We start from the raw sequence: 70001 nt of genomic DNA, 5'->3' as shown, positions 1-70001 counted from the left end.
GAAGTGATTTTCTGTGTGACTTTCCTAACATTATATCGATTATAAATGTTTTAATATGCATCATATCCTAATAATATATCATTACCATTTGTTTCAATATTTAATTTTGTAAATAATAATGTTTAAGTGCTACTTTCTTTTAGTTTTAGACAAAATATACTATTTCTGTTTAATAATTATTATTTTAAAGGCAATAATGTTTTATTTTTTATAAAAAAATCACCATTTCTCTTTACAATATTCACTGTGAAATAATGATTTTGTTTTTTTCGATTTAGACATATTACTTAAATATCATTTGTTTATTGTTTAAAAACTATAAATGACTGAATTTATAATAAAAGGGTGGTATTAGTCTTTCCCTTACATTAATCTGATTTTACAATTAACTTTTTCCAAAAGAAATAATAAAAGTCACTAAATTACAAAAAATAATTCATAGACGAGAGATATATTATTTTTCTCATTAAATTATATCATATGTTTGTCTGAATTTGTTTTCAAGACAGTTACTTGATCATAGAACAAAAACATCTACTTTCCAACAATTTGAGTGTAACTTTTCCTCAACAGTTTTCTGCTACCTTTGTCATAAAGTATAACCAGTGGATAACATTATTGATTATTATTTAAAATATTTTTAGAAGATAATTAAAATACCTTCTGTTAAAAATTATATTTATCATAAATATTAAATTTTACCATAAATTAATAAATGTTTTCTTGTGGTATTTTGAAATGCCATTTATAAATAATTTGAGTCATTGAAAAGGAAGTTTTATTTATCTTATAACCTTTTGACAATAGTTATAACAAGATAAATCTGCAGCACTCCGAAGTCTCTGCCACAAAAATGAATGTGTCATCAATACCGAATGAATCTTAATGGGCCACAATCGAACTTTTTCATTTGGGCCATAATTTCTCACTAGAAAGTTGGCCCAGTCTTCTAATAAGTGGATACGTACTCTTGAAAAATAGAGTGTTTCATCCTACACCTCCAAGATCTCATCCTGCACCTCCAAAAATTCCACTTTTAACCTTCTAACATCTCATCATCATTCTGCACCTCCAACTTTTTCAAAACTTTATTTTTAACTTTAATAAATATTTTTTCATTTTTTTTCTTTTTTATTAAAAACAATCTTCACTACCTTAATAATAATTTATTTTATTTTATTTTAAAATTTAAATATTATTTAAAATAATTTGTATTTTAATAATTATTCAAATATAATTTATATTATAATAATAGTTATATTAAAAACATAAAAATAAAATATTAAAAATAATAATACTAATAATAATAAATAATAATAAAAATAAATTTGATTTAATATATTCAAATATATTAAATTATAATAAAATATTAAAATAAATTAAATAATTATTAAATTTTAAATAAAAATGAAAATTTTAAAAAGCTTATTTATATATTAAAATCTATAAAATATGTTAATACTTTGTTTTTTATTTAAAATTTAATAAATATTAAACTTAAATAAAAATTATAATATGTACTTATTATATTTATATTTTAATAATTAATAAAATATAAATTATATTTTTAAAATAGTTCTATTAAAAAATTGAAAAATAATAACTAAAATAAGAATAAAAATAAAAAAAAAATAAAAATAAAAATAAAAATAAAACTTAAAATCATATTTAATATATTTAAATATATTAAATTATATTAAAATATTAAATTAAATTTAATAATCATTAAAATTTTAAAAAAACAAAATTTTGAAAATTTGTTAGTCGGATATTGATATCCATATCCGATAAAGAATAGTTTTTAAAATTTTATTTTATATATAAATTTTAATAATTATTTAATTTAATTTAATATTTTAATATAATTTAGTATATTTAAATATTTTATTTAATATAATTTTATTTTTTATTTGATAAATAACTGTTTTAAAATTTTGTTTATTATTTAAATTTTAATAATTATTTAATTTAATTTAATATTTTAATATAATTTAATATATTTGAATATATTAAATATTTTATTTAATATAATTTACATTTTTGTTATTATTTTTATTTTTAATTATTTTATTTTTTATTTTTAATATAATTATTATTATAACATAAATCATATTTTTTATAATTATTAAAATATAAAATTATATTAAATAATATTTGAATTTTAAATTTAGTTATTATTAAGGTGATATAGAGTCTTTTTAATAAGAAAAAGAAGAAAATAAAAATATATTTATTAAAATTAAAAATAAAATTTTCTATAAAGTTTAAGGTGTAGGATAATGATAAGATGTCAGAAGGTTAAAAGTGGAATTTTTGGAGGTGCAGGATGAGATCTTGGAGGTGTAGGATGAAACACTCTGAAAAATATATATTGGAGAAGAACTGGCTCTAGTCATAGTAACTATTTGGCATGTCCAATCATCAAGCATCTATAATAAAAGAAAGGTCCAAAATATAATTTTTCTGTATAATTGTATGATACTATTTTATGTTTTTTTATATTTAAGTTCAATTATTATTTTATTTTTATTTTTATTTTTCAATTTAAAATTTAATAAATAATAAAAATATTATTATAATAAGCATTGAATTTTATTAATATGTTACGTTAAATGTGTAATTAACAAAGTTTTAGTTCACAGTAATATATTATGTATTGTACTATATGAAATATATACGGATACGAGTTAATGGTCATGGGCAGTTAACAGGTATATTAACAACAGGTATTGAGTTTGATTGTTTAAAGATATATTTCGTAATGGTTAATCAATGTGTTTGACTACACAAGCCCTATAAATATACGATTGATGTAAAAGGACATTTTGTATCCAAATAAAATATATATCTCCTTATGAAACATATCTGACTTGAGCATTAAAGTGTGTTCTGCAGTTTAACCACCCATCGGAGTGGATTGTGTGCTCGGAGAGGATTGGAAGATCGAAAGAAAGGAGAGGAAGGAAGGACGACTGACCCTCAGACCACGAGGAACCAGACACGCGCTCGGTCTCAACATCTCTACTTCGGATCAATACCAGGTTTTGCAACTAAGAGTAAAAAATTCCATAATAATTTCTAAAGGCATGTCTTTTTGTTTTGAGAATTGTCAGGAAGGTTCAGTCCTACATCCAACCTTGTTAGGTTCTAATGTCTTTTTATTATAATTTATAAAATATTGAAGTGTTTGCTTTATTTTGTTTAACTCATATTTTTGTGAGTAAAAATATCCTCCACAAGAAAGTTCAGTCTTACGTACAACCTTGTCAGGTTTCAATGACTTTTTATTATAATTTATAAATCATAATATATTGAAGTGTTTATTTCATCTTGTCTAACTCATTTTTGTGACTAAAAATATCCTAAAAAAGAAGATTTAGACCTACATTCAATCTTGTCAGGTTCCAATGACTTTTCATTATAATTTATAAATTATAATATATTGAAGCATTTATTTCATTTTGTTTAACTCATATTTTTGCGAGTAAAAATATCTTCCAGAGGAAGGTTCAATCCCTTACAGCTTGGTCAGTTGGACCACCAACGTTCAACCTTGTTAGGAAAAAGTTCTAGAAAAAGAACTTCTATCGGTCACCGCTCGGCCTAGAGGAAAAGTTCAAAAAAGAACTTCTAATGCCTCCGCTCAACATAGTAAAATGTTCATAAAATAACTCTTATCAGTTACTCCTCGGCCTAGAGAAAAAGTTCAAAAAAGAACTTCTAGTGCATCCATTCAACATAGGAAAAAGTTAAAAAAAAAACTCCTATCAGTCACCGCTCAACCTAGGAAAAAGTTCAAAAATGAACTTCTAGCGTTTACTGCTCAACCTAGGAAAAAGTTCAAAAAGGAACTCCAAGCGTCTACTGCTCAACCTAGGAAAAAGTTCATAAAAGAACTCCTAGCGTCTAATGCTCAACCTAGGAAAAAGTTCAAAACAGAACTCCTAGCACCTACTACTCAACCCAGGAAACCTTGTCAGGTTCTAATAGCACTTCGTTATAAAAATAACTTATAAAATATTAAACCATTTACTTTATGTTGTGTAATGCATATTTTTTTGAGTGAAATATCTTGCACAGGAAAAAGTTCTAAAGAGAGCTCCTAGCGTCTACTGTTCAACATAGGAAAAAGTTCTACAAAAAGAACTCCTATCAATCGGTGCTCAGCCTAGAGAAAAAGTTCAAAAAAGAACTCCTAGCGTTTACTGCTCAACCTAGGAAGAAGTTCCAAAGCTTATAATAATCCTTGTGCACCTCTTTCAATAAAGAGTTTGCTTAGGCTTGGGGCACTTATGTACTATATGAAATATATCGATCAGAATTAATAGTCATTTATGGGTAGTTAACAGGTATATTAGCAGGTATTATTGGGTTTTATTGTCTGCGTCGTTAATGGTTAATCAATGTGTTTGGCTACCACAAGCCCTATAAATATACAGTTGATCTAGAGGTAAAAAGACATTTGTTATCCTAATAAGATATAGACCTCCTTATAAAACATATTTGACTTAAGCGTCGGAGTGTCTTCTGCAGGTCAACCACCCATTAGAGTGGATTGCGTGTTCGGAGAGGATTAAAAGATCGAAAAAAAAGCAGAACAAGAAAGAAATACCGACCCTCGCACCAATTCAACTGCAACACATATGATAATAAATTTATAGTGTTTGGTGCTTTTTAACATGACAGACACATAAATAAAATCTTAAATTATAAGGAAAATAAACCAATAAGCTAACAGTTAGTAAAGAAAAAAGTATGCGTACAAGTTTTATTTTGTCTATAATCGACATTATAATTAGTTATAATATTATATTTTAAAAACCAAAATATAAAAATTAAATCATGAACGTAGAATTAATATTTTAAAAATACGTAAGTAAATTAATGTCGTAAAATAATGTGACAATTGTTTTTGTTGATTTATCCGAATGTGGTAAAATCAATTCAAATGAGTTTGAAAAAGTATATATTTATCTTTTTAAAACAATAACTTTTTTCTAGTGGTACGTGTGAATCGAGAAAAATAAAGTTGAATATGCTCTGCATCAATATTATTTTCACGTGTATTTCATACATTGATATTTAAGTATGTCTTTTTTCTTAGAGTAGTATTTGAATAATAGATTATAATATAAGAGCTTTTTCTACTATATTCAATTGTTTTATATTGATTAGAACATAGATTAAACATAATTAAAAAATTTCTTTTATTTAATGAGATGTATTTTGAGATAAAAGTGTGATAGATGAAGTTCTAAGATATTAAGTCCTTAAGTCCTTCCAGATGACATATGGTCATTTTTCTTAAATTTTGATCAAAAGATTTATATTTTTATGACGCTAAAAAATCTTATATTATTTAAGAATTGAGACCAAACATAATTTAAATGCTTTTCCCATTTACTAAGATGTCTTTTAAAATAAAAACAGATAATGACGCTAACAATATTATTACTCAGTAAACTTATAATGAAAACAAATGTATTACTACAATTTTTTATATATTTTTAAATTTTATTAATAATACTAATAGTATCTCAGTCAAGGAATGATATTTTCACAATTAAATAAATAATTATTAACTGATTGGATAATTAATAATAGTTTTATAAGTAATTATAACTATTTGTATGATTAATATTAATTATTAATATAAAAAATGTACCAGATCCACCACAAATGTCGGGAATAGTAAGTACAGTTAAATAATTGAATAATGATACTTTGACAATATTTTTTATAATATTTTAATATCATTTACTTATTATTCTGTGATTGGTCCAAAATTACTCCATAATCAATGACAACAATCATAAATATTAACATAGACCAATCACACAATAACACGTAGATGGTGTTAAAATGTTGTTAAAAATAAATAAATAATTAATTAAATTGAAAAGAGGAAAGTTTTGTGATGCATTTGTACAGCATTTTTGTGGTCAAAATTTCAGACACTGCTGCTGTGGCGAATGCAACTAAGATATCAGACTTACAGAGTCAACTTTGGATGTGAATCCTTCATTCCTTGTCCTCCACAGAACATCATGGAATGAAAAGTCTATGGCTTTTTGTGAAAACAGGTAAAAGTGTCTTCTTTCAAAGACTTTGTCACCAGAAGCCAAATTCTAAGTCAAATGGGTTTTCAATAATTGAGTTCAGTTTGAACTTATCCTAAAGATTCCTTTTTTACTGTCACATTCTCAAAGCTGTTTCCTACTAAGTACCCATTACTTCCAATATTGTCTCCTAATCAATACCTTTCTACCTTGGAAATTTTGTTCTTGAAAGAGAAAGATCATCTTATTCAGATTAAATAAATATAGATTTAATCAAATTCTATAATTAATTAGTGCTAATGTTTGATTTGGACCTAGTAGCCATCAAAACAGAACCAGTCTGATGATGTCTGGATTAACCGAAGCTGGTTGCATGTCAAATTTGGCTTCTTCGAAATTAATTATCATGACAAAGTAAAGTTAATCAATAATCTCATTGATACATGAACATACAGTGTTAATGAACATTTATAATGTGTTTGTTTACATTTATAATGTGCTTGTTTACATTCATCAATATTCGAAATTGATTTTTCATATATCACAAAAGTAAAATATTTTTATATTATTAAATCATTAAATATGATTATATATATATTTTTTAAAATAATTATTAAAATAATATTTTATATCAAAGATTAAAATAACAGTGTGAAAATGAAGATTAAGCAGTGAGATTTTTGCTGTTAGAATTACGCCTGACTAAATAATAAGAATAGTTATAACATTTTTATCATGTCAAAAAGAAAATGTTTCGTTTAAAATCTATTAATAATTAACATTAAATATATATATATATATATATATATATATATATATATATATATATATATATATGTTTGTTAACAAGTATATTAAAATATAATTGATGAAAACACTGTTATATATTATGGATTCTAACAAAAATACTTTTATATATTATGAATTTTAAGAATTAAAATTAAAGATATTTAAATAATTTTTTGATTTTTTTTGTTTTAAATTAAAAATTAATTATTAAAATATTTTTATAATTAAAATATTTTTTTAATATATGAGAATATTTTTTGTACTAAATTTTAATATACTTTAAAAAAGTTACGTAACTTATCAAATCATATATATACATATTTTTTTCCTACTTAACTAAATTTCTACCTTGTAAAAACTAGTAACTGATTTATGCAAGAAAGCATGTTGAAGTTAGATGGACTGAAAAAACTCACATTGATAATGTCGGTTCCCAATGCAGGTTGACCAGTTATGTTTAGGCACGGATTGATATGAAATAAATAGGTTTTTATTTGGTCCAAAATATTATTTGATTTCTCCATATTAATTTGTGAAACCAAATTCAATCCATCCTTTTAATACAATATATTAATTTTAATATTTTAAATAATAATATTTTAAAAAATGTCAAATAAATGTAAATTGAATTTTATTGATGTTATAAATTTTAAGTATTTTAATTTTCAAATATTTTAAAATTAATCAATATAATCATTTTAAACAATATTATTTTTTTTTAAATTGATATTTAAATTATGTCATACTCTAGTATGAAATAAATATATTTGGGTTAGAAAAATATATCTGAAATTTTTTCTCTAATATTTGTAATCAACCATTTCATTGTAATAAAATAGGATTGAATATATTTGTAATTTTTAAATTTATATACGAAATTAATTTTTTTAAAATTTCAAATTATGGTATATTTTAATAATAAAGTTTTAGAAGAAAAAAATGATATATTTATTATAATCTAACAACATAGATTTTTTTTTACGTATTAAACAATATCTATATTTTTGGTTGAAATTTTTGTTAAAAAGTGCCAAAAGCTCAAAAATTAGTTTGAAAAATTATTTGATACATTAAAAATTTAACTAAATTATTTTAAAATTTGGGATTTGAATGAATTTTAATTTTATGTTAAAATTTATTTAATCCTATTAAAATACTATATGATTTCAATCACAACCACTGAATCACAAAATACATTAAATGGTTTTTTTTTTTAAATGAACTTTGTTTTTTTTTTAATTCTTTGAACATTATATGATAAATACTTCAAACCGTGTTCATTATTGATTCCAAATGATTGATTCATTATTGAGAAATACATTGAAAGAAAATAGAGATAATTTAGGTGTTATATGATGACTTTCTCCTAATACATCCTCAATCACCAACTTTATCAGACAACAATACAAATTGCAGTAGGCTATAAGCTATCCAACAGTTAGACAAATGAAAGCTAAGTTTTCACAAACAAATCAATACAAACATTATAGTTCCACAATCTTAAGCCACACAACTAATGTATTGGACTGTTGGTTCAGAAATTATGCTGGCATATCCATAAAAAAAAAAGTTTAATCACTTATATTTAATTTTTTTTGTTCTTATATTAATTTTAAAACTTAAAAAATTCTTCTTCTTTTTTAAGCTGTTCAACATTAAATTGTACAACAGATAATAAATTTTAAAATAAGCATGAAGTTATTAATTTTCTTCTTCTTTTTTATACTTAATTCATCCTAACAGGCTGCATGATGAATAATATTGGAAATATAATAAATTGATATAATAATTTTGTTTATTCAAAATTAAAATAATATTTTTCAAAAAAAAATTACGCAAATATAAATTCAGTTTATAACTTATTTGTAGTAATTCACCATTCCAATAATTCAAATTTAAATGATTTATAAAATATTGGAAAATAAGGTTTTCACATACATACATACTATTGATTCAATATAAGTAATGAAATATCATTTTCTTAAAAACTAGAATAATATATTTCTCCATACATTTTATTTTTTATTATACTTTTTATTTGATTTTGTACAGTTGAAGATTATCACGCACAGTAGTAGTAGTGGGAGTGATGTGACAGTGCTAATAAATGGTCGGAAAAACACGGCCTAGTTAGGTTTGACTTTACACAAATATGTATTACCCTGTTAGGTATTTTTATATACAGAAAAGTATTTTTATATTTTTATATGATAAAAATATAAATATTTCATTAACAAAAGATACGACAAAAATATTACTGGTACAGTCTCTACATGGTAATTTGACTGATTGGACTATTTTTAGGTTTTAAATAAACAAATAACTTATTGTATATTTAAGTTACTTATCTACTATATCTTATATATATATATATATATACGGGTTAAATATGTTTTTAGTCCCTAAACTATTGGCCGTTTCTGGTTTTCGTCATTCTTTCAAACTAAGGTACAATTTGGTCCTCATTCTTTTCGAAAATGTTCGTTTTCGTCCCTCTTTCGAAAACTTTAAATATATTATATTTAAAGTATTTTTTTATGAATTAACTTTTTTTATCGACTAATATATTCAAAAGGTTATATAATTTAGTGAAATATATATATATATATATATATATATATATATATATATATATATATAGGGTTAAATATGTTTTTAGTCCCTAAATTATTGGTCGTTTCTGGTTTCGTCCCTCTTTCAAAATAAGTACAATTTGATCCTCATTTTTTTCAAAATTTTGGTTTTAGTCCTCGAAAATTAACACCTTTAAAAATGTGGTAGTTTTCGAGGACTAAAACCAAAGTTTTGAGAACTAAAACTAGAGTTTCAAAAAGAATTAGGACCAAATTGTACCTTATTTTGAAAGAGGGATGAAAACCGGCCAATAGTTTAGGGACTAAAAACATATTTAACCCTTAATTTAATATCTTATTTAATTAAGTATTTAAAAAATATGATGCATCAAAACTTGAAATGTGTTAAATGTTAAAATTTAATGTCAAACTAGATAGATAACGAGATAAATGATGATTTAGATTTTAACATGAGAGTACCTTTTAAATAATGTTAAAGTCAATTGAATAAAATTTGTCAATTTAAATATATTTAAAGTGTATTTAACATTTAATTAAGTTAAAAAATATTTAAACCAAAATAATCATACAGCTATAATATAGGAACCAAACTATTAATCAAGTCTTAATATTTGTAGAGATAATTAGGAATTGTTTTGACCCATTTCAATCACCACATTCGGGATATTGTTTTTTTTTAATTTAAAACTCTTATTACAATTTTGTTCATTACAAAAACATCACATAGGGTTGATGAGGGGTAGGTTAACTTACAGTCAGTTTATTTGTCTAATTTTTACTTGTTTCACATTTAATTTATAAAATTTAAGGAAAATGTGATAACTTTTTTACAACTACAGTAGCTGATGATTGATTTGTTTAAAATATAGTGACCAATAAAATAATAACATATAATTTATTATTAAAAAGTTATTTAGAAAAGTTATTAAGTTATCATAGTCTAGAAATTAAATAAAATTGACCAACTCCTGAGTTGTTTAGTAGATTGTTGGTTTGAATAATTATTCGCCCACAGATAAATTTCCATAAACAAAATCTTTTGAAAAATTACATACAAATGTTACGATTAACGTTACTTTAATGTTTTATATCTTTGCTACACTCATGAGTCTATAACTGACAATTAAATTGGAATAAGTTAAGTAAACATAAAATTAATATCTGCATATAATAAATGTCTCAAAGTTCAAATTATCACGAACAAAAACAAATGAAAATAAATGATTGTCTAAACTACTAAAACTCTATAAACGTTAAATGTAAATAATAGAGTTAACTTAAGATCTAAACTTGAAGTGAATGAATAAAAAAAATATGAAAGAGTTTTGATCGATTATAGGATTAAAATATAATAAACATTTTGTTTTGTTGTAGTTTATAAGTGTTAGCCTGCCCATCCGTCATTCCTAATTATTTTTTAAGTATCGTAATTTTCAAATTTCTTGAGTTTTATTTATTTGCTACTTTTTTAATTTAAGATAATTTGAATTATTTATGTTTTTCATTTTTTACCTAATTTTTAATTACGTAATATATTGCAATCTAAAATGTAAAAAATAAAATAAAAAATATTATAAATAATTTATTATATAGATAATCTATTACAAATTTAGACAAAAAAACACAGATCAAATTTAAAAAAAGAGAAAAAGTCCAAAGTAACACTCTAATCATCAGTACTAACTAATTAATTAGTGAATTAATTAATGCCGTTAATTTTTAAAGTTTAATAGCTGGCTATGATTATATTGAGGTTGACTTAATCAAATTGTTTTGTGAAATTAGATGTGTATTCATTACTTTTTAAAAAATAATAATATAACAGTAATATTTTCTATATAAAATTCATTTTGAAATTAATTATAGTACTAGTATGAATAAGAAGAATACATGAAGTGAAGTTATCTAATTAGGAATACTTTGAAAGATGTGATTAATATTTGAAACTGGAATTAGAAAATCTGGAATGCAATACAGTAAAACCAGCAGAGAGAAAGGGATGCAGAATAGTATAAATAGGGTCTCTAATCACCAATGTTCTTCGTCCAAAACACAAACGATCTCTCTACAACATGGATTCCAAATGTTTGTTAGCCATGCTGTTGTGGTGTGTTCTGCTACAGCTGAAGCCCACCGTGGAGGCGCAGAAGCTCGAGCTCATATACCACAACGGAACTCTCCTCAAGGGAAGTTTCACCGTTAATATTTTATGGTACGGGAATTTCACCCAGATCCAACGCTCCATAATTGTTGACTTCGTTAATTCCTTGAACTCCGCCACATGGTCCCAAGCACCCTCCGTTAAATCTTGGTGGAAGACGACGGAGGAGTACAAGGGCGGCTCCACAACGCTGTCCGTAGGGAAGCAAATCATGGAGCCATACTCTCTCGGGAAGCACATCAACGAAAAACAACTATACGGCCTCGCATCACGCTTCAAGGACGTCCGAGCAATCAACCTTGTTCTCACCGCAGAAGACGTCGCGGTGGACAGCTTCTGCAGTGGCCGCTGTGGAACCCACAACTCCATTGACGGGAAAATCCCCTACGTATGGGTCGGCAACTCCGAGACCCAGTGTCCGGGCCAATGCGCCTGGCCCTTCCACAAGCCCATTTTCGGACCACAGACGCCGCCGTTAGTTGCACCTAACGGTGACGTGGGCGTCGACGGCATGATCATAAACATTGCAACTCTGTTGGCTGGAACCGTGACCAACCCCTTTAACGGTGGATATTATCAGGGTCCCCCGACGTTGCCGTTGGAAGCCGTTTCGGCTTGCGTGGGGATTTTCGGGAGAGGGGCGTTTCCGGGTTACCCGGGCAAGGTTCTGGTGGACCGGGCGACGGGAGCGAGCTATAATGCGCAGGGCCGTAACGACAGGAAGTTTCTCTTGCCGGCGATGTGGGACCCAGCGACCTTCCAATGCAAGCCTTTGGTCTGAACGAAGACTTGAGTCAACGAATCTTAAGCTGGTGTTTTGGTGTTAAGTGTTGCGTGTAAATTCCTTTCTGCATGGTCAATCATTGAAATACGTGAAACAATCAGATAAAGGAAAAACATTTTTATTTATATGAATAATCTATTTTATTATTTCGAATTCCCTCTAAACTTCTGTTATATGATAATCCAACAATGACAGCATTAAATTTTAAACTATTTAATGTCATAATATATGACAGTACATTAAATAATCTTTTAAGACGAAAAAAATAGTAATTTCATGTTCTGATGCTTGGATTAAATTTTTTATTTAAAACATAACAATAGCGCAGTAATTAATGTATATTTTTATACAAATTTTAATATTCTCATTTTCGAAATAAACATAGTATACTTACTCTACTCAGCTAAGTTCTAAAATAAAATAGTTCATAATTAGCTTATCTAATTAATTTAAACAATGAAAACAGTATAATTAAAGGGTCTGTCATATGCATGTTTAATATTTTCCAAAATATAATAAATATATTTATTTTTTGAATAAAAAGACCTTTAAATATGTGTGTGATTAAAAAGACCTTCAAATGTGTGTGATGCATGTAATATTTTCCAAAATATAATATATATATATATATATATATATATATATATATATATATATATATATATATTTTGAATAAAAAGACCTTTAGATGTGTGTGATGCATGTTTAATATTTTCCAAAATATAATAAATATATTTTTTTTAATAAAAAGACCTTTAGATGTGTGTGATGCATGTTTAATATTTTCCAAAATATAATAAATATATTTTTTTTAATAAAAAGACCTTTAAATATGTTTGTGATGCATGTTTAATATTTTCCAATATATATATATATATATATATATATATATATATATATATATATATATATATATATATAATAAAGACCTTTAAATATGTGTGATTAAAAAGAAGTTTAAATGTGTGTGATGCATGTTTAATATTTTCCAAAAATATAATAAATGTTAATAAATTAAAGTAAAAAATAAAAGTATGTGGTTAACATCCAACAATAAAAGTGACATTTTATATTAATCACAAAAATTATCTCGTATAATATTAACGTAAGAATAATACGTGACAACTAAATAATATGATAAGATAATATATATGTCACTCAATTAACATAAAAAATAAATAGCAGCGACTTAATTAGAAAATATACAATTTTTTAGGACTCAATAAATAAAAAAATTAATTTATACTATTTGAAAATATCTATTAAAAAAATTATTTATATTTATTTTAATTAATAAACTAGAGTGATAATATCAATGCAATTCAAAATATACAAAATATAGTTTTTGTAAGATTTTTTAGGATATAGTTGGGTCATGTTAGCTAATGACTTAACCCAATTGAATTTTATTTATCATTAATTCAAATTCGATCTAACCTAAGGTAATTCATTCTTATGCAGGTTGAGTGATAAGTTCAATATGGATAATCTAAAATATAGTTTGAGATTCAATCTTATACTCGTGTTGTATATAAATTGTGTCATTTTTATTTTCATGTCCTAGCTTAGTTTAGACAAATTTATTATAACTTATTAATTTACTTAAATGATTGAATTAATTTTTGTAAAAATTATATTATTTCTTAATATCTTTGCATAAATTACTACTTTTTTAAAAAAGAAAAAAGTTTTACCACTATGAGAAGGGAATTCTGAAAACTTGATGAAAAGAGTAGTATATTACTGTCATATCAGAGAAATAAAACGAAGAAAAAATATATAATATTCAATAAAAATTTCACCATGATGCTTATTATGTAAGTTGTACCTTGAAATTTTTACTTATTACTCACTACCCAGGCATAAATACACACACACGTACACATTTTCTCCAAACCTTAAAGTCCAAGTTCGCAAGTACAAGAAGATGTTTTTATCTGACATGTAACACTCTGACAGCACAACTATAAATCATGCTATTTAAGTTGTTCATAACAGTTGGTGAGTGGCTCCCAGAAGAATTTGTTGTAAGAACATGGTAGCTCAGTATTGTGATCCAGGAACACAGGAACACAGGAACAGAGGAACATGGTAGCTCGTGTCTAAAGTCGAAGTGATTGTGCTGAATTGAGCCTTCTTTTACGCAGCCTTTCTGCAATATTGAAAGCAAGCTCGAGAGACTGAGAGGCATTAAGCCTTGGATCACAGTGAGTGTGGTAGCGAGAGCTCAAATCATCATAAGTAATAGTCCTCGAGCCTCCAACGCATTCTGTCACGTTCTGTCCAGTCATCTCTAAATGAACTCCTCCTGGGTAGCTTCCTTCTTGGTCATGCACATCAAAGAATGCCCTCAACTCAGCCTATCATCAACACCACCAACATCTTATCATACACCAAAAATATAAAACTCAAACTCAAAGGGAAGCACGAATGTCATAGAAACAGATAAACCACATCCAAAGTAATTCCTTTTACTAAAAAGCTGCTGTAAATTTGGATATAGCAGTACTTTCTTACATTAAGTAAATTACATGCCAAACAATTATATGCCAGATCCATATATACAAAACTACTTTAGAAGAATAGGCAGAACTGATGAACAATTTTTATCATTAACTTTATCCATCAACTTGATTGAATTTCAGGGTTGGAAAATACAAAGATCAGAAATTACCTATCTACGGAAAAGATTTATGAGTTAAATTGCATGCATGGTTTAGGAGAGTTTTATAGGCGACTTGAACTTTAAACAGTACAGTAGGATTAAAAAGCAATGACCTTGTAAAGACCATACTTTTTGCCACTTCTGTATTGATCGAATATTGGGTATAAAACAGAAATATATATCTTGAAAAAAGGAAATTACCCTTATTGCATCAAAAGAGCGGGTTTTTAAACCAGACGGGGCTTTAATGGTGTTCCCATGCATGGGGTCGCTAACCCAAGTGACAATTTGTCCTGCTCTGCGAACTGCCCTGATGAGATGAGGAAGCTTCACTCGCATATTCTCAGCTCCCATCCTAACAATTACTGTAATTCTGCCAGGCTTGTTTTTAGGGTTGAGAATGTCTATCAGCTTGACAAGTTCGTCTGGCACCATCTTATCACTCACCTGAAAATCATGTAGCCTTTCAGTAACTGCAATTTTTTGTCAGAAGCACACTAACTACTGATAATTTCCAACAGGACCTAGGCCCTTCAGACAGGATTGTAGTGTTGACGGGGCATATCAAAATATAATTATAACAAATTAATAGAGACAAGCTTATGCAGGCATCATTTTGAGTATCAAATGCAAAGAGAATAACAAATAAGATATACCGAATTAAAGACCACAGGCAAATAGAGCTTTGTTTAAGCATCACCTTTATGCCAAGTGGATTAGCAACTCCTCTCAAGAACTCAACATGAGCACCATCAAGTTGGCGGGTACGTTCCCCAACCCACAGCATGTGAGCTGAGCAATCATAATGAAGCCCTGTAGTGGAGTCTTCCCTAGTAAGTGCTTGTTCATAAGGGAGAAGCAAACACTCATGGGAGGTCCAAAAGTCTGTTGTACTTATGATTGGGTGCTCGGATGTGAGCCCGGCAACATTCATGAACCCAAGGGCCTCATCTACCCTATGAGCCAATTCACGATACCTGTTTGCCCACAGCAAAAAAATAATATAAAAAAAGCTGAGGGATTCCTTAATCTTCTACTGTCTTTTGAGCAATATGGAAAGGGTCCGTTCAATTTAAACCATTTTGGATAAAGAAGAATAAGAACTAATAAAATACCAACGATTCAAAATCCATACATAAATTTAGAGAAGGTGAGAGATGATACCTGTCTCCCTGTTCACTATGCTGCATGAAATCAAGATTCCATTGGTTAACCCTTTGCATGGCAGCATAACCACCTGTGGCAAACGCCCTTAAGAGGTTCAGAGTAGCCACGGATTGGCAGTAAGCTCTAACCATCCTCTGTGGATCGGGGATTCTGGATGCCACATCGAATGCATCGCCATTCACATTGTCACCTCTGTAACTAGGAAGCTTCACTCCATTCTTCTCCTCAAATGGATCTGATCTTGGCTTTGCAAATTGACCGGCCATTCTCCCCACCTGAAGCACCATATACAATACTGAAGCTTGTCATCCTCATTCATCATAAAATTTTGAACCAACACCATGTAAGACTATCTAATCATTGCTCAATGGAAGAATTTGATCATGAGGTAAGTTTGGAGACAAGCCAGAACATCTATTAAAAATACAGTTTTTCTTTTCTAGCGGAAAACCTTTTCTAGCTTTCTATCTAAAAAGGCTCCAACAACAATACACGAAAGACACAATCCTCTTCCTCCAAGTTGGTTACTAAACAAGGAAAAGCTAAAGCTTTAAATTGATATTTTTCTTAACCCCAGCATAACACATTATTCTCTTTTAGAATTTGGATTTGAACTGAACCTAACTCGGTCTCAGTTTGAACCTAAGTGAGGGTTACTTGTAATTTCAAACTCATTTCTTGAACCAATGACTAAAACTCTCTTTAATTTATAATTTACAAGACGAGACTAGACATGATTGTCAGATGACTAGACGGGTAATCTGACGACTCTATCAACAACTATCACGACAAATTCTAATACCATAATAGTATTCAAGTTTTTATCTTTCTCAATCCAAAAGGTATATGCTCGTGTAACGAATATCGCTCCCACTTACACTATTCTTTTTTTCTAAACCAGGGCCCATTCCTTCACTAACTCAAACACCACTCGAAACACCAAAATCTATCCCAGAGAGAAATTAACAATTCACAATAAAAGAAAAAGGAATCCTTCCCCAATTAAAAAGAATCAATTCAGAAGATGAAATGAAAGAACGGTGAAAAGATTGACCTTGATAACAGGCATTTGGCCACCGAACATGAGGACGACACCCATTTGAAGGAGGACACGGAAGGTGTCACGGATGTTGTTGGCATTGAATTCCTTGAAGCTCTCAGCGCAATCCCCGCCCTGAAGGAGAAAAGCGTTTCCCATCGCAGCCTGACCCAGTTTCTCCTCCAGATTCCTGGCCTCACCGGCGAACACAATAGGGGGAAAAGAAGAAAGGGTTTCGAGAACTTGATCCAATTCATTCGCATCAGGGTACTCCGGAAGCTGAAGCGCCTTCTTCGTCCTCCAACTATCGATTTTCCAGCTTGTCGCTACCGGCGACGCCGTCGGCTTGGCGCAATTCCGAACAACGACGGATCTCCTCGGCGGCCCGAAAATGCAAGGTTTGACCTTGACCTTGATCGTGATAAGGGATGCTGAAGATGAGGCCAGAGCCATTGTCTGTTTTCTTCTTCTCAGCAAAAGGTAACAGTTTGATTGATATGAGATGATTATACTCAAACCATGTAGCATGCATATATAATTGTCCGTTTTAATCTTAAAAAAGAAAACAAATAATCTTCGATGTTTTAAAAACAAAATATCAGTCTATCATAGAAAAGAGTCTGTCATGAAATAACAGAAAAGAGGTTTGACCTTTTTGTTTACCACTGTCGTTCTAAATAGGAAAATGTTAGTTTCACCATGATTTAAAAAAAAAATCATTTTACACTATTTTTAATAATACAATAACACATATAATAATTTTAAATTAAAAAATAATATAATTATAATTAAAATATTATTATTTAACAGTGTCAAATGACCGTAATTTGTCGTTTTTCTCTGAAGGTATCACTGCTCTTCTAAATAACTATAAATAAAGAACATTAGAACAATAACCTCACTATCATTATTGTTATTAATTTTTTAATAACCATTTTAATTATTTTATCTAAGATATATTTGACGCACATCCTACTAAAGTTAAATTCGTATATTTATTTACACGTGATAAACATAGAATGACTGCATCTGTTTATTTTTCTTCTTCTCAAATTGTAACCAAAGTGTCGCTATATAAATTAAATAAATTAGTCTTTGATAACAAATATCGTTTTATTGATGAATTTAATTGTGTTTTTATGATATTCAAATATTTTCTATTTTGTTAGGATTATTTTTTATTTTTTTGCATGAATTTTATACCTCGTTTGTGGTGGAATACAAATTTGAAAAATTTATCTTGGAATATTTTTGCAGGAAAAATAGAAAATAAAATTAAAAAAAAAAATTCATACAAGAGTGTGAAAAAAAAGAAAACTATGAATTTTCCATAAATGTAAGGAAGTAATTGCTTTTGAAAATTATAGGGAAAAAATCACAAAATTGGTAGAAAATATTCTCCAAAAATATGCAAGAAAACTTTATAAGTTTAAGTCAGTATAGGAGTTTTTCTATGCCACAATGAAAGCATGATATAAATTAAAAACATAGAAAAAATAGATTTCAAAAATACAAAAAATAAAGGTGTTATGTTTTTAAACAACAATTAATTAACGTATGCAAAATTTTATGAAAATAATTACGAGGAAGGATTTAAAAAACAGTGTTTTATAGCATAATGTTAAAATATGGTTATCTATAAAAATAAAGAAAATGACCCAAAGTCATTTTTTTCAGTTTAATAACAATTTAAAAATTCTATATTTTTTTACTGATTTAAATTGATGATTAAAATAAATAACTTTAAATGAAAAATAGAATAAAATCTTATCAATGCCTACTAAAAGTATAAATATTTTTTGGCACTTTTTAATTAATCTAACTTTATTATTGGTGTTTTTTTAAAATTATTCTCTCTGTAATAAAATATAAATAACACTAATAAACTTTTCACTAACTAAGAAAAATAATTAATACTAATTATACTAATAACATTTATAAATAAAAAAATCCTTTATTATAAGTTAACATTAATTAAGAATACAAGAGTTATTTTCTCTACTCCATTTTAACGGACATATTTTTTCTTTATTGTAGATGCTCGTTTATGACGTGAAATCATCATACCGTGCATATTTCTGGGTTGTTCGGTATAGTAGTGATTTAAAATTTTGGCTTCAAGCTAGGTCATTCTGATCATGCTTTAATTTTTATGAAACATCCAAATAGTAAGATCATTGATAATTTACGTTGATGGTTGCATTGATATGATAATTACATGAATGACAGACAAAAGTTCGAGACTTCAAAAGCATTTGTAGTTGAGAGGTATAAAGTACTGTGAGGTGATTACATTTTCCAAAAAAAAAAAGGCATATTTCTATCCTAAAGGAATACGTTCTAGACTTCCAGATCAAAACCACTGATAAGAAGAGTAATCGAAGGTTATCACACACGATCAGATATCAATCACCAGGAGAGTAAGTATGATAAGTCAAATTATGCAGTGCCAAAGTAAAGATCAAATGGAGAGTAATCATTCGGATATTAAAGGTTATACTAAAGTAGATTGGACAGGAAGTACTATTGACAGGAGATCCATCTTTGTTATCTTAACAGGAATAATACTCACAGTTAAGATGTTCATGAAGAAGGACGAATGAGAAAATTGGATAAAACCCAAAACCCATGTATTAATCACACTTGCGAAGGAAACTTTTACACGAACTTAATCCAATATAATATAACAATACTAAAGCAAAGCAATTGCAAACACCACAATTTTACAAGGTTGGCTGATAAATAAACGCTTAATCCTCACAGAACTGGTTGGATTTTCCCTCCCCCATGTTCAATGGCCAAAACTCCGACCATGACACTACGTAGGAGTAGAAGGGAGTCATTTAGTTTAGTCCATCCTACCCGAATTGGACAGTTAATAGTAGGGGCTGTAGCGCATTGCCATTCTGAACCTTGGGACCTTTCTGCAATTCACAGACAAATGCTGTTAATATGTCTGTTGCAAGATAAAAAGATTTGAAAGGGATGATAGATTGTATTGTTACCCATATCCATATGGAGAATAGATAAAGGGAGGTGCATATGGGGTTCTGCCTCGAAAGCCCCCAGCGTAAGGATTCGCCTGGCGGGAACGATACTGTTTCATCCCTGGTATATTGGTCCTTTTAACTGTCACCTAACAAATGCTCAAATAAGAAGATATTATTATTAGAAAGAGGAAGCAGTCTATTCAACAGCTATACCCTCTAACTCTCTAACCTTTAATTGGCGCCCATGAAGTTCAGATTCATTCAACGAAAGGGCCTCCTGAACAGCTTCCACCTCAAGGAACTCAACATAAGCATAACCCTTGGGTTGGCCAAACTTATCAGTTCGAATGGTGACTCTGTTTACTGTTCCACAAGACTGAAAATGCTGTTGCACTTCTTCAGGAGTGCATGAATAGTCCACCTGTGGAGATTATCAAACCCATGAGACATTATATGAATAAACAAACAAGTAAAGCCAAAACATTCACCACATGACATGTTTTCAAGTATCCGTTATCACCAAATTAAGGTTAGAAGATGATACTTACCAGTTTCTAGTCTACAAGTACAACCAGACATAATTAGCGTCACTAAATATCAATACAACATTTACTGAAAGAAACACATTTTTAAAAATCCAACCAGCTTCGTCAACAAAACCATCTGAAATAGATATAACAATATATACATTCAATATAGAACTGTTCTGTGGCAGCTATCACTGGCTCAGGACCAAAAATGGTGAAGATCAACCTTCTTTGGCAGAACAACTAAGCTCTGTTTATTTCCATATTTGCAATCTCCATAGGCTGAAAGCAAATTATTTTTCCTTTAATAAAACTGTTACAGATCTCAGATATTGTAATATAACTTCCAAAACTTGATCTCATGATGTAAAAAAGGCACAACAACTAGGCAAAATGCAAACCTATACCAATATAGGTTTTGCCATCATTGTCATTACCAATGCTAATGGAATAAATTTTGGGCTTTGAGCAAGTCAGTTAATTTCAACCAGTAAAAGAAAAAAGGTTCACAACATACAGTAGATTTAAAGCCTCCCCCCTAATAAATTTATTGTTTTACCTAGCCCATTTAAGATAGAGGAAGAAACAAAACCAAAATCATCTCTTAGCCGCCATGTGTTATATCTGAAACATGGCTGTTCTAGCAAGCTGAAAAGTTTCAGGGATGCAGAAATATTTTGCCTGGTCCATGTGGTAGCAAGATTTATACCTAAAATGCAAGGTCGGTCGCATAATAAAGTACCAGCAGACAAATGGAGAAAAAAACTAGGAAATGGAATTTTGTGTAAATCCAGAAAATATTATTCAGTGGGTTCTTCAAACCATTGCTGCTGCTGCTTCTACAGTGTAATTTGAAGCTCTGCCTGCAATCTTGAGCAACTAGATGGCTACTGGGATGTGCTGCTTTGGTGGTTTGGAAGTCTCTGTTTCTGAGTGAATCATATCTGGGCAGACTTCTGTACCTGAAACTATCCTTGGTTCCCATTATTAGCTGATTTGTGGGTAATTTGTTAGTCATATGCAAAGTTTCATGCTTTGCTGGTCTACAGGTGATGTCTTTGCATTCCCTGCTTCTTCCACTTAATTTAAGATTTTTCTCATTAAAAATGTCATCAAGAAGTATCTGTTTTTGAAAAATCGTGTCATAACTAAAATCTTTTATGCATTTTGAATTACAAGATCTATTGTGAGCGAAATTTTATTATTATTGCTATCATTCCTCATTTGTTTTACATATATTAAAACAATATAATTGTGCATTTCTACCTCCCAATGAGAGGACCTAGGATTTTGAGAAGCCCACTCACTGAAGTGCACCACCTTCCTTCTTGATCACTGTTTATTTTTTCAATTTTCCTTTAGTTTTTTCTGGTGTAAAGTGTATCAGAAAACAAAAAAGCCAATAGGCTAATCCCAAAGTAGAAAAAGGGAATGACAACAGTCCCTCACCATGAGAGAGAATAAGTATTACATGAACTAGCACCACAGAAAGTTTGACCAAGTGACAGATATGCATGCATAGCATTGTACCCATAAAATATGTCCTCTTCTCAACATTAGGAGTCCAGATTCTTTATCTCCAATCCACGCTTAATTGGTTTCCTGTCAATATCCCATTGCAAATACTTGGAATGTATATACAAAAAAAGTCCTAGTTAAAGATTTTTCCTTTTCACCTTTGATGACTTCCTATTCTATTTTCTTTATTGCCTTTTTTCGTTCCAAAAGAAAAATATGGAAATTCACAAAACCACAAAAATCACTTTATCCCTCAACAAATACTTCTTTAACGCTCTTGTCATCTCCTTTATCCCTCAATGTTTCTTTTGTGTTGTATATTTTGTTTTTCAACTCCATTTTTTTAATAACATACAATGCTAACATTTTTACTCTCCAAATATATTATAACATATACTTTCAACTGCTGCAATACAAAACCAGAAAACTTGTAGGTGGAAGCGTGACCTGCGATTGTAGTCAAAACATTATGTCAAAGCAGGATGCCACTGCTTGGAAATATACTAAAATTTCAAAACAGTAAAAAGCAATCATCAAAGAAATTTAATGGCTAGAATATGATGAAGCCCAACATATTTACTGATCAAAACACTTTGACTCATAAATGAATCAGACACTACAAGCCCTTGACCCATATCATGAACGATGACAGACGGTGAAAGACAATCAAGCACGATAACATACAGGGTAAGAGAGAGCTCACATTGCCTACAAAGACTGATCGAGAATCTATTTCCTCTCTATTGGCCTGACTCGCAGAAGCAGTTGCAGGATCTAATTTTGGAGAAAATAATTAACAACGGAGATTGGAGTCCAACAAAATACATTGTAATAATATATGTTATGCATTAAAAAAACAATTGTATGCCCAATATCAAGGAAAGAAAACAATTTCAAGAAAAACTGAGGGAAAAAATAACAGAACTGATATTTGTAACCCAAGCATCAAAGAACGGTTCTTCCGAATTTTCAAACAGAAGTTAACAACATTACTAGCGCGCTGGCAGAGCAATAGCGGCAAGTGGCCCCTGGCAGCTACAGGCGCTGCTGTGGCAGAGAACCTTAGTGTAGCGGCCTAAATAGCACATAGCTTAAGACATCTATAACTTTTTATTTTTAATTAAGAACGGTCATTAACCTTTAGAAAATTTCATCGACTTTTAGAATTATATGCATCCGTTATACATATTATATAGACTATAGACTTCACAAAAAAGATTCGAAATTGTGGTTACCCCATATGTATCTGTTATCCCACTGTAACGTTTATGGGGCAGGCCACTACAAACCACACTATTCAGGATTTCTAATACCGATCTCGAATGGGTAGAAGGGTATGGATATATATCTTATGATTTATGACCAAACTAAGAATGAATTTCTCATGACCACCAGCTAAGAACCTAAAACTAGTCTACTGATCAAAACATATATCCAACACAGACAAAAAAGAAAAAATAAACTACTTTCAATTTTGAATATATCCAACTCACTGCACACTATAGCATTTTCTTCCCAAGAGGTAATTTTCCAAATTTAAAAAAAAAAGAAAAGTGGTTTCAAATATACATTTTTTTGGAGAGAGAAAATAACAAAACAGAAAAGGGAGGCACCTTGAACAGATCCCATTTCCTTCTCGACCTTGGCCTGCATCTCTCGCAAAGCAGCAGCTTCATCCTCCATCTCTTTCAAGCGCTTCTTCATGTCATCCAATTCCTAAACCCAGATGAGTTGGCATCGAGGAACGAACAAATTAGGGTTCAAGAATGAACGGCGGCAACACCAGGCAGGTTGGATGCAACGAAATTAGGCGAATGCAGAAAATTAAAATGAAAATTAAGAAAAAAGAGAAAGAAGGGAAAGCATGAGTACTTCGTTGGCGTCGGCTGCGTGCATGTCAACGTCGTCATCGCTTTCCATGGCTCCGCGAAAGAGGAAGACCTGCACCCCACCCTTTGCTTGCTCCTCTCCCTCGAACCTGTTAGAGTGTCAGTGTGAGACCAAGAGGAGTTGGGTTAAAGTACTTGGGCCGAAGACAAGACAACCTTTTTATTTTATTAGAATAAGAATAAACATATTTAAAAAGGATAAATATGAGACAGTTTACGATACATATATTTGATATACCATAAGTTTCTAAATTTACAATAATAGGGTAAAAAAAATTAAAATCGTAACATCATATTTCAATATTCGTGATTAAATCTAATTATTGCGGATTAATAAGATCATGATTATATTTCTTTGTTCGGTGACTTTTTTAACTGAAAATTATTAATTATATACTGACAGAAAATAATTTTTATGGAAATTTAGCCAAAATTTATCAACTTTTTTCGGGAACATATTTTCCAAATCTCAGATTCTGAATAAAAAATATATATTCTGCTAAACATCTCAAAACTCTATTTCTCAATAATAATTTGGGTCCGAGACTAAAATAGTGAATTATGAGGTCAATAACAAATTTTTTTACTTACGCTTTAAAGGAATTATATTCTCTAGATGTTGATTTATTTAAGTTAATTATTACTCCCATCTAATATAAAAATAAATATACTTAATCCCAAATTTATAATATATATATACATATGTGTGTATATTAGTTACTTTGAGACGGGAATGTAACAAATATATACCAATATATTCATTTTCATAAGAAAAAACAGACATTACACACATATTAAACTATAGTATTTTTTTTTTTGTATTTAAAAGCATTAAATGTAAAATAAATTAAAATACAGTCAAAGAATTTATATATATTAAGTTATTTTACCATCTTAGTAAATTAAGACATTTATAATTTTATTTCAAATTTATATATAAGAAACTTTTTCAGAATTAAATTGAAACCAATACTATATATAATATTTTTATTTCAAAATTTATTAAATAATTTCTATTAAAATCCCTAGAAAGCTTAAAAGTGGGCCCAACAAGAGTGAGAAAACTGATATTTTGTTTTCTTAATTGACAGTTTACTTATTTAAAAAACTTGTAAGAACCCTAGGGTATTGGTCATTGATTGGCAGGAGGCAACTAGGGATTTTTGTTATATCATACGAATTTTTGTTTGGTAAAAAGCGATTGGTAGATTAGAGGCAGTAATCGGAATGGCGAAGGGGTCGTCCGAGGCACACGGTTGCCGGAGAGTGTTGGAGTTTTACAGTGGAATCGGTGGCATGGTATTCACTTCATCTACGGAAGCAAGTCTTTTTGCTTCAATTTCACATGTTAATGCTCTTAGTGTTTGTTTAGAGGTACTCTCTGATGAAGGCCCAGGTGAATGCCGAAGTGGTGGAAGCATTTGAAATTAACGACACAGCAAACGACGTTTACCAACATAATTTTGGTCATCGTCCTTTTCAGGTTTCCTTTGTTGTTTTTTGAATTTAAATTGTTGATTTGAAGTTCTGTTCACCTATTAGTTTCTTGCTTATTCCATTAGCTGAATGCTATTAGTCTTGTGCTTATTTAGTTATACTAGTTGTAGTTCTCAATTTTTTATGCATTCTGTGAAAGTTTAAATTCGTTCAGAATAAATTGGCTTTACTCCAACTTCTTTTTCATTTCATCTTGTCAGTCAGTGGTCCTTTTTAACCCTCTAGGGTCTGTATACTGGTGAAAAGTTTGAACAGTTTGTACAAGATCCTAGGTTGAAACCTTGTTGCCGCCATTGTACGCCAAAAAAAATCTAGGTTCTTTTTGGAGTTTGGCTTTGTCATAATTGTCAAACTATATGAATGTGCACTTTACATGATGTCCCTGACAAAGATAAAACATGAAATGATTAGGCTCATCTTTATTAACTTTTTCTTGTTGATTTAGGGAAATATTCAATGCCTGACTTCTGCTGATCTGGACAAGTATGGTGCCGATGCATGGCTTCTTTCTCCTCCTTGCCAACCTTATACACGACAAGGTGAGTTTTTCATCTTCAAATATTATGGGTTACCTTTTTCTTTCTTTCTTTGGCAAAAACTTACTCAATAATCCTGTGCCAGGCCTTCAGAAGGACACTGGAGATGCCCGATCATTTTCTTTTCTTCAGATTCTTGAGCTCTTGCCATTTCTATTGAAGCCTCCAAGTATGTTATTTGTAGAAAATGTTGTTGGATTTGAGGTTTGTCTTGTTTGATTGAACTCATAGTTATTAGCCAAGACTACAAATTATTTTTAATTATTTCTTCTATTAATTGTTTTCCTGTTTTGTTCCTTGGTTACAGACTTCTGATACACATGCAAAACTGGTCGACATATTGGAAAAGACAGATTTTATCACACAGGAGTTCATTCTGACCCCTTTACAGTTTGGAATCCCATATTCCAGGCCTCGTTATTTTTGTCTGGTAGCGTTCTTGATCCTTGGCAGAGTTTTTTGTTTTGGGATGTATTTTATATTATCGAGGAATCATCTGGAAATAAGAAATATGTTTTGGAATATGATCATATAACTGTGATTTTTTGCAAACGTGCTTTCTTTTCATAATTTTTTTAAAATTGATATTCTGGTTTTTATGTCCTCTGCTTTATCTGGAATGAAATGAAATTTTGTTGGGGCCTATAACAGAGCATTTCAGAGGGTTTCTTGTGGAAGCCTTCTTCTTGTTGACTTAAGTTGTGCTCACCTTTTGTATTTAAGTTTGTCATCCAAATATCTTAATACAGTTGTTCGAATTACTTGGAGTATGGACCTCATGACCTAGTGTTCTATGTGTCATCAACATCAAATTACAGCATGCTTTTTAGAAATGAAATAACAAACACTGGGTCCTCAGCAGGGATGAATTCATTCTAATACTGCATCTACGATTCTGACATGTTTAAACAATACTATACATTCAAATTATTCCTTCTTCCTCAGAAAAGATGATTTCTGTTTTGGTATGTTGATTTAGAGATATAATTTGGAAAACAGAGAAAAAGAAGATAATTATAAGGTTGTCTGATGGATTTTCCTGCACAGCTATATATATATATGGGTGTTTATTCAGATCATATAATTAATAGCTGAGTGCAAATCTAAAATAAAGATAAACATTGGTTTAAAGGCTTTTTGCAAAGTCTTTCAATTGGATTGAATAACTTCAAGAGGTGGTTGGAGTAAGATTTCTTACATTTAGTTATAATGTGTATGATGTTGTTGGTGTTTCCATTGCATTTTAATCTCTCTAAAATTCTTGTTAATCACTCGATTTGCAAATTACTTACGGATAGTGGGACAAAAACTGAGTCATACTAATATCATCAATTAGGATTCTTGCCAGGTGATTTGTAAACCTGTAATTTAAACATGTTTGTTACTGTTGACTTTATGTGTATAATATTTTCAGGCTAAGAGGAAAACTTCATCTTTTGTAAATGAATGTTTAAACCGCCAGCTGATTCAGTCTCCGGGGCCATTATTTGAGTACTTTGATACAGTGACTGATGATGAAGATGATTCGTCAAAAGAGGACAGACATAAATTGTTGCAGTTATGTCAACCTATTGAGAAATTTCTTGAATTGAAGAAAGCTGACAATGATATACCTGTTGAAGCAGCTACTTTAATGTCTGGTTTGTCTAATGATGTTCCTGAGACTTCGGGAAAAACTAATGGTCATGAATATGAATCTTTGGACCAATATTATGTTCACCCAAGCTTGATAGAACGGTGGGGAAGTGCTATGGGTATCCTTGCCTCAGTAAGTTGGTTACATCATATTCAAAACCATGTTATAATATGATCACTGTGTATTTCCCATCCCGTTCCTTAAAAGAGCTTAGATGTTGTCTATCCTGATTCAAAGCGCTGCTGCTGTTTCACAAAAAGTTATTACAGATACGTGAAGGGAACTGGATCCCTTTTGGCAACTGTCCAGGTAGGGATTCTATTTTGTGGAAGTCTTTCTTCGTCATATTTCTTAATATGTCTACGTAACACTACAATTTGTTTGTTATTGAGTCACTGAGATGCTTTTCTCTCTATGCTCTATAGTCACCGTTTCATCTTATGTTTGGTATCTGCTCTCTGTTGCTAAATTGATGACAAAACTTGGAATGACTACCTGTGATTGATGAAAGTGTCTTGCTCATTAACGTAGAATATCCTGGTAGTTCTTTTTTATCATAATTTAGATATAATATAATATAACATTTCTATGATACTAAAGAATATGTTTCTTGACATTGACTTTTTCAAATCACCATTTAATTTCCATATTTTTTCTTTTCAAGAAAACTATCCTGATAAAGACTATAAAGCTATCTTCTTATAATTGATCTCGGAACGAATGAGTAAATAAACTTAACAAACCCAACGTTTTATTTTTGTTTGGGTATGGAGCGTTGGGTAACTATTTGATAGCAACTCCCTTGACGTTAAAACTGGTTTCACTCTTTGCTTTCCTCCTCAAATCAACATTTAAATGTGCAGCCGATGAAGAGGGACAAAAGTTCACTGAAGGAGCAGTGTCTCAGATATTTTACCCCGAGAGAGGTTGGTGGATTTTCTTTATTCTCAATTATTTAAATTATTGAGTCAATGTCATACGTTTTCAATAATGCTTGCATGTGACTGCATGTGTTCCAGTGTCTGAAGTTTTCGTCTTGACTTCCGTGTATATTACTAATCTATATTGTATTTGTCATCTTATACCTAGGTTGCCAACCTACACTCTTTTCCTGGAGAATTTGAGTTTCCAGAACACGTTAGTCTCAAGCAAAGGTATTGAATGATATTTTTGCATTCCTCCGGAGGAATCCCTTATTTTAACTTTTTAGTGTTGTTTAGTTGTTGACTTATTAATTCCGAATACTCTGTTTTACACTGTTAATTGGTCAGATTGCTGAGTTATATGCTTTCGTGTATTTATTGCTTGCGTTTTATTATACTACTGATATTTTTTCTTTTATAGGTATGCCTTGTTAGGGAACAGTTTAAGCATAGCAGTTGTTGCTCCCTTACTTAAGTATCTTTTCACCGAACCTTAATGATTTTTGATCGCGACATCCGTTCAACAGAAGCAGATAGATATTTCATAGGGCCGTCTCCTATAATTTTGCTATGATAATGAGATCATGTATCATAATGCTGTGAGTTCGTGTATCGATCATAACGATCCAACACTCACGAGTTTGACCACTTCAAAATTCAAATTTAGTTTACTAATGAGGGACACTAAAATGTAAATGAAATATGGGAGAGATTTAAAATGTACTTATCCGGCATCTTGTAGAAGAAATGATAGCATCTTGTATCAATTTTGCATTTAAACAGATTTGAGGAAATATGCAGTTAAATTTAAGTGTTCTCTAAAGCTGATGGTTTAAAATGAATGGTTTCTTGCTATACACTTGATTTTGCTACGTTGTTATACAGATTGTTTCCGAATCGTATAACAAGTGATTCTGCGAAACACATACTGATGATGTTGGTGGTTCCGTATAAAAAGATGCATACTGATAATGTCTCTTTGATACCTTAAATGTGCAGTGTTCCTTCGTAGGAATCGATGGTTAACAGCTTTTACTTCGCTAGCTAAGGTTGTTAGTATTTTAAAATATATTTAAATATCATTTTAGTGTCTCTAAATATTATAACCTTTGATGGTTAAAGTTATAATTTAATCTTTGTATTACACGAGATAAAAGGAAATAGTCTTTTGTAATTTTATCAAATTTGGATTTTCTGTTATTTTTTCTGAACTGATATTTTTTTTGTCTTCAAAATACACTGAGGGACACTGATTTTGATGTTTTAAAATATATTAAAAAGTTTTTTCAAATATTAACGTCAATGTGTTTTAAAGCCACAACAGAGATATTATCTTTTGATCACGATAAGTGATGACATAGAAGCCATGAGAAAAAATGACATTTTTGTAAACAATTTTGAAAATGATGAAAGTTATTGTCATTTTACATTAACGTATATATGATCTTCCTATTAGTCACTAAATTTCACGTCTCTTAACACTGTAAGTAACAGGTAAATAATATAACAAAAATATAATAGTCATGTCAAGTTAGTAGAAAAATCAAATTACACAATTCAAAGATTCGACAAATAAAAAAATTAATAAAAGGTCAATTAAAAATATTTAAATTTGTAAGAGACTCGACTTATTTAGAAATAAATAAAAAATATTATTGAAATACTATATTAAAGATAATAAAATTAGTACTTCTAGCACAGTTGTAATTCTTGACCATGAAAATCTATCATCTCGATGAAAATTGAATCAATAGACATAAAGATGAAAAAAAATAATTGTGTTTTCTTGATCATTATTATTTTTTAGAATATTCAAAACTTATAATTCTTATGCCAAAGTTAAGTTCCATATTTCTAATTTTCTGCCTCTTATTTTATGAATTGTTTTTCATATTTGACATTAATTTCATCCTAGTATCAGAATTTATTATATCATTAAGCATATTTTTTGGTATTTTTAATTTTTTTATATTTATATCTCACACATATGTTTCTGTTTTGTGTCAACATTCATATCTTTATATTCCTAATTAGTCTTATGTGATAAAACTTATTCTAAGTAGGTTGAACTTCTAATCACCACTACATATTTTTAAGTCTAGGATGTATGACTTATTTTAAATTAGGTCAACATCTTTGAACAGCAATTCTTATTTTAAGGTAAGTTGAAATCCTGTTTATCACTACTCAACTCAAAGTCTAAATGATAAGACATATTTTAAGATAAATTAAAATCCCACCTATTTATACATAACTCCAAAATCTTTAAGGAACAAAATTTATTTTAAGATAACTTAAATCTTAATTATTACTATACAACCCAAAGTTTATAATCAATAAACTTTCTTAAATAGGTCAAAATATTACTTATCACTACACAACATTCAAGTCTCACACAATAAGATTTTTCCTATATACAAGTAAAAATCATATCTATATCACTATACACAAAGTAAAAAGTTATAAGAAGTAAAATAATCAATTATCACAAAAATATAATAAATTATCACAGAAAAAAAGTGGTTAAAAAATCATTTTTTTTTCTTTACCAAACAACCTTAGTTTCAGTAACTTTATATTCTCTCTGCACTCCCGTCAACGTGTTTCTCTATCATTTTTAATTTATGAAACGAAACGGCAATAGTTAGATATAAAATTACAAGCAAAAAATATATTCGATGAATAAAAATAATAGAACACTGGAGTAATAAAATAACAATATAAGAAAAAAAGTTTACTTGATTTTTTTGTAATACTTAAAGGAATTAATGATATATGAAAATACTTGGATAAATTTTAGACATTCCGAGTTTGGCATGTCACAAAATGAAAATGGTAAACCTTGAAACTTGGCGCGCTCGTTGTTTTCCCTCCCAAAGGAGTGAGAGTTTGCAGAGCAGAGAAGCATGGTTAACGGAAAATAACATCGCCGATCCAGATGACTTCCAGTCAATGGTCTCCTTTCTCGAACGCCACCATTCCGACCAGTTCCACTCCATTGTTTCTTCTCCCGATTCCGACCTTCACTTCCCTCTTTTCGTCGAGTATTACGATTATTGTTATGGAATTTATACCTTTTCATTTGTTTTCTTACTGCAAGATTAACCAGTCCTCTTTTTCTTATTTAGTTTTGCTGAACTGTTTGAAGAGGTATATCGCGTTGCTTGTCTCCTCTTGTTCCAACCCAATACCTATTTGCGAGTATTCGACGCAGCTGCCCTTTCGGCCCAGGTACGTAGTTCTCTCTTTTGTTTGTTTATTTTGATTTGGAAGAGAAAGGTGGAATCTTGACGTCTTTTTTATGTCGGGGGTCGTGTTAGAAAACCGTATTGGCGGATTGTAAGAAAGGGGTGGAGAAAAAGTCCATTCATGTTCGTATTAACACCTGTGGCTCAGTCCTTGAATTCCCTGGTCTGCTTTTGCTCTCTAGTTGTTTGTTTCAATACCCCTTATGAATCCTGAGTCCAAATGTTGATTGATTCGTGTGTGAGTTTTATTTTGTTTGACGTAATCAGAAACTTTTCCAAGCATTGGACGTGTTCGCGTGCAGCACCATGGAATTCTTCTCACTCTCAAAGGGATAGTGATTAGGTCTGGAGCAATGAAGATGCATGAAGGGGAGAGGACGTACATGTGTCACAAATGCAAAAACAGGTGTCTCCTACTTCATTTTTTTTGTCCTTCTTCATAATTTGTCTGGCTAGTATATCATGATAATTCCTCTTTGTCAGAATGTTTGAAATATCATCTGTACTATTAATATTAACAATTGCGATGTTCTAATATAGGCTTTACTGCACTATTTTTTCTTAACAATTTATGCTACACACTCAATTCCAATGCACTCACACTCGCCCTGTTTCACACAACCTTTGCTCTCTGTATGTCATTGTACGTTATTAGTGTCTGGGTGGAAACCCTTGCTTCCCACTTTGGCTGTGCATCACTCCAGGCCTTTCTCTTGGTGGGGAGATTTTCGAGTTTTCCAAGAGTATTATCAGTATGCATAGGAGCCAGCGGTTTCCTGTTTTTCTTGTGTCACAAATTGCCATAAGTTTGCTTTTTATTTCTCAAAACTCTATGAATCAATTGTTAAACTCCTACCAGGACAGGAGAAGCCTTGGTAAGTGTTTGTCAAGAAGTCAAACAATCTCTTAAAAATCATTGAATCAGTTATTCAACCATGTCATATATAGCTAGCTTAATGAGTATATGGTGTGTACGCTAGAATGAGGAAAAAGCTGGATGTTATGAACAACTAAACATTAGCTCTAATACCAGTAACTAAATTAGCTGCACACTTATTATTGTTTCCCTACAGGCTGTAACTAATTTCTCATGCTATGTGTGTGCACATTTGAATGAATTCACCTGTGTACATTCACGGATTGACTATGGTTGACCTAGTGGGGGAGGGGGGGAGGGTTTGGTTGGGTAGCTTGCATGATGTTAGGCTCAAACCTCATTGTCGCCATTGTGCGCCAAAAAATTTATGCACATTCACAACTTGGTAAAGATATCTGTTTTATTCCCATACACCTCTCAATATCTTTCCCACACCAGTTAACTAAGTATCTATGCAGCTTCCCAGTACATCCTTTGGTGGAAGCTCGAAACTCCATATCATTACCTTCCATTTGCCCATTTCAGGTATGTTCTGCATCTGTGTTCTACATTTTCCTTACAATACTTGGATATTTGTTCCCATTTCATAACCCAAAAATTAATACATAATAAGATATGGTATCATATATTAAAGTATAAGATAAGCAAAGTGCCAGATTAGAATTTGCTTGTGTCATGTGAATTTTCTTGCAACAAGTTGAGGACTATGTCAACTTTCTCAAATCTAGAAATTTTCTGAAAGCTTAAATTTGATTTTTGAACTCCTATCCTTTCAATTTATGTGTTTGTTTTTCTGTAAATCTGATATTAGTATACTTTGAAATTGGCAGACTATCTTTTTCCCTTTGTTTATATTTGTTATTTTTGTGTTTATAACATCAGAATTCCAAGCCCTGTTCCGGCACGAAATTTCAGTATGTAGAGAACACTATAGTATGCCATGATTATCAGGAGATAAAAATTCAAGAAAGTACACAGGTGCTAGGTGTTGGGGCAATTCCTCGTTCAATTCTTGTCATCTTAAAGGATGACCTCGTTGATGTTGTTAAAGCTGGAGGTATTCACTTCAAATTTTGATAACTATTGTATCCCATACACATTGATATTTAACATATGACTTGATCTAGGGGTTATTACCGCTGGAAATTATGAGCAGGTTTCAGTTAATGTGTGGTAGCTCTATTTCTCATTCACTAGTATTTGATCTAAGAAATATAGACCTTGAATTATGGTTTTTCCTTTCCGAAAATTATGAATGATGCATCTTTGGATTTCTTTATACAAATCTATTATAATTTCTATTTTGTCATATTGGCCTTACTTGAGATAAGTTGTTAATATGTGAGAAAGTCTTATTTGTGTTGTAAATGGCTTCCACGTCTTTTTAGCTTGTCTTGACCTGACATGAATTACTTTTTATGCTTACCGATTCTTAATGACTGTAAGAATTAGTGTGCATTCGAAATTGGATTTAGATTTTGTATGTTGAGTGGTCCCTCTTTATAATCCTCATCGATAATGATGCATTTCTCTCTTTTTTTTGTCAATGGAAATATTAATTTTGTGCCTACTTTTTCTTTTCTCTATTTGTATCCCTTGTTACATCTTTAGACTGTTTGTTAAATAATCAGGAATCTTGTTATGTGTATATTTATTTCAATGCCACGTAGTATTGGGTCATTTGTTTTAGACATGGGCTTTTCAGTAGAAAACGTAATTTTTATTGCATTATTTTCTTGACAATTTGATGGTCTGAATATGCTAAAGCTGGGGTATTGGAAGAGAATACTGACAAATTATGTGCGTTGTACCATGTAGGTATGCATAGAATACTTTCTTATTCCTTGTAATTTGGATTGGTCTTCCCACATTTTTTTTAGGGGCATACGACTAATACAACAGATTTGTAGCCTAAATCCTTAGGTTAGCAATTATTTATTCATGCGCTTATATACTTGTGCATATTTCTGTAAATAAACAGAAAATAATATAGAGTTTCAGTTCTCTCTTTAAGTAATTGGAAGAGCATATCCTTTTTTAATGATGTTGATGGAAGAAATAAAATGCCTTTGTTAGTCCTTACCTTGCACTATAGTGTATAACATCCAAAACGAATTAAATTAAGAAATACTCATAGTAACCTTTCATGTAGAAAAAATTAATTGTCTCTATTGAACAATATCATACTGTAACCATGAAAAGATTGTTAGGCAATTTGCAGGCTGCAATCTGAATTAAGGGTTTTCGGAATTATCTCAAGCATGCAGCATCATACTCCTTTGTCTTGGCTTGGGGTTTAAACGAGCTGAGCTCTTTAAGCTTGAATTTGGCTTGTGAAAAGATTAGTGGCTCAAGATTGACTCATTTATTCAATTGAGCTTAATTAAAAGCTCGAGTTTGGCTTGTTAAAAAAATATTAAACTTGAGTTTGACTTCTTTAGCACTTTTATAACTTAATTAATTTTGTTTTTATGAAACTTTTGTTAAATTATCTGTCAACTTTATCAATATAGCATCCAATTCGTTTTATGACTAATCTACCAATAAGAAATATACATAAACTTTTTTTCCCAGAAAAATTACTCATTAAAAAAGAAGCTACTTTTTGCGCAAATGTAATTCAATATTAGCTAGTAGAACCTGGACTTTGAAACAAGTACACTAACATCTCAATAAAACGAAAACTACAATTGATGTTAAACTTTTAAAGCTTGGACTCAGCTCATATAATAAAGCGTAATTGAAAATTTGGGTTTGTTTATTTAACATAGCAAATGAGCTTGAACGAGTAATTAACAGGTCTGGTCCGAGTAACAAATAGTTTGGTTCATTTACACCTCTAGTACCGACCATTATAGCATTTATATTGCCAAGGGAATGATGGGGCGTATGATGAATTCATAAATGCAATATTTGATGTTTGATTATGGTGAATTTGATTCTTTGCTTGCAGATGATGTGATCGTCTCTGGTGTCTTAACAGCAAAATGGGCTCCAGAGTTGAAGGATGTGCGTTGTGACCTTGATCCTGTATTAATTGCCAACAATGTAAGGTGCAAAAGAAGTTCTCACCATGTTTACCTTAAAATTAGTAAAATATTAAAGCATTCCTTGTGTTTGACATTGGTCATAAAAGTTTATCAGATGAAAAATATGTTTATTTAAGCACATCGAAACTTTTCCTGTTTCCCTATTCTGACAACGTGCTTCCAAATATTCTCTTTTCAACTTATTGAATTGTCAGTTCTTTAACTATGCAATGCCTAGATATGAATCTTACGTTTAAGTAGGTCTTATTCTTCCAGCATTCAATTTACATCTTATGATGATTTGCACTACTTTCCATTACTATCACTCCCCAAATCCGAGGATGTTAATACAAAACTCTTCATGCACCTCCAGCTAATATATTAAGCTTTCGGGCCCAATGAGTTCCTGGCATGGTATTGAACTTGAAGTCCCCTCAATCACATGGTATTAGGTTTCTTTAGTCAAGAAACCAATCTTTCACTCCTCACAGTACCCACTCACACACAGAAGAAAGAATATGAATGTATATTGCTTCTGTAATCAAAGAATGAAGTGCTTACAATCTTTCCCCAAGGGAGCACTCTCCCTTTCACAGGAACAACCTCTTGTCAATACGCTGAATATCAAAAAGCTCTCCCCACACAAGACCTCCCTGTCTATCTTATAAAGGCCCCCCAACCAACTAACAACTAATTCCTAAATTGTTTCCCTCTCCACCCATTATATCCTATCACCTTATATCCTATCACATGGTCTATAAATCAGTCATCGTTAACCTCATTTTTCATATTAAATTACATCTTAGACTGAGCGAAAGTGGATTTGAAGTACCTCCTAAAGTGCTGTGTTGAAGTAAGCCGGGCCAGTCTTTCATCATTGTCAAATTGATCATTAAAGCACTGATGCTCTTGGCTCCATTTGGCCACTTTTCACTAGAATGAGTTCTTAACAGGAGAAAGCAAGTTTCATTGAGAACTTCTGCTCAATGTTCTTATTTCCTAATTCTAAATCCAATTTAATTGGCGACTACTCTGAAATGCCTTACAACATAAATTTAATGTGAAATGCCAGGTATCAATGGAGCTAATAAAGATTCTTTAAAATAATTTATGTGTGTATGTATAAATACAAATTTTGTAGCACAAATAGTCAGTAGGGTGAGCCCTTGCTCAAAGGTAAAGTGTCACTTTGGTGATCGGTTGGTCATGGGTTCAAATCCAGAAGCATCCTCTTTTCACACGCAAAGGCAAGGCTGCACCCAATTATCCTCTCCATACCTTCACATAGCGAAGAGCCATCTAGCACTGGGATATGCTAGTTTATCCAGTCTTTATATTATATAAGCAGTCTTAGAGGTAATAGCACTCTTGCCTTTTGAATATGTTCCAACCTGCATTTTTCTTCCTGACTATGGCATAGCTAAATAGGAATGGCTGTATATCATCATTTTGACTCATTTATTTTGGAAAATCTGTTCCTTTGTCATCTTGTATAACTGTACAAGATTTGTTTGCAATACGGTATTTTAAAATATTTCTGTGCATTGATATCATTTTTACGGTTCTCTTATAGTTTTAGTATTTTTCATGAAAGAAAACATTATGATTCTTCTGTCACACGATATATGTTTTAATATACTTAAACAAAGCACAGATTAAGTGCTTTCAGGAATTGAACTTACGCTTTAAATTGTAGACATCTACTAGGATCCAATGGAAGGAAAGAGAGAATCTGATCAAGTTTATTTTGAATTTTTATTTTCTGTTTGTTGTCAGGAGAGTCAATGAACTGAAGTCAGAAATTGATGTTTCTGACGATGTTGTTATGAAATTCAAGCAGTTTTGGGCTCACTTCAAAGATTCACCTCTAAAAGGTGGTATTTTGATACAAATTTCATGTATTGCTTGTATCAGTTAAATTCATATTTTTTGAACCTTTTGTTTTCTACTAATAACTGTGATTTTATATTGTCTATAAGAAATTGGACTACACAGTGCAGCATTATTCATCACTACCTTTTATTTTTTAATCGACCAGACTCTTCACATGCAAATTTGGTTAATGCTTGTACATATTTTATGGTATGCTATAATATATGCATATTGTGTGAGATGAAAACTATAAAGCCTTTTCAAACTGATCCAGGGAGGAATGCTATTCTGCGAGGAATTTGCCCGCAAGTATTTGGCCTTTTCACTGTCAAGTTGGCTGGTAAACGCATTCACCCTAGGTTGAGTCTTATGACTATTTACACATTCATCTTAAAATTTGTTGCATTTCAATATAGGTTCTGTGCTTGCAACTTAGAAGCTTTCATCCTGGACTTACCTTTTCTTTTGAGAGTTTTATTTGAAATGTTTTCTAGTTGTATTAAGGAATATAGGATTCTATATATGATGAGTTTCCTTGTCACAGTTACTTGAAATAAATACCTTGGTTCATATTGGAACGTTTGAAGTTTATGTAAATTTTAAATTAAAACTAGATTGAACCCTGAAATGAATAGTTCAAATAGAACCAAACTTTCAATTGATCTTGGAAATGGAAAGCCTAAAGATTAAGTAGTGGTCTCTTTGAATTCCATTCGAAAGAGGAACCTTATATAGGTTGTATAAGGAAGAATAGAACTTCAAAAAGAGTTTGAGGATATTTTAAATATAAAGGGGCTACAGAATCGCAATGTGGTGGAGGCATTCAATATATTTTGAATTCAAATTCATGTCTTGACATGCAATAAGATAAAATTTATAGCTCTTAGCTTTGTTAGTATGGATAAGAACGAGAGGATTTGTTCTTCTCAAACTGAGAATTATTTTTTCCTTTGATAAATTATCTGTCTCTTTTAACTGAAATTCTTCTTTTTCGTGAATCACTGTCATATCTCTTTGCAAACTTCTACTTGAGATTGAAACTTTAAAATAATTCTAGAGGACTTAAAAGATCCCTCTTACTCTCATTCTATATATAAGAAGTTATGATACGAAAGTGCATGAAAGATTACGAGTCTGTCCCTAGATCCCTAGGTGCAGACCTAGGTACTACTACTATATATACTAGACACACTACCCTTAAGTAGGCTTAATGATGTTACATAAGGTAATTATTCTAACACTTCTCATGTCTTTTGCTTCTGAAATCAGTTGCATTAACTCTCATTGGAGGTGTGCAACATGTCGATGCTTCTGGAACTAGGATACGAGGGGAGTCCCACTTACTCTTGGTTGGTGATCCCGGTAAGCATTTAATTGCTGTTACTATTTGTGGAACTGTGGATTTTTCTGTCAGTTCTTATCATCAAATTTAGATAAAGAAAAAAAAAATGTTCTTATCATCCTAACTTTCCCTCACATACCACACTCTGTTTCGGTTACAGGCACCGGAAAATCTCAGTTTCTGAAATTTGCTGCAAAATTGAGTAACCGCTCTGTTATTACCACTGGATTGGGAAGCACAAGTGCTGGACTGACTGTTACTGCAGTGAAGGATGGAGGTATGTTTTTTAAGCTGAAATTTTAACGGCAACAGATTCTTTTAGTCTCGTTCATACTTTGTTGTACCTGTCTGTTTCTACTTTTGAATTTGCCACTAGCTGTTAAAGCTATTTTAAAACCACGTTCTAGTTACCCTTGAAGTCCTAGATTCTGTTTATTATTGTTGTTGAACCTCAACATGAAAGAATTGTTAGGTTGTCTTGGTTTTTTAATAATTGATTTTTGTTGTTGATACATGTGAGTAAAGGACTTTTTGTTTATGCAAATGTCTTTTTATTCAATATTATAACTTTCTTCTCATCGTGTATTGTATTCAACAATAATGATGATTGTTGTAGTCATAATCTAGCGTTTCAATGGTACTTTAATTCAATTATACATAATCATTTAATTGAATAAACAATTGGCATGCATGGATCTACACAACTCGTGGATGGTTATACTAATTGCAAGCCTGCATTGTGGAATCTTTAGGGGAATGGATGTTGGAAGCTGGAGCTCTTGTTTTGGCAGATGGAGGATTGTGTTGCATAGATGAATTTGATAGGTAAGCTCTTGTGTAATTGCTTTGGTTCTGAAATTTCTTCTGGAGATTCAGTCCTTTACCAAATGTTGTATATGGTCAATCATTATCTCAATTTTGGCGCTGAAAATTGAAATAAAGAGCTGGATATTCATATCTGTAGGTTTAAATTGGATATTTAATTAGGCAACTTGTGTGGGTAAAAATTATAAGACATTTTCTTTTGGTTTTTGAATTCTGTATTCATAATTTGATGTTTGTGTCTATTGCTATGCACAAAGATGCCTTCATTTCAGAAGTTCCTTTGCCTATCCAAGTTTTGTTTCTCATTTTTCCATGACGCAACAAAACTTGAAGTCTGTAATAAGATATCATACTTTGTTTTGATGGGGACAAAGCTTTGACTTTTAATTGCACTAAGCTACTATATTTCTTCTATTTGAAACTTGGAAGACCTGAACTAGGTCTACATTTAATTGATTATATTTTTCCAATACATGAAACTTTAAAGTTCTAATTTAACGGGAATTCTGCAGAGTGTGTATTTTCATTTAGCACCCTGGGATTGGGTATGTAACTAAACAATATTTTGGCAGCATGAGGGAGCATGATAGAGCAACAATACATGAAGCCATGGAGCAGCAGACAATAAGTGTTGCCAAGGTAGAATGTTTGAGTACATTACGTAAAATTTTAATGAAATTCAGCTCTCTACAACACAAGTAAACTGGCTGCTAGCAGATCTGTGGTAAAAGAATGTGGCTACTGATTTACTCTCTTGCTCTATTCAGGCTGGTCTTGTAACAACACTCAGCACTAGAACAACTGTATTTGGTGCCACAAATCCCAAGGGACAGTATGATCCTGATCAACGTATCACTTAAGTTAACATATATTGGTTTAATACTCTTTAAGATTGATGTTAAACTACAGTCCTTATTACTCTTGATGTGCAATCAAGAGTTCTTTCCTCTTGCTTCTAGCTTTATGTCTAAAGAAGTTTGCTATTGCTTCAGTTTCAATACTTGTCTGACTTAACACAAGGTAGCTCTGTCTGTCAATACAACACTCTCTGGTCCTTTATTAAGCAGGTTCGATATTGTCCTTGTTCTATTGGATACAAAAAATCCTGATTGGGATGCAGTGGTTTCATCTCATATTCTTTCTGAGGTAATCTTTGTCCCTGTACAATGCATAGAGGTTCCCATGACTAAGATTATAACTTGTATGAAAACTACATCCAGGCAGAATCGGATAGCACCACCTAATGACGAAGATCTCGTAAGTAGCTGGCCACTTGCTACACTCAAGAGGTAGGTATGAGGCTAATGGCCATGAATAACATTGTCTTGTTTCAGTGTTATACTCTCATCTCTTGATTACATTTAAGCTGTCAGCAAATTAGGAATCTGAAATTTAAGTTTAATTATCTGCTTGTAACTTGATCTTGGGACCCATTGCCCATGATTTAATTATGTTGTCATTTTGAAATTGCTCAGTGTTAGGCATATTAGCCAATTGCACGCTATAATAGAGTATTGGAGTGGCCTTGGTCTATAATGGATGCAGTGATCCTAGTCCTGTGTAAAATTTAATCTACATTGAGTTCCTTTTGCCCTGTTGGAATATGCTTTAAAATGGGATAGATCTTGTTTATTTGCAAATTTCGTAAAATTTAATATCGATGCCTTTGTAAGAAACTCTTGGTTACTTACAATAGTGAAAAGGACCTTGCAGGTACATACAATATGTGAAAGAACATTTCAGACCAGTCCTAACGAGAGAGGCTGAAATAGTTATATCCAGCTATTATCAACTTCAAAGGAAATCTGCAACTCATAATGCAGGTTTGACCTAGAAACCGATTGTTATGTAAAGTGAGTATAATACCTGAAAGATTTATGTCACTTTCCTTGATTACAAATTTGCAATGTAGCTAGAACAACTGTCCGCATGTTGGAAAGTTTGATACGCCTAGCACAAGGTATATAACTAGTACTGGATAAACTCCTCTGGTGAACGTATTCCGCTTATTCTGTGCTTTGACTCTTTAAATGTCACAGCCCATGCAAGACTGATGTTCAGAAATGAGGTGACTCGACTAGATGCCATAACAGCTATTTTATGCATAGAATCATCCATGACTACCTCAGCTATCGTGGATTGCATTGGGAATGCTTTGCATTCCAATTTTGCTGACAACCCTGATCAGGAATGTATCCTTGCTGTCATTCTTTGCATAAATTAGCCTTACATGCATTTAATGTCACTATGACAACCAAGCCTTCTCTAATTAAATGGGGTTAGTCACGTGGATCAATTGAGATCATTGGGTGGGTGGGTGAGCTCAGTTGCAAAAAACCAAAATTACAGTAAAGCCACACGTGATAATTTTGATACGTATACTTTTTATTCTCGAGCCTAATAAAGTGATAGGATAAGTAGTGTTCTTTAGTTTACATTGAAATTTTCTTAGAACTTTTTACATGGTAATATAGTTTTCCGAAGTCATAAAGATCAATCTGCAGAAGAGATCAATGGGTATTAGAGATTGTGGGTGTTAGATCAAATGAATGCATTTAAATGGCCTGAAATTTTGCGCATGGCTAAGTTATATTCTTGTGTTGCGTTATGTCCTCTCTTCACAGCTTTTTGACTTTGTTTCAACAAGATCCTTACTACCGGTAAAACAGATGCGAAGCAAGAAATATTGATCCGACAAAAATTGAATAGTGTGGAGAGTGAAAGCTAAGAAAGGAAAAAGAAATGGAAGAGTCGTGTAGTATAAGTGGTTCCTTATGGTGGCCTATGCTATTTTTGTTACAGTGGATATGATTTCATTAGCCTTTTTTGAACACTTTTGAGATGTATACTTGACACTATGCTTACACAAGCTATCGAATTATCTTCTTTCCTTCCTGCTGTATATAGTTGTGAATAAGTTGACAGTGTTACAAAGGTTCCAGAAGTTTCTCACAACTTATCAAGTGTCAACTTGTGGCAAAATCAATTGCTTATAATTTTGTATCGCTTGAAAAAGAATAGCACAAATGCATGTGTTTGATTTCATGTTGGATTATTCAAGATGACGTTGAAATATCAATTATTTAACACTATCTGAAGTAAAAATGTATAACATGTTTGATTCTAAATTGAGAAACTGTTTATAATTTCATAACTGATGAAGTTAAAACACCATAAGATAATTTGTGTTAGATCAAAAGTTATACTAAATTATATTATTAACTTATTTTATAATAAATACATCTAGATACAAAATACATATTGTGTGGGTCATTCACCTTCAGAATAAATTGCTTTGGCTATCAACAAATCTTGTGAGCAGACACAACTGTTTATTAATTAAATAAACATGCAAAGTAACACTATATATATATATGATGTAGTAAATTATAAGTTTAGAATTGTTAAAAATTTTGAAACACAATTTTTAAAATACTTCTAAAATGTGTGATCAATTTTTTAATGTGTATTTAATTATATTTTAAAAAATGTAAAGATTCTAAAAAATTATTTCTATGGTTATATTATAATAGAGAGGTGTATGGACAAAATATAGGAGTGCATAAAGTAGTATCTAATAATAAGTGAGGAACACCAAAAGCCCGATCTTTTTAATTTGATTGAGAAAAAAAAAAAAGGAAGATCCGAAAGAAATTTGAGGGTGCAGTCTTTCCAACCGTGTGCAGAGGAAACGTTGTTGAATTATCAAAAAGCGGGGAAAGGGAGATTCTGCGAAGCTGTTTCAATTTTGGTCGTTTTGGTGCCCTGTCTCAGACAACCATGGTACGATCTCCCATCTTTACTCACTGAAACCAATACAGTAGATCATTCATCATTAGTTCTACTATTCTTTTACAATTTTTTCTCTTCTTTTCTGATATATAATACGCATAAGTCAGTAGCTTCTTTTTGTTTCTTGTATCAAATCTAGGGTTCAGAGCAAAAAATGATTTTTAAAAAAATTATGTTGAATGAACCATTAACTTGTACAATTCCCGTATCAGTCTTCTTTATACAGAGGGGAATCTAGGAGGTACAACAATAAACAAAGAGGACGCCATAATTTGACAACGCAGAAGAAGCAAGAAATTAGGGAAGCCTTTGAGTTATTTGATACCGATGGCTCAGGTTTTGTATCTACACTTCAGCTTGGCATCAAAATAACACTATGGTCCAATTTTCTTATTTTTTTATTAATGCTATTATTTTGATGATTTTTAGGTACTATTGATGCCAAGGAGCTGAATGTTGCCATGAGGTACTGTTCTTGTTCATAGTCTTAAAATTATTGTCCTATTATTTGGCTGTGATGTTGCGAATGACATCTTATCTTGGCAGGGCTCTTGGATTTGAGATGACTGAAGAGGTATTGTACAGTAACCATTTGATTTTCTTCTGATTGAATTGAATCTTGCATGTTTTGCATTATTTCCTCTGAGAATACCCGATTGTCATGAGGATGGGAACCATCCGTTCTTTCTCTTATTGAGTGTTAGGGAGTCGATCTGTTGTAATGAAATCTAGAAGTTAGCGTTTCAGTGGTATTTCCAGATGATATGCCGTTTGTTAGAGTTCTGTTTGCATTTCTGATTGATAACCTGCCGTGTCATTTCAGCAAATTAATCAAATGATAGCAGATGTAGATAAGGATGGAAGTGGAGCGATTGATTATGATGAATTTGAGTACATGATGACTGCCAAAATAGGAGAAAGGGATACTAAGGAGGAGCTCATGAAAGCTTTCCATATTATTGATCATGATAAAAATGTAAATTTCTGCACTGCTGTATTATACATAATTTTTACATGTTGATTCTAATTAATCGTGGTCTATTCAGGGAAAGATATCTGCATCAGACATCAAGCGTATTGCCAAAGAGCTGGGTCAAAATTTCACTGACAGAGAGATTCAAGAGATGGTTGATGAAGCAGATCAAGATAGTAAGTGATACCGATCATATCCTGGTCAACTTTCTAATTTTACAAGAAAACTTGTCATATTGTGAATTTGTATTGATTCATGAGCTTTAGATTATGCTGACATAATGTTGTGCATATGCAATACTATTATCATTACTTTGATCTTCTAATTGACAGCTGTCTGTGCTCAAAGACATTAAACAGAAAATACTGTTGCTAAAAAGATTAAAATGGAATTAATTAAGATGATGAGAGGTCTCTAACTTGAATGCTAGATTTACTGAGAAAAATTACTCGTATTTTATCACTTGGCATAATTTTCTCTTGCTTTACCATTTGTCTATATAACTGCTTCTCATGATTTTGAGATGTATTTTCTTTCCCTCAACACGTGCAGAGGATCGAGAGGTTAGTCCAGAGGAATTCATCACGATGATGAACAGAACTCGCTTCCATCACTAGTGATATCTATGTGCGGGTAGTTGCTATCTTTGTTTGGATACTTGTATGGGAAAATTAAAATTAGAATGGCGAAGTTATATATTGTACACTCTGTATGAATGATTCCAATACTGTGATTATTTGTATTGCCTATGAATAACATTGATGTATGTTCATATCCCGGTGTGTTCTGAATAATTTCACTTTTGTACCAAATGGGCACAATGGGCAGAGCATTGTCTATCACCCGCAAGGATAACAATTGTTATACAATTGATTATTCAAAATTTGTTTTTTATAATTTAGTATTTAAAGAGTTTATAGATGCATTAAATAAAAAATAAATTAAAGGGGGGTCATGTACATTCATCTCGTAGTAAAATAATATTTTAGAAAGTCGCGTCTTGGTGTAAGAAGATTAAAAGGCTATAATTCTGAACCCTTTATTTTTGTTTAGAAAAACCAGGGTTTGGATTGATTATAGAAGAAAATCCCGTTCATGAATGACAGTATTAATCCTCCTTCGACCCCATTCACCTTTGTTCTTTCATGCATTCAGTATTCAATTTGAGAGCCATTGTAAGACCTGCAAGATTGCTTCGCATGGAGACATTCGGGATAACTGAAATTCAAGATGGATCTATATATCGACTCCGAAAGAAAAAGGAGGATAATAACCATGATGGTGAGATTTTAGTTTCTTTTCGTCAATACACATAGTTATGAAGGTGAAAGAAGGGGTCCTTGGAAGGAGGTCTTTTATGTTAAGTTGGATTTTAGAAATACATGATTCAAGCATAATCAAACAATTTAGTATAAAATACAAATAAAAGAAGAGTGGAGAGTTTTAGGAATAAAAAGAATATCATTAAAAGGAATCTTAGAAGTAATTTTTCTTCAATTTCAAATAACTTAGTGGACCATTAAAATAATATTTTTATTCATGAACATTTTTTATTGAATGATTATAATTTTCAACTCTTATTGATAGGAAGCGTAGTATGTGTACTAGAGTGTAAGTTTTAATTATTCAATTTCTAATAACTTTTAGTAATTTACTGATGATAGTTTTAACCTTATATTTCTATCATCCCCAATCCTTGTTCTTCAAGATCCCATAGTCATAGTCGATGTCATTTTAATTTAAAATTTTCAAAATCTTCAATATTCAATAGTTTTATAAAAAACTTTATCTTATTTTGATATTCAATTCAATAGAAAGAATGTAATAATTAAAACAAATAAAAGTAGTAAAAAACTTGATATCAAACAATTAAATTTCACAACTTTTAACTCTCTTTTTTACTTAATTAACCGGAAGTATATTTCCTATTTCCTAGTATTGCTTTTAGCCTATATTTGTTTTACGTTGATTGGTGGAGTCGAGGATGAAACAGTGAGTCTTTCGTTAGTATCAAACGATGGGTGTTACTCCCTCCACCACCACTGCCTTCTTCCAGCACCTCCTCAATTTACTTTTTTTCCAAAATTATCCTTAAATTAACTTTTTATATTTTTAATTAAAAACCCTAATTCTATACCCTCATTCCAGCACACACCACACCCCCCTCTCTCTTCTCTTTCTCTTTTCCATTTCCGTTACCCACCACCTCCCGTCACCCACCACCTCCCCTCCCCTCTTCTCCTTTTCTTTTCCATTTTCCTCACTCACCCTCACACCCACCACCTCCCATTTCTTCTCTTTTCCATTTCCGTCACCCACCTTCACAGACGCAGTGAATGACACAGAAGACGACGCCGCGGACGTAGAGAGGGAGGAGAGTGAGGATGAGGGAGAGCAAGATGAGGGTGGTGTGGCCCCTTGTGTTCGAAGAGGTTGAGTTCGGAGAGCTTGGAGCGGAGCTTCTAGAGTCGGAGGAGGCGACAGAGACGGCGTAGTCAGAGAGGAGGAGGCCAGTGGAGAATGCAGGGAGAAGGGCGGCGGCGGCGGAGGGCGGGTGGAAGGCGAGGAAGGCGTTAGTGGCGTCTGTGCCGACAACGGTGAGAAGCGGGAGGGCACCGTCGGGATGGCGGTGGAGCCAGGAGGAGACGTCATAGATTTTGCCATGGATTAAGATCCACGCGTCGTTGCGCAAGTTGTGTTTGCGGAGTTCGGAGGAGGAAATGTAGGTTGTGGGATGGTCCATGGTGTGAGAGCAGAGTGAATGATACTCTTGATGTCAGTTGTTCTGCTTGGATGGACTGGTTTCACGGTGACTTGCAGTTTCAAGTGGAGGATCATTTGTTTCCCCGACTACCGCGCTACCATCTGAGGAAGATCGCGCTGTCATTGGTAACTTTGGCCTAATATAACAGTTTTGGATCACAACTGCAAAAGATGAAATCAACTATGGCATTGATGTTACATTCTCTGTAGAATTGACAGTTGGAATAAGCATAGAAAGTATCGTGATATGCATCAATGCAGCACCTATAGAAAACTGTTTGATTCGCACTTGTCATCATTACTGCTTGATGCTTCTGTGGATCAGCATTGTACCTTAAACCCATATCTCTAACACCCAACAAAATATTTCCTAGTCATCCAAAGTCTATTTATAAAATGACAAATAAATGGACGACGGATGTCAACATCCGTGTATACATCTATTGAGATCCGTTTGTCATTTAACGGATACGGATGTTGATATCCGTTTAATTTATATCTGTTTAAATATTAATGAAGGGCAAAAAAGGAATTGGGAGGTACAGGAAGTAAGGTGTGGTGGTGGAGGGAGTAACACCCTCAAACGATTTGCAAAGAATTGCAAACTCATTATGATATTTACCATTTCAACCTTAATGGTTTTTCACTTTTTTTTATTATGCATGGCGTGTGGTTTTATTCCTAAAGACACGGTGAACAATGGAGATTCTCTGCTCCATGCAATGATCTCGAATGTTATGGATGAGTATAATTTCATTAATTATATCTCATATTTTATTTTAACATCATTTATATCAATTACATTTTTTATAATTATTTTTATATTTAAAGATACAATGATATATTTTTATTTTTATCACTTAAAATAGTTTTTTTTTTTAATTTATCAAACTTATCATATCTTTTATAAAATTTTGTCTCATTTTTCTTTTCATAATTTTTCATCTAATTCAAACAAACAATTTCACTTTTAAATTTCTTTTTCCTCACGTTCACTCAAATCCATTTTTTTCAAAATGTAAAACAAAAATATATAATAAAAATAATAAACATATCCTAAATATTTTATTTTTATTGGAAAATGATACTTGAACAATCATTTTTGACAACATTTAGACACGCGCACACGTGTCAAAATCTGAGTGGTCCAGTTGGAAAAATTAAATGAAATGGACCACTCAGATTTTGACACGTGTACGCGTGTCTAAATGTTGTCAAAATAGTTGTTCAAGTGTCATTTTCCTTTTTTATTTATAAGAAGGGAATGAAAAAATTATTGTTTTAGGCCTTAGGTTGTGAAGTTAGACGTTGTAGAAAGTGCAGAAAACGAAAGAGAATCGAAAGCATGGAAATGGCGAGAGCATCGTTTTGAATTGGGGAAGGAGAAGAATGCAGAGATCTGAAATGGAGAAGGAGTTTCTGCCATTAGATGTTATGATAAACATTCTGAAGAGGGTTCCGGTGAAATCCCTAATCAGATTCAAATGCGTCTCAAAAGGGTGGTTAAAGATCTTAGAAAGAAGCCCTTTCTTCACCAAACAGCAGCTGGAACACTCCGCCGCCAACAACGCCCTTCTCCTCCTCCAACGCATCCATCGACAGCCGCGACCCGAACCCTTCTCCACCTGCATCATCGGACCCCACCACGACCTCATCCACGAATCCCATCTCTCCCACATCGTTTCCCCCACCGCCAAGATCCTCGCATCCTGCAACGGCCTCCTCTGCCTCCGCCACAACACCGCCCTCTCCATCCTCAACCCGGCCACCCGTCAAATCAGACAGGTTCCCATCGCAAACCTTTTGGCCTTCAACTACGTCGGATTCGGGTTCAGCCCCCTCGCCGACGATTACAAGATCGTCCGAATCTCCATGTGCGTCTTCGCCCCGGACGACCAGGTGGTCGTTCTCGACAACGTTAGGGTTGATCGGGTCGAGGTCTATTCGTTAGCCTCCGGCTCCTGGAGGGAAATCGACGCCGCCAAGTTACAACCTTTGTGTATCGTCTCTAGTTCCGTGGCCATCACTGGAACTATATTTTGGCTTGCCACCATGACTTCTGCTTCTAACACCGATTCTGAATTTGTGGTGTCATTTGACGTCGGCAGGGATTTGTTTACTTTGGTGAATGGCCCTCCGATTCCACATTCGCCCTCTCATCCCCACAACAACAACGTTCTTGCGGTTTGCAACGATAAACTTGCCATGTTTCGGCACTACATTGTTGGGGCCTTTGAGTCTTGTTCGTTTGATTTGTGGGTGTTGGAAGATTTTCATGGTCATTATGATAATAATACATGCGATGTTTCTGCGGAGAGTTGGGTGAAGATGTACAGTGTGGGGCCATTTTCGAGGATTGTGTATCCTTTAAGCCTTTGGGGAGATGAAATTGTGTGCCGGGAAGAGTTGTCTGGACAGGAGAACGATTTGAGAACAGTTGAAACTGTTTTGGCTCTCTTCAATCCTCTGAGTAAGCAACTCAAGAAACTCCCTTCTCATAGAGACGAGTTTTTCTATGTTCCCTTCACCTATTCTGAGAGTCTTGTTCCAGTTTCAAACCTTCTTCACCATTAACAGTAATGTACATCTTTCATTTCGGTCTTTCTTCCCATAGATTCTATCTCATACATACCATCATGATCATTTAATAAAGGGCAAATACAAAACAAAACTTAATATTTCACGAAAACTACAAATTTCATTTAAATTTTATTTGGGGAAGAAAAATTTATATTCTTACTCTCTTAAATACAACATAGTTTGAACTTTTTACATAGATAGCACAGTTTTACATTTTGTTTTTCCAAAATAATAATACAATGTAGCTTTTATCTTAAGAGATAGCATGTTTTTACTATAATTCGGTTTTCGAAGACCAAATCTAGAATATAGTTTCGACATATGTTTTTAACAGAAACATTAAAAACATGTTCAAAATTCATGAATCGAATTAAAAACTAACATAATAGTAATTCATAAGAAACATTGAATGCTTTGGATAGCTTTCTCCCCATGCATTCACAATGTATTGTTTAATTCATCAAATTCTTTGGCACCATGATAGATCAATTTCCTCTTTAACTCCTAATTAATGATTAAGAAATATGTAACACCTAATGAATAAGTATGTCCTGACAAAACAGATTCAAGAAACTCTTTCAAACAGAGAGAGACAGAGCATTTTAAACATTCAAACAAAATCCATTCCCATTTCCCTTCACACAAATCTTATTTACGCATCTTTATTTTGGAAGTAGCAATTTTATATATAACTTTTATTTATTTTATTATAATAATAAAAATATGTAAATTATGTCTTGTTTTTTTATCTGAAGTTTAGAATTATATCAAGATATAATTGATTACATTATAAAACAATATATTATATTTTCATAATGCATTATGTGTTATTTCTTTTGTAAATTTGTACTCTTATGTAAATTTAATAATTATCGGTCATGAATTTTTAATTTTTTCTCTTCTTTTACGTCTACAAATTAAAACAGACCATAAATTATTTTAAGGATCAGATGGTAAAACAGGAACATACAGCAAAACATTATAGGTTTATCTTTTGCTTTAATAAGATACTGTACAATACATAGCAGACTTAGAACGTTGATCATGTCACTATATTGAACTCATCTCATCTACATACAAACTTTACAACTCATAAATTTCATGTTCTTTAACAGCACATTATACTTCTCAGCGCAGATCATGGCTTAGTACAACAATTTATGCAGGCTAGCATACGACTTTTCCCCTGCATCACAAAAACCAACAATCTCATGTCAATGTTCTGCTGTTATTGAAAATCTCATCACAAAAATAAACACCAAAACGAGTGTAGCATTTGAAAATCCACATTTGAAAAAAGAAAATAGTTTCACCATGACTTCATGACGCTGACCATGACTATGTAAATGATGAAAATGAAAATGACGACGACGATGATGATGATGATGTCTAGAATTACTGCTACTGGAAAAGGCTTCTTCATTCTCAAGATTTATAGATTTAATTTGAGTTATATTAGTCTTTTGACGTTTTTTGGTTGCTCGAGCTTGGTTGAACACCATTGAATAGTCATAAGCTCCTTCATTTTGATCCCACCCTCCAAATTGAGGCACGGACATCACGGTTGTGTTCTGCATAACAATATTTCTTTGTTATTCTTTCATTTCTCTTGCATGCAAATTTGCAGAAACAAAACAGATGTTATGAACAAAAAGCTCTACCTTTTGTTCCATGGCGAGCGAGGGAGGGACCTGGAAAACTGAGCTCATACTTCTAAATACCTTTTCAAAATATAAGGTGAGGGTTTGAAGATGCTCTTATGCTAAAATTATCAACCTTCAAAAATCTCTGTCATTGGAGTAAAAGTAGGACAAATAAATATGCTTCTCCATCCACTGGTTACATATTTATGCAAATTACAACATTATTATTTCCAATTATTAAGGAATCAAATCATTATTTTCTATAAATGAAAAGCATTCAGTTTCTCCAATGAGTCATGATGATTATGTTAAAATAGTAAGATGTTTGTAATTGTATGATAAAAGATGAACTAACAGTTATAGGAAAAAATGTCAGGGTTTGGAATTATTCTAGTACAGGTTAATTGGAGAACTGATCTCTACATAAATAGTAATTTTAAAAATAATATGATAAAAAAATGACCCATGAAAAGTGGAAACGTTGAATCACAGTCATATATTTTGTTGTTTCAGTCCATGAAAAGGCAAGTAACTATTGTCACTTTGTATTTACTTTATTTATTTTTATTTCTGTGATGAAAGCTTAGTTTAGTAGGAATAAAAATTATTTTCTAGAGAACTCTTTTTCTATCAGTTTTATATACTTCTTCCTCTGTTTTTAATTTGTAAATTACACAATTTTTTTTTAAAATTATTAAATATCAACCTAGTAGATTAATGAGAACAATATTTTGGTACATAACATTTTCTCAAGTGTAACTCCAAAAATATAGTATGATATAAATGACTGAATCTCATTTGGGGTATCTTGTTTTCAATCAATTTTTATAATTGTTGAAAGAGGGAAATCATTAAAAAATAAATAAAATCTATTTAATAAAATTATATGGTTAGATTCTGAAAAGGTCAAAATTAAAATATTAATTATAGTAAAGTTTATTTTTTATTTTTCACCTTGGAACTTCACATTTATCTCTTATCGTGAGAATTTAAATCGCGTTTCCTAAAGATGAGAAAATAAGAGCCCATAACTGATCTAACATCTCATGTAAGCTAATTAATTCTATGAAGATGATGTTATCAAATACTAAAATGGAGATCGGAGTAGTTTTAATTAGAAACTTTTGGACCAACTTGAAGCTATATACGAAATGAAAGAGAATCGACGTGGCAACTGAGCAGTGACCCACGTTGTTGTTGGCTGAGACAGCGACGCAGCCGTTTTCTGAAATACAAATGAAGATGAGGTCGAAGGAATGGAGGAAGAAGCGTTTGATTCAACAGAGTAATCCCCATAGCCATGAGATTCACGTCTCAACTCCTTCGTCTCCTCTCTCTTACTCTGACCTTCTTCATCGCCCTTTCTTCTTCGATTTCACAATCTAACCAGGTCTCTCTTCTCTGTTGACTTTCACTCTTTTCGTTCTACATTTTTCAACGTTTACCAATTCAATTATTTGCGTAATTACTTCTTGGGTGTCTTTATTACTGTAGCACTGAACCGGTCGAGATTTTCGTTTTCGTTTTTTAATGATTCGTTGATTCAGTTTTGTGATGCTGGAGCTGGAGCTCCGTCATCGAAGCTCTTGATCAAGGGAGGTACCGTTGTCAATGCTCACCACCAACAGGTTGCGGATGTTTATATCGAAGATGGCATCATCGTTGCCATCAAACCCACTGTTACGGTATATTTTCTCATTCTACTTAACGTTTCTGCTTTTCTTTGTCGAGTGTTAAACCTCTACTAGCACCTTGTGTTTCTGTTATTTTCTGTTTTCCAATGTGTGATTGATTCCACTGGCAGGTTGGAGATGAGGTGACTGTGATAGATGCCACTGGCAAGTTTGTCATGCCCGGTTGGTCCTTAAACTTTCGATCTAAAACCTACACTATAATTCGCCCCTAGTGATTTAGTGTCTACACTAAGGTAAAGAAGTCAGCTCCTGCTAGAATGAATATGATAGATATGAAGGGTCTGTAGACATAAGTTCTGGGAAAGGTACAATACAATATGTCTAGCTAGTCTTCTTGCATCTACTTTAAAGTGTTGTATAAAACAATATTTTGGTCTTGAGTTCGGTACTTTATGCACTATTGGGTGGTGCTCGTGCTCATACCCTAGGAAGTTGGAATTCAATGCATGGTAGTTAGCTCTATTAAGTTAAGAACTTCCTCCCCTCTTTCCAATTGGTGGAATTCCTACTCATGCCCTTCACTTTTACTTTTATTACTACTATTACTGCTATTATTGCTGTTGTTATCTTATACCTGAGATTCCAGGAATGTATCTTTTTGTTAATTGGCAGGGGGAATTGACCCTCACACCCACCTAGAGTTTGAGTTTATGGATACGGTAACTGTTGATGACTTCTTCAGTGGTCAGGCTGCAGCATTAGCTGGTGGGACAACAATGCACATTGACTTTGTTATACCACATAAAGGAAGTTTAACTGCTGGTTTTGAAGCCTATGAAAAGAAAGCGAAGAAAGCTTGCATGGATTATGGTTTTCATATGGCTGTTACCAAATGGGATGAAACTGTGTCAAGAGAAATGGAACTCATGGTCAAGGAGAAAGGTCATAGTTCGTTTCCTCGTTGCATTTTGATATTTTGCCTGATTATGTGGTGGCAAAAACCCTTTGGTTAAGTGTTGAAGAATTTACTTCAAGTAGTGCATCTGTGGTTTGTAATTGTAGGTATCAACTCTTTTAAGTTTTTCTTGGCGTACAAAGGAGCTCTTATGATCAGTGATGAGCTTCTTCTGGAGGGATTTAAAAAGTGCAAGTCTCTTGGAGCCTTAGCTATGGTCCATGCAGAAAATGGAGATGCTGTGTACGAAGGTCAGAAAAAAATGATAGAACTTGGAATAACTGGTCCTGAGGGGCATGCTCTTTCAAGGCCTGCAGTGGTAAATCCTCATATTTGTTCTTTTATAACAGCATGGTAGAATGAAAATATTGGCATCTATGATTTCTTTTCATCTTCCTGGTCATCTTACCAACCTATTGCCTATGCTAAAATGATTTTCACTCTTCGTGTCTAAAATTTCCTTTTTCATCTTGGTATGCTTCCTGCATAGCACATGTACCTGAGCCATATTCACTGTTTTTAGCTTCGGTTATTAAAAGTTTGCTTGCTTGTATCATACTGACATGTTTCAATGTATAGTGCGATTCTTGTAATGTCTAAATATATGTCTTTGATATCCTTTCCTATTTTGACTTTGATATACCTATGTAGTTGGAAGGAGAGGCAACTGCTCGAGCTATTCGCTTAGCTGATTTTGTGAACACTCCTTTATATGTGGTTCATGTAATGAGCATTGATGCAATGGAAGAAATTGCCCGGGCCCGTAAATCAGGTTCTTAATTTTAATCCTAGTAAAGTCATGCAAAATTTCCATTAATCTGTTCCAGTCACAGTGCATGGTTCATTCAAGAGAAAGTAGACAATTAACAAGACAAACAAAAAAATCCTTTTGCAGAAAAACCATTAACTTTTTGAACAACGATGTTCTATTAGATTTAAAAATAATGCAAAAAATAGAATTGTACTTGAATTTACAAATAGCTTACCTGAGAACAGTTTATAATTCCACTTTCGTCCTACACTGTAATGTTGTACTTGCTTTGTTATGAAAGTAGAAACTAAGGGGACTAAAATTGCTTAAATTTAATGAGATTTTAAACTTGAAGTTGTTAGGCCATGCTAGAAAGAAGTTGCCTCCAGCAATCAGATGACTAATAGAAGTGGAACACTATTACTCTTCATGGTCTTTTTAAAATTGTATCATGTGGACTTGTTCTCTTTTCATGCCCCCTTGTGTTTTTCCTTTTCCATCTCTTCACGATGAACTAAAGCACCTTTAATGGCCGAAACTATTTTTTTTGTGGTCATGAAAATGGATCATGCTTTATCCTCACTTTCAAGTTTATATGAACTTCTTCACATTTATTTTGTTTTTACTTATCTTTCCGAACCTGAGTACACCAAACCAACACATTAAAAAAGTGAAATGGATTCTGGATCCCTTTATTTTAGTCTGTGATAGATTTGATACAGTTTACAAAAGAAGGAAAAAAGAAGGTAGTTAGTACATTTGCAATTACATAACTGTAATAGACTATCATAAATAGTCTTATTAGGAGGTGAGCAGGCAGTTTTGGAGTATTTTGTAAAGGGAGAAGTTAGGCGAGACAGGTCCTCTCGAAAGACCTTGAAAATTGTACATGGTTGTTCATGTTATTATCACATTGGTAGAATAGTGCTGTTTGGTTTCTTAATAAACATCCAAGAATATGTCTTGGAGTTCTCTTGTAAAGTCTGGGTACCTATAAGTCTGATTCATGTGCTTCAATTGTAGCTATTTTTATTTAAGTACATAAAGAGAGTCCAACATCCGTTATGTAAGAGTGCCTCAAAACTTAAACATCACGTTAAGCTTTCTATTCTAATATATGCAAGATTCATAACATTGCCACCTCTTTAAGAGTTTATGCTTAAAAGTGTTTGTAAAAAAAGATAGGTAGAAAAAAAAACATGGCCTCCATAAAAAATGCAGTTTTTTTGTTTTTTTGTCTGCTTGTACTTTTTTAAACAAAAAGACCCCTTATTGGTACATTTCAATCTAAGTTATTGAAGTCCTTCTCATTGACCAACTCTCAGTGCAAGCCCAATTGTATCACATTCAGTTTTCTATTCTTAGTGTGGGATTCGTAGCAGTGACTTTTTTATTTTTATTGATCACTGATTTTAGTGATTTACCTTTCTTGTTTGGTTGTTAAAAGTTTTTTCCACCGTCATTTTTGTTCCACTAACTGCTTTCATGCTGCAGGACAAAGGGTAATTGGAGAGCCTGTTGCCTCTGGGTTAGTCCTTGATGAATCTTGGCTTTGGCATCCTGACTTTGAGACTGCTGCAAAGTAAGTGCCTGTACTTGTTCCTCCGTTTTTTGTTGCATTCTTTTGTTGTTTTCAGTTTTAAGAACATAAGCTGTACTCGTTCTTGTGTTTCAGGTACGTGATGAGTCCCCCTATTAGAAAGCGAGGACATGATAAGGCCCTTCAAGCCGCCCTTTCAACAGGAATATTGCAGGTTTCACATTATGATTTAGGCTAAGGTTCACTAACCAGTAAAAGTTTGAATTTGAGAAAGTAATTAGGATAGTCTCAACCATGAAATGTACACTCTGAACTCTTCACTGTTTCAGAACTCTGTATTATCTAATACCTTGAGGTCGGTTAATTCTTTTCCTGGACTGATTATTTAACCAAGGGTACCTTTTACAACTTTGCAGCTGGTAGGCACTGATCATTGTGCCTTTAATTCCACCCAGAAAGCTCTTGGAATTGATGACTTCAGGAAAATCCCTAATGGTGTAAATGGTAATCAAACGATGGATGACCCTAGATATTTCTGGCCTAAAACATCCCAGTTGATTTTGTGATATTTCCTTAATGGTGTGCTTTGCAAAATGATATTTTTTGTAGGTATTGAAGAAAGGATGCATGTGGTATGGGATACCATGGTGGTAAGATAATAAATTATCAGCGTAGCCTTCCGTTTCTTTTTAGATTGGGATGAAATAGAGGAGAGGTTAACATTCTAACAAGAATTTATTGTTAAATATCTCACAGGAATCTGGTCAAATATCTGCCATGGACTATGTCCGGTTGACGAGCACTGAATGGTATATTTTCTGTTAATCAAAGTAAAAATTAGCATCAGTTCTTATACAACAAGGAGAATTCAGAGTATTTAGTTATTTTAATGAATGATATATTTTATTTAATGAAGATGCCAAAAGTCTAACTCTTTTTATTATTTCTGCAATCATTTTAGTGCTAGAATCTTCAATATATATCCAAGAAAAGGAGCTATTCTTCCAGGATCCGATGCAGATATTATCATCCTCAATCCAAATTCAAGCTTTGAGATAACTGCAAAGTCCCACCATTCCAGACTGGACACAAATGTCTTTGAAGGAAGCAGAGGAAAGGTACTCGTTTAACTATATTATCATCCATCAAAGAGGATTGGAATTTTTCAATTACTTGGTGACTGCAAGAGTACAACACAAATCTCCTTCTTTTGGTTTAATATGGATTTTTGATCCATATCTATTAAGTTCTTTCTCTATCCATCGACCTCTAGGCTGAGTCTCACTACAGTTCATGCCATGTTCTTTTTTCCTTGTCAGTGACCTACAGCTCCATTCAACATATATATAGTGCAATGATTGAAGCCGGATTTTGTAATATCAATATTAAAAAGTTCTTCTTTTTTCAGGGGAAAATTGAAGTGACTATTGCAGGAGGAAGAGTTGTCTGGGAAAATAATGAACTGAAGGTTGCTCCTGGAACTGGGAGATATATAAAAATGTCACCCTTTAGCTATCTGTTTGATGGAATTGACAGAAGGGATGATGCTTATCTAAAGTCCCTTCAAGCTCCAGTGAAGCGAGCCAAATCCAGCTCTTAAAGGTGTGGGACAAAGACATGTGTAATATTTTGATCTAGTTTTTTGCTCAAATAAAGTAAAATGTATACATGTAGCGGAAAGTTCCCATGTATATCACACTTCGTGTTACCCTTTCCACTCATGTAATGTACATTGCTTACTCTCTAAATCTGTTATAGAATAAGAGACAATAGTTTAAGAATAAGAACTGTAAAATATGTAACACTCAGATTAAGGTTTCTGCTGTTCAGATTTCTTTTGAACTTGTCTCATATTTAACAAGTCCTATATCCCTCGTGCTTTATTCACACATGCCTTTGGCTTGAAAATCAAGGAGCGCTATGGTACGTGCTCAGATTGAAGACTATTGCAGAATAAACAATTTTTAGAACACAAAAAGGTCAGGAAGTTCGTTTCTTTCATAGTCTTGATTAACAATATTCATACTCTAATTTATTTTTCTTCGCACCATTGATATTAGTTTTTCAAGTATCCATCAAATTTTGACCGAGTTGTGTATGAGAATAATATTCCATTGCTCATTACTTCCCAATACAGCAAAGGAATTAAAACACTTTACACTGATTATTTAACGACATATATGGACAACAAATTATAATCCAAAGTCAAATTTAACATTTTTACTTTCTAGTAACAAATATAATTTAATTTTAAGATTTTATGCATCTCTAATTATTCATTTAAATTACAATATTATTATATGTTTACATTTATTAAATAACACAATAAAGAAATTAATTTTTAAATATTTTCATTTTTGAACTTTATATTATAAAGAAAAGAAAACAAGTTAAAATTCCCATTCCACCGGGCATGGTAGCAGAGAAACCGATTCATTTTTCATTCCTAATAATATCTCTTGTTAAAGAAAAAATTTAGAGTTGTTATTTCAAAAGTGCAGTATGATTTTTTAGTTGATCCGGAACAAGGACACGCACCAAACCACGTTCGTTGGTGTAGCTGCAAAAAACAAACCACACAGCTGTGGCATGTGGAAGGCGTCTATTTCAACTCCTATTCAAATCAATCTTAATATTCTTTCCTTAACAAAGAATATCATTGAAAAAGGTAAATCCGGGAAACCGTGCTAAACCAAAACTCCACAGAAGAAGATCATGCAGTGTCAAATCTTTTAGGTTCCTTGAAAAACCTTTATAAGTATTTATGTTACTAATGAGTGTATATAAACTAAAGAAAGAAAGGCTAACAATAATATTGAAACTAGTAACGCAAAAAGCAGAAAGAAAATTTTCATGTATGACTCAGCTCATCTGTCCTCAATGGAAGGACCTTTTCTTTCGGCCGGGAAAAAGAAAGGCCAACTGAAACCGGGAAATGTGCTATTTACTTACATGGAAATGAAAAATCAGTACAAGCCCAAAAATTTCCACCACAAAGAACCAACACCTCCCCAGATGATACCATTAATGACAGCCATGATGAACCCCATTTTGAAGATATCCGGAAGGTCTACATAACCAGCTGTTGAAACAAAAAGAATTGTAATCAGTCATATCAGCCACCATGCTAAGCTTCAACATAACAAATAAGCCTTTTGGTCACCAATTGCAACTAGAATCAGCAGAACAAGAATAAAAATATTCACCTACAATGTTTCCTTTAGAAGGTTTTCAAAAATTACAGTAATTTTTCTTTTCAACCATTACACCATTGAACAAACAGCAGTCTCAAGATTGAGAAGACAGAAATAAAGTGTTTGAACAACCAAACTTGTAAGTATTCTGAGAGAAGGGTACTGAATAAACACATGCCAAAGCTAAGCAGGAAAGAACAATAGAAAAAGCAGAAATTAGATGACATTATAGAGGGAGACAAACCTCCATAGTATACAGCAGCCTGGCCACTACTATAGTGTGTTATTGCACCAAAAAGATTTGTATTGTAACCTAAAGCAAGTGCTGCCAGAATGCCAGGAACACCGGCTGCCCTATGCATGGCAAGAAAAGCAGAGTATAAAGCCCCCACATGTCCAGTCTGACTAGCGAAAAGGTAGTGGATGAAGAAATAAGCTGCCTGAAGAACAGCTAGTGCGGCTGGCCAGCTCAAAGAGAACGACCGAAGGTTGTTGGCCACACAGTCAGACATCCAGTTCACAATTCCAAGGTTTGTCAACTGGCTTGCCATACCGACCAAAATGGCAAACCAAGCTAAGGTATCCCATGCCGATTTCTCATCCAAGCAGTCATTCCAGTTAAGAACTCCTGTTAGGAGAAGTATTGATAAACCGATCATTGCAGCTACAGTACTTGCTATGCCAATAGTGTCTCTGCAGGACCAAAAATACATGGATGGTACAGAATTCAACGATGAGAAATTGTGAGAAAAACAACAATTTGTATTGCTACACAGACAGGTATAACTAGTGGACTATTGGATAGTCATTAACAGAAGGTGTAATACTCGTAAGCATAGTTGAGTTTGTGAGAAAACTCACATTATTATCATAAGTTCTTATGTTATGCATACAAAATAATTCCTAAGATTGCATCCATAATAAGCCAGAGAGTATAAACTTGGTGACCAGAACATTGACGAAAATTAGAAAGTACTAATTAAAAAAACTGGTTATCCACCCAAGAGGTCAACAAACTTAAGAAATCTGTTAAAAAAGATGCATCCATACACATACATAGATGTGTAGAAATAATAGTAGGCAGGTGACATACCCAAAGATCCACAAAGACACTGCAAGAAGCATTGTGACAACCATAATCCATTCATTTTTTGTGACAGGGCCCATACTTTCCAGTTTCTTGGCAGCCAGGGCAGGAGCCTCTGGAGTGTCCTTGATTTCGGGGGGATAGAGCTTGTACAAAATCAATGGTGTGAGAAGAAGACAAACAAGTGCGGGTAAACTAGCTGCCTTAAACCAAGTGACCCAAGGGTTTGGAACTATCACCCCAAGCTCCTCTGCTAATTTGATACACAGCAGATTTTGAGCTGCAGCAGTTAGGAAAAGAGCACTAGAGTTACCAGCAGACTGTCATAGGTCAAAGAGGCAATGCACAAGTCACTTTATCATCACATGATAACAATTTGTAAGAAGAGACAGGACACATAAAGAAAATTCAGTAACATCAGAATAAACGCAGACAAGTTGCTTCACAATTTGAAAACACCCTGCAAATCTTATAAAATCTGTGTCTAGTGATTTTTCTCGCATAAATTTCCAGATATTCTGCAGACCGCAAGCAATCAAATATCCGAATTTTTCTGTCACACTAGTATACCAATCTAGCAAAATCAATCAGGCATTAGGTGAAAACAAATCCTCCTACCTCTCCTTGCATGTCTTTTTCCTTCGATATATTATAGTGTTTTAATAGGTATACACTGTTCTTGTAATAAATTAACACTACCAATCAATTAGAAATCATGTTTGCCGTAACTTTTGAAATAATCATTATCAAAGTCAATTGACTTATCATTCACGATATTTTTTAAATGAACGACTGTGTAAAAACATTTCACACTCTTCCATGCATTATTTTTTTCGTGTATACTAGCTTTGGGACCAGAATGTCAGGCGTAATTATAATTATACATAAGATAGAACGTGCAAAAGAGAAAAGGAAAACCTGAAATTGGTTCTGAACGAGGTAAGCCCCGAGTTTCTTAGCCGAGGGAGAGTCGGGTTCACTGCCAGCGGAGAGTGAGAGTGACTTGATAATGGGCAAGAAAACCCCACCAGCCCTGGCGGTGGTGCTAGGCATTGCAGGAGCAATCAGAACTTCACTGAAAGTGAGCCCATAAGAGAGGCCCAGAGTGCTCTTTCCCATCCACTTTACGAAGTAGGTGGCAATCCTATCTCCGAGTCCGGTCTTCACGAATCCACGAGCAAAGAAGAAGGAAATGACAATGAGCCAGATCACCTCATTGGTGAAGGCGCCGAAGGCTGCTGAGAAAGTGAGAGTCTTGGTGACGACGGTTGCCGTGAGGCCCAGAAAGGCCCATGCACCGACGGGGAGCGGGCTGAGAACGAGGCCCGCGATGGTGGAGAGGAAAATGGAGAGGAGTTGCCAGGCCTCGGGGGTGACTTCCACCGGTTTGGGGACGAAGAAGCGAACAATGAGGCCTATGCCTACGGAGATCACAAAAGGCAAGGGCTTTGCACCCTGAAGAGGTGTCGGTGTTGGTGATGAGGACTTTGAAGGTGGAGGAGGCGATGAAGAAGCTTGAATTGGGTAATGGGGTTTCGAAAAGGGGTTGAATTTAAAGGCTTTGGGTTTGGAAGGGAAGGAGAAGGGTTGGGAGATGATGATGGGTGATCGGAGAGCTGACGGAGTGGCGTGAGAGAATTGGGATCTGGAGATGACGGAGCGAGGACGATGACGGAGTTGGGAGAAGCGAGAGAAGGAGGTTGAGGTTGATGGTGAGAGAGAATGCAGAGCAAAGCTCTCCATTGGAATGAACGAGTGATGCTGCTAACGCTTCCTTTGGTCCTGAACTTTTGTTTCTGTGGTTTTGTTTGTGGTTCGCGTAAAGAGATTTAGTTCGGTATTTACAATGATGTGTGAGAAGAAACCAATGTTCTATGTGAGGTGGGAAATCGTAGGACACTTGCTAACCTCTTTTCCTATGATGCTCTGTTTTTTCTTCACTTTCTTTTATCTTTTTATACTCCACTTGTATTTTCTCCACTTTCTTCTCTTCTCCTTTGCCCTATCGTTTTCTGCCATTTTATTACAGACAAACCAATGGAATCACTTTCCTATTCTTTTCCCCCTCTCATTTTTTCAACCTGAAAATGGCAAACTATCAATTTCATCAGATTTTGGAATCCATTTTCCTTCGAATTCTAACTTCCAAAAGAATTTTAAATTTATAATCAGTTTTAAGTTTCTACGACATTAGTTTCTAAGATCGTTAAAGTGTTGTAAATTTATGGTTATATGATAGTGAGACTATGAGACATTGATTATAATAGCGTACTAGGTGTTGGCGACAGTAACACTATTCATCATTGTAGTTAATGGGGACAATAATAAAAACAATACTACTAAAGATGTAACGTCCCGGCAACTCACAGGGACCGTTGACTGCCCCCACAGACCACCACCAGGCTTTCCAGTGTGCTTTGTCCTCACTCGCACACTTTCCGGGAAAACTTCCCAGAAGGTCACCCATCCCAGAATTATTCCAGGCTAAGCACGCTTAACCATGGAGTTCTTATGAGTCAGGCTACCGAAAAGTAAATGCATTTTGGTGATATGAGTAGTCAAATCAATTCCTTTAAGCTATCCTTCAACCGTATAGTCCCATACCTACACAGTCTCCAGATCCCTCTCATTCCGGTGTATGTTCGATTCATTCATGTACCCCTTCCACCGGAAGCCTTGCCAGGAGCCGCTCATTGTCTGTGCCCCCTGCACCATGCTCCCCGCACCGGCGTCACTCCCCGCCCTCGTCAGTGCCCGGGTGTCACATGCCCACCAACTTCCGCTTGGTTCGTCCTCGAACCACACCGTACTGGGAGAGGCTAGGCTCTGATACCATCTGTAACGTCCCGGCAACTCACAGGGACCAGTCGACTGCCCCCACAGATCACCACCAGGCTTTCCAGTGTGCTTTGTCCTCACTCGCACACTTTCCGGGAAAACTTCCCAGAAGGTCACCCATCCCAGAATTACTCCAGGCTAAGCACGCTTAACCATGGAGTTCTTATGAGTCAGGCTACCGAAAAGTAAATGCATTTTGGTGATATGAGTAGTCAAATCAATTCCTTTAAGCTATCCTTCAACCGTATAGTCCCATACCTACACAGTCTCCAGATCCCTCTCATTCCGGTGTATGTTCGATTCATATGTACCCCTTCCACCGGGAGCCTTGCCAGGAGCCGCTCATTGTCTGTGCCCCCTGCACCATGCTCCCCGCACCGGCGTCACTCCCCGCCCTCGTCAGTGCCCGGGTGTCACATGTAAATGTGACATCCCAAAATATATAACAAAGTATATACGTAGAATGCATCAATTATAATAATAGAAACAGTTAGGAGTACGCAATAGATGGAATTAGGAGTACAGTTATCCAAGTCTGACTGGAAAACTTTAAAATATAAGTACAAGCTCATAATTCTCCAAAATACAGATCATGCTAAAATGAAGGCTAGAAGTTTTTCAAAATAAAAAGCTATTGAACATCATAGCTAGAAGAAATCCTAAGCACTAGGAGCTGGGTCTTCCTCATTCTCCAACGCTTGCTCCAAGGGTACATCATCACCTACTGCTCACATCCAAAGGATTGGATGATCATCGCAAGAGGGAAATCAAACACATGCAACACACACAAATGCAAGGGTGAGCTAGATCTCAAACAATCATACAATTCATTTTCAACCAATCTAGCATTTACCAGAATATCCATACACATAAGTCATCATAAACATAAGCATTTATTTAATAACACTCATCAAGACAAGTATCCTATCATGTTAAGACTCTAGACACGTCCGGACATAGAATGTATGTAGAGCTGGGGCGGGTTGTGCACTTGTGATGGCCTCTACTGCTTTGCAAAGCCATTGCCGAGGGGTTCCACCCGACCATACACAAGGCTAATCCGTTACCGCGGAATAGACCTCCAGTGATAGCGTCTACCCTAGGACCTCCCACTACTCCCACCACACGCGTCGATCCTCTCTAAGTGAGAATGAAAGACCGTTGGAGTGTTAGGGATAACCCCCCATATGGAAGCCTCTTACATTCATTCAATACACTAACTGATCTCACCGAGAGATCTAAATTTCCGATTTAATCCGACCATTTTAAATCTCATAATATTCCTTTTGAATCAACAATGTACATCATAAACCACTTATAATCATACACTTTCAACCAATCTGGATCACATGAAGATGCATTCATAAATTGTAACCGAAATATTTAATTAACAAAGCTTACTGGAATGAGAGAAAGCACAAAAGAAAATATCACTGGACGAACACTGTTTGGACGAGCGTCCAAAAGCCCTTGGGCGGACACTGTTTGGACGAACGTCCTAACACCATTGGACGAACTACTTGGACGAGCGCCCAAAAGTCCTTGGACGGACCCTGTTTGGACGAACGTCCTAACCGCTTGGACGAACTGCTTGGACGAGCGCCCAAAAGTCCTTGGACGGACCCTGTTGGACGAACGTCCTAACATCTTGGACGATCCCTATTTGGACGAACGCCAAAAGCACTTGGACGAACCCAATTTGGACGAACGCTGTTATAACTAGGACGAACGCTTCAATATCAAGCCTCATCATGACCGAACGCTAACTGATTACTAACACCGGCTCAAGGACGAACGCTAATCCCCCAACATTTGACCGAACGTCCCCAGACAAGGACGAACGCTAATCACACCAACCTTTGACCGAACGTCCCCAGACAAGGACGAACGCTAATCACACCAACCTTTGACCGAACGTCCCCAGACAAGGACGAACGCTAATCACTAACACATTCCCATGGACGAACGCTATTACTATCATCTCCTAAGACCGAACGTTCATCCAACCAACATTTGACCGAACGTCACTCAGCACATGCATGGCCGAGCGTTCAGCTCCGCCATGGACGAACGCTCAGTTTGCGCGTTCTGCAGAATTTAATTCTGCAGAATTCTCAGAACTCTGCAGAATGGTAACAGAACCTCCCTTAACCATTTCTAACCACTTTTCCCAACTTCTTAGACTCTTAATTCTCATTTTAGACTTAATTAAACTTATCCAAATGATTCTAAACATTTCTACCACCATTTTTAAGTGATTAAAGTTCACTTTCAGCATCCAAAACACTAATTTCAACAACTTAGGGACCCAAATTCGATTCCACTACTTGGAACCTGTTTTCAACTACTGTTATGCTTCTAACAAGTCACAATGGACTTGTCTAGGCTGCCCAAACAGTCCAGGAACACTGCAGCCTTCATTTACTCAAAATCCCTACCTCACTTCCTCTAAAATGACCAAAAAGTGACCCTAAGACACTTGATTTTCCTTCCTATCAACACCATAACAAATTTTACACACCAAAACAGTTCCAACATACATAATTCATCACTCAAAATCATCCCAAACAGTTCACATCCATCAATCACCACATTCACGTAGCACTCACACTTTCATACATGCATTTCAAGTTAGCAAAATTCAAAATTATGCTTCCAACAACATACCAATTTGAAAATCATTATGTAATCACGTCATACAGTAAAATCAAAAAGAGAACTAGCTCCCCTTACCTCTAGTGTAGACAACCAAGCTCAAGTAGAAACCCTAGACCACTTGCTTGCACTTTCAAAAGGTTAGAATCACCTATAAATCATCAATTGATGATAGAAAACGAATCTTAGCACCAAATAGAAGCTAGATTATGGAAGAAAACGAAATGGGTTGCATGCACCAAGTTCAATCACATGCTTACAACCCTAGGGCACATGAGAAAGGGGGTTTTCTTACCGGTTCAGATTTGGGAAAATTGACCGACTAAGAGCAACACCCGCTACTTTGTGATCGTTGGGGCAGCACCTAATCAAGATTTTAATGGTTCAGTGTGAAGGATGGAAAGGGAGAAGATGTAGGAGGAGGAGAGAGCTTGCTGGAAGGGGAATGGTTTCTCAGACAAGAGGAATGAGTTAAAACCCACTGTTTCCAAACTAATGTAATTTTATTTTAAAGTACTCAACCTCTCATCCTTTGCCACTTGTCATCCCCTTTTTGCTGACTCAAATCCAAGTCCTTACATTCTCCCCAACAACAAGAATTTTCGTCCTCGAAAATTAGGACTTACCAGAAAACAAGTGAGGATATGACTTCTTCATCTCTTCCTCTTTCTCCCAGGTAGAATCGCCGGTTCTACTGTCCCAAATGACTTTGATCAGTCTGGTAGCTTTCCCATCTGGTCGTTTGGATAGCCTCTCATCTACTTTGACCGGTTGCATCTCTATAGAGAGATCTTCCTTGACTCGTACAGTGTCAGCTTCCAACACATGAGAAGGGTCGGGGACATACTTCCGAAGCTGAGAAACATGAAAGACTGGATGGAGATTAGCTAGCTGGGGCGGCATAGCTATCTCATATGCGACTGGTCCGATGCGTCTAGTAATCTGATATGGCCCAAGGTATCTGGGAGAAAGCTTCTTAGCACGGATAGCCCTCCCTACTCCAGTAGTAGGTGTCACACGAATAAACACATGGTCATCGGCCTCGAACTCCAAAGGCCTGCGTCTCCTGTCAGCATATGATTTCTGCCTACTCTGTGAGGCTCTCATTCTCTCTTGAATTACTCTCACTTTCTCAGTCGTTTGTTGCACTATTTCTGGCCCAGCCAACACAAACTCCCCATCCTGGAACCAGCATAAAGGTGTCCTGCAGCGCCTCCCATACAGAGCTTCGAACGGTGCCATTCCAATACTGGTTTGAAAGCTGTTATTATATGTGAACTCCACCAATGGTAGCACTTCATCCCAGACTCCCAGATGATCAAGTACACACGTCCTAAGCAAATCCTCCAATGACTGTATAGTCCGTTCTGACTGACCATCAGTCTGAGGATGGTAAGCAGAACTCATCTGGAGTTTACTGCCCATCTCATTCTGTAAAGTCTGCCAGAAACGCGAAGTGAAGCGGGGGTCTCTGTCCGATATGATGCTGGAAGGCACACCATGCAATCTAACTATTTCCTTGATGTACAACTGAGCTAACTTCTGCATAGACATCTTCAAATTAATTGCTAAGAAGTGGGCACTCTTGGTCAATCTATCAACTATTACCCAGATGGCATCATGCTTTCTGACAGTGTGTGGCAAATGGGTTACGAAATCCATGGCAATGCTGTCCCATTTCCACTCAGGAACCTCAGGTTGTTGTAACATACCACCTGGCCTCTGGTGTTCTATCTTAGCCTTCTGACAGGTAAGGCAAGAGGAAACAAATTTAGCTATATCACTTTTCATTCCTGACCACCAAAATGACTCCTTGAGGTCCTGGTACATTTTAGTCATGCCGGGATGCATGCTAAAACGACTGCGATGTCCTTCTTCTAAAATCACTCTTTTCAGCTCTCCATCATTTGGTATACATGTTCTTCCTCTGAATCGTAGAAGACCGTCTGTCCCAGTGTTAAAATCTTTTCCTTGTTCTTTACCAATTAAAGCCCTTGACTTCTGAAGCTCGGGGTCTACTAGTTGTCCCTCCTTAATTCTTTCAAAGATACTACTTGATATAACCAATTTGCAACATCTAATGCCATCAGGTTCAAATTCTACATCCAGCTTTAAATCACTGAAGCTCTCAACTAGCTCCAACTCTTTAACCATCAATGCAGAAACATGTACTGACTTTCTGCTTAAGGCATCAGCAACTACATTTGCCTTCCCGGGATGATAAAGAAGGTCAAAATCGTAATCCTTCAAGAATTCCATCCACCTTCTCTGTCTCATATTAAGCTCCTTCTGATCAAAGAGATACTTCAGGCTCTTGTGATCACTGAACACCTGAAATTGAGCTCCATACAAATAATGTCTCCATATCTTGAGAGCAAACACCACTGCAGCTAATTCCAGGTCATGTGTAGGGTAGTTTCTCTCATGAATCTTTAGTTGTCTTGAGGCATATGCAACAACTCTTCTTTCTTGCATCAAGACACATCCTAATCCCTGATAGGAAGCATCACAGAAAACCTCAAAAGGTTTACCTGTGTCAGGAATGGCCAATACTGGAGCGCTAGTCAATCTCTGCTTCAACTCCTGAAAGCTAGCCTCACAACGGTCTGTCCATGCAAATGGAGTGTCTTTCCTAGTTAGCTGTGTCAAAGGGGCTACAATCTTAGAGAAATCTTCAATGAAGCGACGGTAGTAGCCTGCTAACCCAACAAAGCTTCTGACCTCAGTGACTGACTTTGGTCTTTCCCATTGCAACACGGCTTGAACCTTGGCCGGATCTACAGAAATCCCATCAGCTGATATAATATGACCAAGGAACTGCACTTCTCTCATCCAGAACTCACATTTTGAGAGCTTGGCATACAACTTTCTTTCTCTCAATATCCTCAGCACTGTTCTAAGATGATCGGCGTGTTCTTCTTCACTCTTAGAATATATTAGAATGTCATCTATGAAGACGACAACGAATTTATCTAGGAAAGGTCGAAAAATCCTATTCATGTAATCCATGAATATGGCAGGGGCATTAGTCACACCAAAGGGCATGACCACATACTCGTAATGGCCATATCTGGATCTAAAGGCTGTCTTCTGAACATCATCAGCCTTAACTAATATTTGGTGATAGCCGGACCGTAGATCAATCTTGGAAAACACAACTGCCCCATGTAGCTGGTCCATCAGATCATCAATTCTAGGCAAAGGGTACTTATTCTTGATGGTTAATTTGTTAAGTTGCCTGTAATCCACACACAATCTCGAACTGCCATCCTTCTTCTTTACCAGTAATACCGGCGCACCCCAAGGAGAAACACTAGGCCGGATGAACTGTTTCTCCAACAACTCTTCAATCTGCTTTTTCAATTCGGCCAATTCGGCTGGCGCCATGCGATATGGGGCTATAGAGATAGGCCCTGCTCCAGATACAAGGTCTATAGAAAACTCTACCTCTCTTGGAGGAGGTAAGCCAGGAATCTCCTCAGGAAACACATCAAGAAATTCACTGACTACCGAGAGGTCTACGTCAGCATCTCCTTGCTTTACTTCCATGTGTGATAGTATCAGGAAACAACATGCACCTTCTATTAGGTCTTGCCTCAACACACCAAGAGTCAGAGGTGTGTAATCCT

General features: G+C 33.7%; 9 protein-coding genes and 1 pseudogene across 14 annotated transcripts; 6 read left to right on the top strand and 4 right to left on the bottom strand.

Moving 5' to 3' along the window:
• Nucleotides 1-11475: 11475 nt before the first annotated feature.
• On the top strand, nt 11476-12533 carry LOC124826766 (protein EXORDIUM-like 2 pseudogene; annotated as a pseudogene).
• A 1614-nt stretch (nt 12534-14147) lies between these two features.
• LOC124826782 (phospho-2-dehydro-3-deoxyheptonate aldolase 2, chloroplastic-like) lies at nt 14148-17799 on the bottom strand. Its single transcript, XM_047299717.2, has 5 exons — nt 17274-17799; nt 16217-16494; nt 15753-16029; nt 15254-15499; nt 14148-14747 (listed from the first exon to the last, which is right to left on the bottom strand). The coding sequence occupies exons 1-5, from the start codon at nt 17784-17786 to the stop codon at nt 14490-14492; spliced, it is 1572 nt and encodes a 523-aa protein (XP_047155673.1). The 5' UTR covers nt 17787-17799; the 3' UTR covers nt 14148-14489.
• Nucleotides 17800-19858: 2059 nt separating this feature from the next.
• On the bottom strand, nt 19859-24324 carry LOC124826783 (polyadenylate-binding protein 2-like). 2 transcript variants are annotated; one of them, XM_088116379.1, is made up of 7 exons: nt 24166-24324; nt 23907-24009; nt 22997-23067; nt 22714-22740; nt 20478-20669; nt 20264-20394; nt 19859-20182 (listed from the first exon to the last, which is right to left on the bottom strand). In XM_088116379.1, exons 1-7 carry the CDS (start codon nt 24211-24213, stop codon nt 20134-20136), a joined length of 621 nt encoding a protein of 206 aa, XP_087972505.1. In that variant the 5' UTR covers nt 24214-24324; the 3' UTR covers nt 19859-20133. The 2 variants fall into 2 exon arrangements, with proteins under 2 accessions (XP_087972505.1, XP_047155675.1); XM_047299719.2 differs by lacking the exon at nt 22714-22740.
• A 968-nt stretch (nt 24325-25292) lies between these two features.
• Nucleotides 25293-29597, top strand: DNMT2 (DNA methyltransferase-2). Its single transcript, XM_088116055.1, has 10 exons — nt 25293-25481; nt 25555-25665; nt 26125-26218; nt 26301-26419; nt 26523-26645; nt 27630-27969; nt 28066-28160; nt 28715-28777; nt 28941-29005; nt 29196-29597. Exons 1-10 carry the CDS (start codon nt 25410-25412, stop codon nt 29269-29271), a joined length of 1158 nt encoding a protein of 385 aa, XP_087972181.1. The 5' UTR covers nt 25293-25409; the 3' UTR covers nt 29272-29597.
• A 1995-nt stretch (nt 29598-31592) lies between these two features.
• MCM9 (minichromosome maintenance 9) lies at nt 31593-43012 on the top strand. Its single transcript, XM_088116054.1, is given in 21 exon segments — nt 31593-31818; nt 31903-32005; nt 32095-32185; nt 32290-32428; nt 33358-33424; nt 33782-33956; nt 35853-35952; nt 37705-37802; nt 38075-38140; nt 39070-39162; nt 39303-39419; nt 39895-39967; nt 40540-40606; nt 40735-40816; nt 40992-41113; nt 41188-41208; nt 41210-41256; nt 41681-41790; nt 41880-41927; nt 42007-42159; nt 42637-43012. Coding segments are annotated over 21 exon segments (2049 nt in total). The 5' UTR covers nt 31593-31600; the 3' UTR covers nt 42696-43012.
• Nucleotides 43013-43590: 578 nt separating this feature from the next.
• On the top strand, nt 43591-45504 carry LOC124846545 (putative calcium-binding protein CML13). The gene is made up of 7 exons (XM_047323822.2): nt 43591-43750; nt 43972-44095; nt 44189-44225; nt 44306-44333; nt 44583-44735; nt 44806-44908; nt 45285-45504. The coding sequence occupies exons 1-7, from the start codon at nt 43748-43750 to the stop codon at nt 45347-45349; spliced, it is 513 nt and encodes a 170-aa protein (XP_047179778.1). The 5' UTR covers nt 43591-43747; the 3' UTR covers nt 45350-45504.
• A 3283-nt stretch (nt 45505-48787) lies between these two features.
• On the top strand, nt 48788-51452 carry LOC124846544 (putative F-box protein At1g32420). 5 transcript variants are annotated; one of them, XM_088115504.1, is made up of 2 exons: nt 48788-49965; nt 51213-51452. In XM_088115504.1, exons 1-2 carry the CDS (start codon nt 48885-48887, stop codon nt 51308-51310), a joined length of 1179 nt encoding a protein of 392 aa, XP_087971630.1. In that variant the 5' UTR covers nt 48788-48884; the 3' UTR covers nt 51311-51452. The 5 variants fall into 5 exon arrangements, with proteins under 5 accessions (XP_087971630.1, XP_087971631.1, XP_087971632.1 ...); XM_088115505.1 differs by having other exon boundaries at nt 51191-51382; XM_088115506.1 differs by having other exon boundaries at nt 51208-51371.
• LOC148198852 (uncharacterized) lies at nt 50084-51867 on the bottom strand. Its single transcript, XM_088115507.1, has 3 exons — nt 51737-51867; nt 51389-51646; nt 50084-51261 (listed from the first exon to the last, which is right to left on the bottom strand). The coding sequence occupies exons 1-3, from the start codon at nt 51782-51784 to the stop codon at nt 51214-51216; spliced, it is 354 nt and encodes a 117-aa protein (XP_087971633.1). The 5' UTR covers nt 51785-51867; the 3' UTR covers nt 50084-51213.
• Nucleotides 51868-52858: 991 nt separating this feature from the next.
• Nucleotides 52859-58440, top strand: LOC124846542 (dihydropyrimidinase-like). Its single transcript, XM_047323818.2, has 13 exons — nt 52859-53108; nt 53266-53403; nt 53523-53574; nt 54025-54294; nt 54415-54626; nt 54959-55079; nt 56553-56640; nt 56734-56812; nt 57015-57102; nt 57208-57248; nt 57355-57407; nt 57560-57716; nt 58007-58440. The coding sequence occupies exons 1-13, from the start codon at nt 53019-53021 to the stop codon at nt 58196-58198; spliced, it is 1581 nt and encodes a 526-aa protein (XP_047179774.1). The 5' UTR covers nt 52859-53018; the 3' UTR covers nt 58199-58440.
• Nucleotides 58441-59423: 983 nt separating this feature from the next.
• On the bottom strand, nt 59424-62789 carry LOC124846543 (dicarboxylate transporter 2.1, chloroplastic-like). The gene is made up of 4 exons (XM_047323819.2): nt 61798-62789; nt 60886-61199; nt 60037-60485; nt 59424-59680 (listed from the first exon to the last, which is right to left on the bottom strand). Exons 1-4 carry the CDS (start codon nt 62620-62622, stop codon nt 59565-59567), a joined length of 1704 nt encoding a protein of 567 aa, XP_047179775.1. The 5' UTR covers nt 62623-62789; the 3' UTR covers nt 59424-59564.
• Between the last annotated feature and the right edge of the window lie 7212 nt (nt 62790-70001).

This window comes from Vigna umbellata, chromosome 5 (genome assembly GCF_029865625.1).
Source record: "Vigna umbellata cultivar VRB3 chromosome 5, Vumbellata_1.0, whole genome shotgun sequence".
NCBI lineage: Eukaryota > Viridiplantae > Streptophyta > Magnoliopsida > Fabales > Fabaceae > Vigna > Vigna umbellata.
The sequence above is the reverse complement of the archived record's forward strand: the minus strand, read 5'-3'. Positions and strand labels throughout refer to the sequence as shown.

Excerpts from the sequence above, each read along its gene's own strand:
- LOC124846543 (XM_047323819.2), bottom strand. The coding sequence starts at position 62,622 with ATGGAGAGCTTTGCTCTGCATTCTCTCTCACCATCAACCTCAACCTCC. Across the intron at positions 61,200-61,797 it reads TCGTTCAGAACCAATTTCAG|TCTGCTGGTAACTCTAGTGC; the intron begins GTTTTCCTTTTC and ends GACCTATGACAG. Across the intron at positions 59,681-60,036 it reads GGCTGCTGTATACTATGGAG|CTGGTTATGTAGACCTTCCG; the intron begins GTTTGTCTCCCT and ends TTGTTTCAACAG.
- LOC124846542 (XM_047323818.2), top strand. The coding sequence starts at position 53,019 with ATGAGATTCACGTCTCAACTCCTTCGTCTCCTCTCTCTTACTCTGACC. Across the intron at positions 55,080-56,552 it reads TGCCCGGGCCCGTAAATCAG|GACAAAGGGTAATTGGAGAG; the intron begins GTTCTTAATTTT and ends TTCATGCTGCAG. Across the intron at positions 57,408-57,559 it reads CGGTTGACGAGCACTGAATG|TGCTAGAATCTTCAATATAT; the intron begins GTATATTTTCTG and ends CAATCATTTTAG.
- DNMT2 (XM_088116055.1), top strand. The coding sequence starts at position 25,410 with ATGGCGAAGGGGTCGTCCGAGGCACACGGTTGCCGGAGAGTGTTGGAG. Across the intron at positions 26,219-26,300 it reads CCAACCTTATACACGACAAG|GCCTTCAGAAGGACACTGGA; the intron begins GTGAGTTTTTCA and ends ATCCTGTGCCAG. Across the intron at positions 28,161-28,714 it reads CCCTTTTGGCAACTGTCCAG|CCGATGAAGAGGGACAAAAG; the intron begins GTAGGGATTCTA and ends TTAAATGTGCAG.
- LOC124826783 (XM_088116379.1), bottom strand. The coding sequence starts at position 24,213 with ATGGAAAGCGATGACGACGTTGACATGCACGCAGCCGACGCCAACGAA. Across the intron at positions 23,068-23,906 it reads GGAAATGGGATCTGTTCAAG|ATCCTGCAACTGCTTCTGCG; the intron begins GTGCCTCCCTTT and ends CTCCAAAATTAG. Across the intron at positions 20,183-20,263 it reads TATTCTCCATATGGATATGG|AAAGGTCCCAAGGTTCAGAA; the intron begins GTAACAATACAA and ends TGTGAATTGCAG.
- LOC124846544 (XM_088115503.1), top strand. The coding sequence starts at position 48,885 with ATGCAGAGATCTGAAATGGAGAAGGAGTTTCTGCCATTAGATGTTATG.
- LOC124826782 (XM_047299717.2), bottom strand. The coding sequence starts at position 17,786 with ATGCTACATGGTTTGAGTATAATCATCTCATATCAATCAAACTGTTAC. Across the intron at positions 16,030-16,216 it reads CATAGTGAACAGGGAGACAG|GTATCGTGAATTGGCTCATA; the intron begins GTATCATCTCTC and ends GTGGGCAAACAG. Across the intron at positions 14,748-15,253 it reads GCTCTTTTGATGCAATAAGG|GCTGAGTTGAGGGCATTCTT; the intron begins GTAATTTCCTTT and ends TGTTGATGATAG.
- LOC124846545 (XM_047323822.2), top strand. Across the intron at positions 44,226-44,305 it reads GAGCTGAATGTTGCCATGAG|GGCTCTTGGATTTGAGATGA; the intron begins GTACTGTTCTTG and ends TTATCTTGGCAG. Across the intron at positions 44,334-44,582 it reads GATTTGAGATGACTGAAGAG|CAAATTAATCAAATGATAGC; the intron begins GTATTGTACAGT and ends GTGTCATTTCAG.
- LOC148198852 (XM_088115507.1), bottom strand. The coding sequence starts at position 51,784 with ATGAGCTCAGTTTTCCAGGTCCCTCCCTCGCTCGCCATGGAACAAAAG. Across the intron at positions 51,647-51,736 it reads CGCTCGCCATGGAACAAAAG|AACACAACCGTGATGTCCGT; the intron begins GTAGAGCTTTTT and ends ATTGTTATGCAG. Across the intron at positions 51,262-51,388 it reads GTCAGCGTCATGAAGTCATG|GGGAAAAGTCGTATGCTAGC; the intron begins GTGAAACTATTT and ends TTTGTGATGCAG.